General features: G+C 67.4%; 1 protein-coding gene across 3 annotated transcripts; it reads left to right on the top strand.

The window, feature by feature from the left end:
* The first annotated feature begins 29,371 nt into the window (after positions 1-29,371).
* WNT7B (Wnt family member 7B) lies at positions 29,372-59,494 on the top strand. Of its 3 annotated transcripts, none has more exons than XM_055142056.1 (4): positions 29,372-29,461; positions 46,009-46,235; positions 53,810-54,081; positions 57,003-59,494. In XM_055142056.1, exons 1-4 carry the CDS (start codon positions 29,391-29,393, stop codon positions 57,480-57,482), a joined length of 1,050 nt encoding a protein of 349 aa, XP_054998031.1. In that variant the 5' UTR covers positions 29,372-29,390; the 3' UTR covers positions 57,483-59,494. The 3 variants fall into 3 exon arrangements, with proteins under 3 accessions (XP_054998031.1, XP_004610629.1, XP_054998030.1); XM_004610572.2 differs by lacking the exon at positions 29,372-29,461 and adding an exon at positions 32,435-32,662; XM_055142055.1 differs by lacking the exon at positions 29,372-29,461 and adding an exon at positions 35,314-35,487.
* The last annotated feature ends 229 nt before the right edge of the window (positions 59,495-59,723 follow it).

Here is a 59,723-nt window from a genome sequence, read left to right as displayed (position 1 = left end):
CCAGGGGAGAGGGGCCCAGATGCCCGGCTGGCCCGTGGGCCCCCCGCCCCCCACCCCCCTCCCCCCCGAGTCCCATAAAGACACAGACGAAGCGGGCGCCTCAGCCAAAACAGCCATGTGCGGAGCCGCACACACACAAAGCCCTTATTTATTTATTTAGTTCACACACTCAGATAAGGAGCCGCCTTTTGTGCCCATAATTCCACACACCCCAGAGAGGGGGCCCAGCGCCCTGCTCCCCGCACGCAGCCCGGCCCGGACAGCCCTCCCGGCCCGGCCCGCGGCACCCCCTCGCCTGGCATTTCCATATTTAAATTGGGCAGCGTCTGATTAATTAAGAAGGAAAAAGGCAAAAAAAAAAAAAAAAAGGAAGACCAGGCCTGGGGGTGGGGAGCCGGCCGGCCGGGCTGGTCAGGGACGTGCCAAGGTGCCCATGGCCGCTTAACCCCTCCCGTGCTGGCGCGCGGCCCCGGGGGGCCCGGGACCACCCCCACCCAGAGCCCCCTAGCTCACCTTCTTCCTGGGCACTCATGGGCACGGGAGCCAGAGAGGACGCTCAGGGCACCCGGCTGCTCGCAGGGCTGGGCCCAGGGGGGAGACGGCCCAGGCAGCGCTGGCCCGGCCTCCGTCAGCCTCAGACCCCCGTCCCCGCCCACAGAGGAGACCCCCCACTCCCGCCCACAGAGGAAGAGACCCCCCACCCGGGGCCGCTCGCTCGATGCCACACGCCCCCCCCTTTCTGGGCCTGCTCGCAGCACCATGTGAGGGGCGGGCCAGGAGGCCGCAGCCCCCCGTGGAGAAGGTGAGGGGAGCACCGGGCTGGCCCCCCACCCGGGCGGGAGCCCCAGAGCCCTGGGTTCAGAGTGCAGACCTCTGCCCACTACCGGTCCTCCACAGCCGGTGGTCCGGCTCTCTGGGCCTCAGTTTGCCCCCCTGGAAAATGGGGTGGTGGCCAGACGCAGGATGGCTGCTCCGTGCCTGCAGTGAGGCCTCTGCGGGGAGGCCCGGGGGTGGGGGCAGCACCATCGCGCCTGGCTGTGGCGAGGCCCGAGGCCAGTGAGCCGCTCTGGGCGCCATCTGGGGGGCCCTGGAGAGGGCTGACGAGTGTTTCTGGGCCACCCCGACGGGGCCCAGACTTACTCCTGGCTCTGAGCTCAGGGGTGGCTCCTGGCAGGGCTCGGGGACCCTGTGGGGTGCTGGGGATCGAACCTGGGTGGGCTGCGTGCAAGGCAAGCACCCCTCCCCCACACCCCGTGCTATTGGTCTGGCCTCACCTCCCACGTTATCAGGATCGGGACAGCGGGCGCGGAGTGGGCAGAGGGCCGGGCACCCCTAAGTAGACGGTGTCAGTCCCCAGAGCCAATGGGGGCTTTGCCAGACCGCCTATGTGTACCCCTCACCCGGCCCACGGCAGACACCAGGTGGAAGGATTTCAGGTGTGGGGGGGGCGCGGGAGTGGGGGCCGCCGGGACACAGCCGGCTCAGAGACCCCGCGAGCCCTGACTGCTGTGTGACTCTGGGGAAGTCAGCGCACCTCTCTGAGCCTGTTCTTCCTGAGACACCCACCTGCCGGCGGCCACCCCTGCTCTGTCCTGGCCCCCTGCCCCACTGGACTGGCCCCGCCCCGCGTTCCTGCCTGCCTGGGGGCTCCTGGCTGTCTCCGTGGCGGGAAGGGGCCTGGGGCTTCATGCTCAATCTCCGGAACGTGGGCGGCCTCGGACCCGTGGGCACCCCTGGGCTGGGCAGAATCCGTCAGGGCCCAGACGGCGGCCTTTCGGGTCCCTGGAGCCTGAAGGCTGGAGAGAGAGGGTGCGCCCTGCCCACCCAGGCCTTCCAGAACCTTCCCAGGGGCCCCCGAGCTGAGGGGCAGGGGGTGCTGAAGGGTCTGAGATCGGGGGCCCGGCCCAGGGAAGCTGGCGTTGGTCCCACAGGCCATGGAGATGTCCTGAGTGCTCACCTGTTTCCCGGGGTCTCTCCCCGTCTCCAGCCGCGCAGACACCCCACCCGCACCTGGAGGTGGAGTTCCGGGCCCTGAAGTGGGTTCCTGGGCACCCAGGGGCCTGGGGCCAGCACTCGAGGGGAGCTGAGCTGGGGGTGCTCAGGCAGGCAGCACTGGGTGTCAGACACGCCTCAGGTCTCAGCCTGGGGCCTCTCCCCGGGGCTCGCGTGGTGGGGAGGGATGTTCCGGGAGCCTCGAGGAAGCACAAAGCTTGGACCCCCCAATCCCCTCGGCCCCCAGCTCCAAGACTAAGGCCACGCGGAGGGCAGGGCCTCGGGTCTGAGTTCAGGCCCAGCACCCCAGCACTGCCTGGGGCTGGGGGTGTGTCCTGGTGTCCCCAAGCCCCAGGGAGAACCCACAGAGGGGCCAGAGAGACAGGACAGCAGGCCGGCCGCGGAGCACTAGAGCCAGGAGTCATCCCTGAGCACCGGGCTGTGGCCCAACATCCAAACGAAGGAAAAGGAAGACAGAAGGTGAGATGGGCCCGGGCGAGGGGCCTTGGGGGGCCGCAGGGTGGGGGGCCGGCAGCCACGGGCAGACACCCAGCCCGGGCCTGAGCAGGTGGGCACGGGCTCCCCTCAGGGAAGCAGAGGGGGCGCCGGGGCCCCCCGTGCCCAAGCTGGGGTGGGCTCAGGACCCGCTTCCTGCACAGCCACATGCCCACGGCCAGGCCCTCTCCGCCTCCTGCTGCCCTTCGTGGCACCCGCATGGCATGGACGCTGGACCCTGGCTCCGCTCAGCGAAGCCCCCGATGTTAAAGGGGGCCGTGGGGGTCTCTGGGCCGGGAGGGACAGGCCCGAGCAGGGCTGGAGTCACGGGAACGCTCTGCTCTTTTGCTTCGATTTATGAGGGGGCCTCTCCCAGGGGTGCTCAGGGCTGACTCCTGGCTCTGTGCTCAGGGCTGACTCCTGGAGGGGCCCCTGTGGGTTCTGGGGGGTCAAATATTGGCCGGCTGAGTTCCGGCCCCCAGACTGGGGGTGTTCTGGGCCTCAGGAGCCTGGGAACCCCTGGGCCGGCCCCTCCTGGCAGCTGCTGTGGGTCGCCCCTTAGGGCAGGCCTGGGTCCTCTGTTTCCAAAGGAGCCCCCTACACTCCACTGCGCCCACCTGGCCGGCCTGTCTGCCCCGGGCTGACCACGCGAGGCCCCCTGGGGCGTCCAGGCTGGAGGACAGGAGCCCGCCCGGCCCCTCAGTCCTGTGTGGGTGCCCCACGCCCCCAAAGCCCGTCATCAGGAGCTTTGAGTGCGGGAGCTGAGGGTGGACGAGAGCAGCGGTGGCGTCTAGACTGGGGTCCCCCCCGGCCCCCCTCCCGGGGCCAGGCTCTGCAGGCAGCCCCTCGCACCCTGTGCCTGAGCCCACAGCACGATGGCACGGGGGCACAGCTGGGCGCTGGGGAGTGGCTGGGGCCACTCGCGCCGTTTAGACTGGCCAGAGGGGCAGAGGACAGTGTCCCCTGCGGTGGCGAGGGGACTTCCGCGGGGGTGGGGGGTGGCGCTCCCCACTTTGGGGCCCACACTCCCCTAAGGGGGCAGGCCCAGGCCTGGGCGGGAAGAGAAAATAGGCCCAAAAGAGCCAACCTCTGGGTCTTTGAAAGGACCACGGGGGTCACTGGGGGACAGGGCGGGGGCTCAGGCAAGTTTTGGTGGGGCACCCACCTCCCCCATGTGCACCCCTCAAGCCTCCCCCTCTCGGCCAGTGCTCCAGACCCCGTCCGCAAATTCCTCTCCTGACCCAGTGACTGTGGAGGGCAGGACTGGGTGGGAGGCGGGGCCTGGGTGGGGCGGGGCCTGGGTGGGAGGCGGGGGCCTGCATGCGGGCGGGGCCTGGGTGGGGCAGGGATACGGCCAATCCTGAACAGAGGACAGGGCCTTGAGGGGCGGGGACTGGGTGGGAGAGGTCTGTGGGCGGGGCCTTAGTAGAGGGCGGGGCCTGATGGGGTGGGGCCGGGGCTGGGGGCGGGGCCGAGGTTGAGGCAAGCAGGGCCCGGGGCTGCCACGGGGCATCCAGCTCCAGGTTCCAGCTATGACCGGGCACGTGAGTGCTGTCTTCCGGACAGGCAGCGAGGTGACACTGTCCACTGTAAGTGGACACGCAGGTGAGTCCCGGCATCGCCGCAGCTCCCGCACTGGGGGCAGGTCGGAGCTGACCACGTGGAGCACGGGGGCCAGCAACGGTGTGGATGGTGCTCTGGTTCCGGCCCCTGCGCGCTGCCACTGGGGCAAGGCGAGAAGGGACGTTGGCTGTTTTCGTTTGCAAAAAGCAAAGTGTTTGCTAGGGAGAATTTGGAAATGCAGAAAGCAATAGAAATGTCAACCACAGGAAACAAATATTACCCAGACAGAGATATTGTGTTGCAAGTCCCAGAACATTTTCTAGAGCATATACTCTATACTCACAGAGTATAGAGTATAGTACTCTGTGTGTGTGTGTGTGACAGAGAGAGAGAGAGAAAGCGAGATTAGGGTATTTCAGAGTCTATTGAATATGTCGTGTGCATGAAATGTCATTATAGACTTCTTGCTATAAAATTAAAAAAATAACCAATTAACTTTTAATCAGCTTTATTGAGACTCCACACTTGCATCTGCCCTGAGTAAAAACTGTCCCCTGCCCCTCGACCCCCACACACACGCTGACAGCTTTAAAACCTCTCCCTGACCCGGTGTAGTAAAGCAAGGACAAGAGCGGGAGAGATAGAAGGGTGGGTAGGGTGCTTGCCGTGCATGGGCTGACCCACATTTGACCCCTGGCACCCATATGGTTTCCTGAGCCTTGTTGAGAGTGATTCCTGGACGCAGAGCGGGGTTAAGCCCTGGGCACCGTGAGATGTGTCCCCCAAACGAGCAAACGAGCAAACTGGGCTTGTGCCGAGGAGAAGGCTCAAAGGTCGGAGAACCTGCTCTGCATATGTGTAGGATAACATTGCTCCGTCCTTTCTCCCTTGCCACAAGGAGTTTAGGTTTATCTGGTGATACCCATCACAGTGCTCCTGAGGCACCTCCATCCCTCTCTGTTTATTGGAATGTAGCTCTGAACACTTTAAGGCAACATTGGTATGTCCTGTTCCTCTTGCCACAGGAAGCTTAGGTTTATCACAGTGCTCCCGAGGCACTTCCATTCCAGTATGTTTATCTGTAAACTCCTCCTATGCTTTCTTCCCCAACCGGTCTAGCACCTTTTCCCCCTAATCAGACTCTGTTAACTTATAAGGTCAGATTCCTCAGAAATCCATGATTCTATATGTATGAGTGAAATACTGCCTTTCTCCTCTCCTTATGTCTTTTGAATAGTTTACTTTAAAGCAATGTCCTTTTTTGGGGGCTGGAGTGATAGCACAGTGGGTAGGGCGTTTGCCTTGCACGCGGCCGACCCGGGTTCAAATCCCAGCATCCCATAGGGTCCCCTGAGCACCGCAAGGAGTAATTCCTGAGTGCAGAGCCAGGAGTAACCCCTGTGCAATGCTGGGTGTGACCTAAAATGCAATAAATAAATAAATAAAGCAATGTTCTTTTTGTATGGACACAGGAAGACAGTCAATATTATGCTTTTGTAACGTGGGATATAATTGACTTTGAATATTATTCACTCCCGGGCATCTGCTTTCTTGACTTAAGCCTCAGTTGCCCTTAGTTCCTAGCACCCCAAAAGCAGGATCCCGACAAGGGACTGAAGGGACCCAGGGCAAGCTGTGAGCTACCCTGGCATCAACATGGGCCAGGCCATAGCGCCACGATTCTTAAGTTAAGAGCTTGATCATGGACAAATGCTGTCATGATCCAAAAGCAATGAGACTAGGACCCTGCTAGGGATAGGAAAGACTAATCTGGCCTGAGCACTGTAGTCTGAGATCGAGATGACCCCAGGAGAGCAACTCTATAAAATTAATGTATCTCTTACTGTGTCCATGCAAAATGACTACTATTAGGAATGTATGCTTCTTGGACTAAGGAAAGGAGAAACGCTCCCCTAGATGGTATTTCGCCCTGAGGCGGGTCATCTTGCTGTATGAGAATCTGTCCTAGAAGCAGCATCCCCTGAGGGAAAGAACTGTGACCACACCTATGTGTAAGCCCCAACCCCTCCTGCTGGGGGGTTTAACTAGGCTGGAAGAGTGGGCTGGGGGGATCCAGAGCCAGAGCCAGGAGGAGAAGGAGAATGATGAGAGATGGAGAAGGAGAATGAAGTAGCATGGGGGAGGGGGAAGCAGGAGAGGAACCAGAGGAGGATGGAGATGGGAATGGAATAAACTAAAACTGAGTCCAACCAGCCTGGCCCTCATTCCTTCCTTCGCCTGCCTCGTCATTACCATCAGCCTCCCCGGGGTGGGGAAAGCGGCCCGAGATCATGGAACACTGGCGGCGGGAGATAGAGCACCACTGCCCCTTTATGTGTTTACACACATGTGGACATCCCGGGTTGAATCCTTAGCTCTATGTGTTCCCCTGAGCATTGCTGGGAGTGACCCCCCCTCCATAAAAGCACTCCTGATTAATTTATTAAACATGGGTGTGTCCTCTGAGTTGGGACAAAGGTGCGCCCAGGTCTAAGCCTTGTGGCCCCTGTCCACGGCAGAGAGCAGGAGAGGAAAACTCTGCAAACGCATGCGTGTCCTGCTTACACACGGCCTCTGCCACCCCGGCTGTGTCCTTTAATACGAAGCCAAAAGAAAAAAACATCACATGTGTGGCTTCCTCTCGGAGGCACATGTGGAGGCAGGAAGGCCCGTTCGCCTCACTGAAGCCGGGCTGGGGTCCTGCTCACTGCCAGCATGCAGCACAGACCCAAAAGGCCAGGGTGGAAAGCCAGGTCCGAGACGGAACAGGGGTTACGGCAACCTCGGCACCTCATATGGTTCCTGAGCACAGCGCCAGGAGTAAGCCCTGAGCACTGCCAGTGTGAAAAGGAAGAAAGGAAGGAAGGAAGGGAGGGAGGGAGGAAGGAAGGAAGGAAGGAAGGAAGGAAGGAAGGAAGGAAGGAAGGAAGGAAGGAAGGAAGGAAGGAAGGAAGGAAGGAAGAACCCCAAAGGGTAGACCGCAAAGTGTCCCCTTCGAGGTTTCTGTGCAGAGAAGGTGTAGAGAATCAGGTGGGGTCTGCGTGGCTGGAGTCTGGTTTCTTTCTTTCTTTCTTCTTCTTTTTTTTTTTGCTTTTTGGGTCACACCCGACGATGCACAAGGGTTACTCTCCTGGCTCTGCACTCAGGAATCACCCCGGCGGTGCTCAGGGGACCCTATGGGATGCTAGGAATCGAACCCCGGTCTGCCACATGCAAGGCAAATGCCCTCCCCGCTGTGCTGTCGCTCCAGCCCCTGGAGTCTGGTTTCTTCCATGTCGATTCTATGTACACCTTGGGGTACAAGCACGCAGGGACACACACAGTGGCCTGGCCTTGGCAGGGTCCACACCCTCTTCCTGGCCCTGGCGCTCTGCCCAGCCCTCACTGCAGACGCAGGGCGGCTTTCCACTGCCCCCTCCCCCGACAAATAAATTCAAATAGAGGTGGGTGCCGGCCTCCTGGGGTGGGGGCAGGAAGCAGGCGAGGGCAGCAGGCCGGCAGCTGGCCGCTCTTCCCGGTGACGGGGGACAAGGCAGCCCCGAGGACCCGCGTCTCCAAGCGCCTGCGGGGCCCCTGCGCATCTCGGAGCCGAGCAAGGGCGCTGCAACCCCCGGGCCCCGCCCGGCCGCCTGCGCTGGCCGCTGGGCGGAGAGCACGGCTCCCCGGGCACCCCCTCTCGGATCTCACCAGCCCCGGGGGCCGGGCTCCTGCGGGCCGTTGTGGATCCCGCACGCCCCGGGGCCGGAGGGCGGGGACAGGAATGACAAGGCGGAGGGAGCGCGCGCGGAGCATCGGCTGCGGCCGCGCCCTTCCGTCCCGCTCCGGAAGCCTGGACCAGCGCGGCGGGCGGCGCGGGGGGGCGGGGCCGGGCGGCGCGGGGGCGGGGCCCGGAGCCTAGGGGGCGGGGCCTGGTGCGGCGGGGCTGGGCGCGACGCGGCAGCGAGGGGCGGGGTCTGGCGGCGAGGGGCGGGGCCCGACTCCGGGGCGGGGCCTGGCGCCGAGGGGCGGGGCCCGGCGCGGCGAGGCGCGGAGGGACGGGGCCTGACTAAGGGGCGGGGCCTGGCGACGAGGGCGTGGCGAGGCATGGCGGACGGGGCCTTAGCGCGCTGACGCCGGAAGCCTCGGTGGCGCGGGATCCACGCGGCGGCCCAGTTAGGGGGCGGAGTCTCGGCGGCGGGAGGCGGAGTCTCCTGCGGAGGGGCCTGGCCTGGGCGTGGCTTGCGGACGGCGTAGACTAAGCGTTTTCTTTCTACAGCCCTCGCTGGCCCCAGCCCAGCTTTGCTCCAGAACCCCAAGGTATTCTGAGCTCAGCCTCCTTAAACTCAGGGTTTCATTGTAGGTTTGCGCTTTAAATTTTTTTTATTTATTATTATTATTTTTTTTTGCTTTTTGGGTCACACCTGGTGATGCACAGGGGTTCCTCCTGGCTCTGTACTCAGGAATTACTCCTGGCGGTGCTCAGGGAACCAAATAGGATGCCGGGGATCGAACCCGGGTCGGCCACATGCAGGGCAGACGCCCTACCCGCTGTGCTATCACTCCAGCCCCAATGCGCTTTTAAATTTTTAAAAAGCTAATTTCTGGGGCCGGAGTGATAGCACAGCGGGGAGGGCGCTTGCCTTGCATGCAGCTGACCCCGGGTTCGATTCCCAGCATCCCATAGGGTCCCCCGAGCACCGCCAGGAGTGATTCCTGAGTGCAGAGCCAGGAGGAACCCCTGAGCATCGCTGGGTGTGACCCAAAAGCAAAAGAAGAAAGTTCGTTTCTGTGTGCCTGTGTGAGCGGGAGTCTGGGCCACACCAGCCGTGCTGGGACCTGCTCCTGACTGCACTCCGGGGCCCAAGGCAGCGCAGGAGGCTGAATCGGACTTGTCGCAGACATACATACATTTGTAGGATTTAAAAGACACCCCCTCTGGCCCCCCAGGACATTTCCCGGGCAGTAGGTGGGGTAGGTAGGAAGGGTTTTCAAGTTCAGAGCTGGCAGAGTGGGGGAGGGGGGCTCCAGCCCAAGGGCAGCCTCAGTGGCTGGTATTTTCCATCACCACGTCAGGGCTGGGTGGGAGGCACTGTCTTGGGGCCCCAGTGAGTCACTGCGGATATTTATCTGAGCTGGCCTTTTCCTTCTGGGCCCGGGAGTCTCTCTCGCCTGTCCTGAGGCGAGCACGGCACACACACGCTGCCCACCCCTGGGAAAATGACAAGTCCTAAAAGCACGTGGGCACACAGCCTGTGTCACAACCTGCATCTTCACCAAGACGCAGTGAACCTGGTCTTGGACCGGCTCGCAGGAAGATGCAGTGACCCTCGTCTTTGACTGACTCTCAGGAAGATGCAGTGACCCTCGTCTTTGACTGGGTGTTAGGAAGATGCAGTGACCCTCGTCTTTGACTGACTCTCAGGAAGATGCAGTGACCCTCGTCTTTGACTGACTCTCAGGAAGATGCAGTGACCCTCGTCTTTGACTGGGTGTTAGGAAGATGCAGTGACCCTGGTCTTGGACCAGGTCTCGGGGGAACACCCTATTTGGGGGTGCCACACCTGGTGGTGTGCGGGGGTCGCTCTCCTGGTACCGACCCCGTGCGTGCCCACATGCAGACCATGGACCCCGGCTGTGTGAGCCGTCTCCCCTGCCCTCCCAGCGCACTTGGGGGTGGGGGGCTGTTTGTGGGGCCCACGTTGGCAGTGCTCGGGGGCTATGCCAGCTCTGTGCTTAGCGAGGGGTGCTGGGATGGAGCCCGGCTCAGAGGGTGTGGCGCCAGTGCTGGCCAGCGGTCACTGTAGGAAGGGCAAAGCAAGCGGCCGGCCAGAGTGCAGCTTGTGAGTGGGCGGGACCGTGGGCAGCAACGCCCGAGCCCTGTGGAACCGGTGTCCCCGGTCAGGAGGTTCGGCAGTGACCACGGGGCCTGCCGCTCAGGGCTTGTGGGTGGGTGACTAGACCCTCGGGTGGGCTGCAGCTGGACCCCCCCCCCCCCGGCACGTGCCTTCTGGGAAGCAGCCTCGTCTGAGGTGGGTTTCGCACCGGGATCCCTCACCGCTCACCGGGGCCCCGTCGAGGCCGCATGAGGCCGTGCTTGGTGGCCACTGCCCTGGGCTTTCTCCTCGGGCTGCTGCTTCCAGGGGAGAACCCAGCCCATCCTGAGCGGGCTGCGGCCACCCCTCACCCCTAGGGACAGTGTCCCCTGCCCGCACTGCCCCTCTGGGGCAGGCCGAGATGCCTTTCACCCCTCGGTCTTCCCCCCTGCCCGTCCCCTGCTTTCCAGTTCCTGGGGACAGAGGACGCCGAGCCCGGGAACAGGGCATGTACCCGACAGCGGGCAGACCCTTCTCAGGCCGGGGAGGGGGCCCTCGGGGGAGCTCAGGGGCTCCCCGGAGTGCTCCCGGCCCCCCACCCCTTTCCTGGACCAGGTGTCCTGGGGACACCAGGCTACAAGGTGCCCCGCGCCCTGGAGGCTGCTGGGGACCCCGGGACATGGCACCAGGCCCCTCGTTGCAGGGCCTGTGGGTGCCCCGAGCCTCGGGCGGGGCACAGCTTGCTCGGAGCGGGGAGTGGTGGCCTCAGCTCGACCTCTGGGGGCCACCCTCCGCGCAGGGCTCAGTCTCCCGAAAGGCACCTGCCCCTGCGCCCCTGCGGCGGCCCGCCCCGGGGAGGTGGGGTGCGGCCGGCTGTCGCGGGGGAGCCGGGGGGCTCCTGGCCAGGCGCGCGGGCCCAGACGCCTGCCAGGTTGATTAGCATGGGCGAGGGGCGCCGGGGCTGGCACGTCCCGGGCGGGCCCAGCTGGCCGGGCCGAGACACAAAGCGCCTCAGACGGCGACCATTCAGGCCAGGGGCGGCCGGGCGCGGGCGCCGAGGAATCCCGCCCGGGCGGAGAATAGCGCGGGGCGCGGGCGGGCGCGGGCGCCGCTGACCTTGACCCTTTGTGACTGGAGCGCATGCAAATCGCGCGGGCCCGCGCCAAGCCCCGAGGGCGCTGCCCGCCCGGGGTGTCCCGGCGAACAATGCGCCACTGTCCCCGCGGCGCCGCGGGCTGGGAACGGCGCGGGCACGCGCGGGCAGCGACGCCCCTCGGACACCCGGGCCGGGCCGGGGGCGCGCGCGCACCCCGCGCCCCGCACCCCGCGCCCCGCGCGCTCCATGCACCCCGCATCCCGCGCGCACCCGCGCCCCGCGCGCTTTTCACCCGCGCGCCCCCCGCGCCCCGCACCCCACGCTGCCCGCACCCGCACCCTGCGTGCGCTTTCCCGCACCCGGCCTGCACCCTGCACGCCCCGCGCACTCCGCACAGCTGGCTGCCTTTGGAGCGCGTTGGCAAAACCTCCTGGCGCCCAGCTCAGCCTCTGCTCTCCCACCCTTTCTCTGGTCCGTTTGCTTTTCCAAACTCTTCCTCCCTGAGTTTGGTTACCCCGAGCGGCCCCCAGTTCTCAGTGCTGGCTGGGCCCAGGGGAGGGCCCAGCGTGGTGTCCGCGGGATCCAGCATCCTGCCCTGGGGACGCTTGTTAAAAGCAGCTCCCGATGGTGCAGCGGGGAGGGCGCCGGCCTTGCCGGGGCCGCCGGGGTTCCCGCCCCGGTTCCCGCCCCCGCACTGCGCGAGGTCCCCTGAGGAAGCCCCGAGCACCGCCGGGTGTGACCCCGAAACAGGACAAACAAAAGAGATGCGACTAGAGGGTTTCCCTGAGTGGGGGGTGGGCATTCTGTCTGTTTCCTGAGCGGGTAGACTGGGGACTGGGGGCTGCACAGAAGCAGTTTTCTGAAAAGGAGGTTGTAGGTCAAACAAGTTTGGGCAGTTTGTGACACGATTGTTTTCCCAGCCCGCAGCGGGCAGAGACCGAACACTCTGGCCCCGGCCCTGGGCATCTCCGCGCCTGCAGGAGGCAGGCAGGGCTCGGGGGAGGGGGGACAGGAGGACGGAGCGACCAGGTGCCAGCGCCGTGCCCGCCACCTCCAGCCAGCCAGGAGGGCAGAGGAGAGCTCCCTCCGCTAGGACACGCGTTCTCGGGTCCCCAGGGGCCTCGCAGAGCGCACAGGCAGGACCTGGTAGTCAGGGAAGGCTTCCTGCAGGGGGCAAGGGGAAGGATGGGCCCAGTTCAGGGAGAGAGGCCCAAGAGCTGCAAGATGGTCACAGCACTAGTCGGACCCTTGCTGGTCGCAGTGGCAGCTGGGTCTGCTCCGAGTCACCCAGGGCACGTCAGCAAGGCCCCAGAGTGCTGGGACTCACCAAGGGCAAGGGAGACCCGCAAAGGGGCCAAGGAGGGTCCCCAAGTGCTTCGTGCTCCTCTTGGGGAAATAGGGCTCCTGAGGCCAGAGCCATCACATAGGGGGAGGGCACTTGCTCACATGTAGCTGGCACTGGTGGTTCCCTGAGAACCCCTGGAACCGACCCTGAGCACAGAGCTGGGAGTCAGCCCTGAGCACAGAGCTGGGAGTGACCCTGAGCACAGAGCCGGGAGTGAGCCCTGAGCACAGAGCCGGGAGTCAGCCCTGAGCACAGAGCCGAGAGTCAGCCCCGAGCACAGAGCCGGGAGTCAGTCCCGAGCACAGAGCTGGGAGTCAGCCCTGAGCACAGAGTCGGGAGTCAGCCCTGAGCACAGAGCCGGGAGTCAGCCCCGAGCACAGAGCCAGGGTGGTCCACCCCCACCCAATAAAGAAAAGAAAAGGAAAATACAGCTCCTAACAACTTTTTTTTGAATGAAAAAATAAGAAAAATGTGATTTTTGCGGCCAAACCGCTGGCTCACGTAGATTGGTCTCGCTCCCAGCCGCCTACAGACGCCCCCAGGGGTGGCCAGTCCCAGACAGCTTCCAGCTTTGGGGGGTCAGAGCCGGAGCCCGCGGGCATCTGGGCTGGAGGCACCCGTTTCCTGGGGGCTTGTCTGGGCCCAGAGGGCGGGAGGAGGGTCCCTTCCTCTGCTCGTGCCAAGTCACGGTTCCTGAGAACCCAGCGAGGTGACAGGCCCGCGGGGAAGCGAGTCACACTTTCCGTCCCGGAGAGCACCTGGTGCAGGGCGGGTCCCTGCAGGGCTGTGGGGGGCGTCCCGTGGGGGCTGCTGACCCCGTGGGTGCGACTCCTTCAGCAGAAGGGGGTGGGGGCGGGGCGGGGAGGTTCAGGCCGAGCTGGACCCCCCCTGCTGGCTCTGGCCCACCGGGAGCCCCGGCCTGCCCTCAGCCGGGTTCCTGCCCTATCGGCAGGCTCCTTTCACTCTTCTGGCTGTCTTAGGGCTCGGACCCTGCGGTGGACTCTGATGTCACTCCAGGTGGGGCTCAGAGGACCACGTAGAGGACTAAGAATCAACCTGGGCAGGCTGCATGGAAGGCAGGTGACCTGCCCGAGGGACCATTGCTCCAGCCCATGGCTGCTGGTGTTGAGGAGGAAGGAAGGAGAGAGGGGAGGGAGGGAGGAGAGAGGGGAGGGAGGGAGGGAGGGAGAGACGAAGGGACGGAAGGAGGGAAGGAAGGAAGAGAGGGAGGGAAGGAAGGAAGGAAAGGAGGGAAGGAAGGAAGGAAGGGAGGGAGGGAGGGAGGGAGGGAGGAAGGAAGGAGGGAAGGAGGGAGGGAGGAGGGAGGAGGGAGGAGGAAGGCCTTGCCACAAGCAACAGGAAATCTGGCCCTGCAAAGGCAGCCAGAGACCAGAGCCGGGACCAGAACCAGAACCAAGACCAGAGCCGAGACCGGCTGAGACCAGAGCCAGGACCAGAACTGAGACCAGAGCGGGACCAGAACCCAGACCCAAGCCGAGACCGGAGCTGAGACCAGAGCCGGGACCCAGGCCCTGGCAGACGCCTACAGGAGGGTCCTGTCCTGCTTCCTGCGGGCGCGGGGGGCGTCGCGGGCTCCAGAGGGGTGTTGGGAGGAAAGGTTCAAAGAATTAAACCTGAGCCCCAGCCCCATGGAGAGCTGAGAGGCCCGGGGGTCCGTGGATGCTTTTCTGGAGCCCCGAGAGCAAGAGAGAACAAGCACAAGCTCTGGGCGTCTCCGCTCCGGGGAGGAGGGCGGGAGGCCGAGGCGAGTGCCAGGCCCAGGGACAGGGAAGGAGCTAGAGGGGCGCCGGCCCGGGGGCGAGGGCCCAGGCACAGAGGCACAGACATGGGCAAAGCCAGGAGCGGGTCAGAGTGAAGACCACCCCTCACGGGCACCCAGGGCCCCTCCGCCCGGGAAAGGCAGAAGCAGCGAGAGAGGTTTGAGGCTTGGAGAAAAATGGACCCTGAGACCGGAGCAACAGCACAGCGGGTAGGGCATTTGCCTTGCACGCGGCCGAGCCGGGCTCGATCCCCGGCAGCCCATAGGGTCCCCCGAGCACTGCCAGGAGTGATTCCTGAGCGCAGAGCCAGGAGCAAGCCCTGAGCATCACCGGGTGTGACCCAAAAAGAAAAAAAAAAAACAACCAGGGCCTGTCGCATCTTGGTCCTTAACCGCTGGTTTACTGTATGTTGGTAACTCCCGGCTCCGCACTCAGGGACGCTGCTGGGAGGGGCTCGGGGGGTCGTATGTGCTGCCTGGGACTGAACCCGCCTCGGCTGCAAGCAGGACAAACGCCCCAGCCGGGCGCTGGTTTCCAGTGAGATCCAGCATCTGCCCCCATGGGCCGTGCTGGTGCCCGCAGGAGCCGTGGGGTCTCCCGCCCGGACCCTGAGCAGGACTTCCCAGAACCCAGGGGAGGAGGAGGAGGAGGAGGAGGAGGAGGAGGAGGAGGAGGAGGAGGGGGAGGAGGAGGAGGAGGAGGGGGAGGAGGAGAAAGTCCCCCTAGAAATACTCAGAAAGTGTCACGCCAGGTGAAGGAAAACATGAAAACGAAAACTTCAGCATTCCAGGCCCACCGTGGTACTTGGGGAACCAGGAATAAGAGAGAAAAATTCTAAAATCATAAAATATTATGAAATCCTTGGGGATTCCTCCCTCTTCCCCCCAAAATACAGTAGCAACTAACCACCCAGAAAGCCACTCTGCTCTTTTGTTTTGTTGCTTTTTGGGTCCCACCCGGCGATACTCAGGGCTTGCTCCTGGCTCTGCACTTGGGAATCACTCCTGGCGGTGCTGGGGGACCCTATGGGATGCCGGAGGTCGAAACCAGGCCTGCCGCGTGCAAGGCCAGCGCCCTCCCCCTGGGCTCTGGCTCCGACCCAGCTCTTATTATTATTGTTTTCCCAGGAGGCGAAGGTGACCAAAGCGGCCTAGATTACAGAACCGCCCAACGGCTGCAGAAACGGCTCGGAAAGCTGGTGCTCTGGCCTCTGTCCAGCGAGCCCAGGTGGATCCCGGGGTGCAGACGGCCCCCCTCCGCGCCCGCCCCTGCCCCAGGAGACTGACCGATGCCGCCGTGGCTCATGGGCTGTTTCTGCCTTCCTGTGGCTCGAACACGCATGCACGTGTGCACACACGCCCCCAGTCCCTCGGGCCGTGCCGGCCAGCCGTGGGATTCGCTCCCGTCTCGTGCACCGTGGAGCACTGGCCGGAAGTGGACGTTTCTCACCAGCATGAGAATCTGGCGCTGACCATGGTCAGCCCTAGCGGACAGCCAGGGTCTGAGGCCCCGAGGCTCTCGCAGACGCAGCATAGGGACCGTGCAGCGCTCAGACAGATTCACGCACCACAGACGGTCTGAACAGGGGGCAGCACGAGGGGAGGGCGCTTGTCTCGCACGTGGCCAACCCAGGTTCAAGCTCTGGCATCTCATTTGGTCCCCCGAGCACCGCCAGCAGTGATCCCTGAGCACAGAGCCGGGAGTCAGCCCTGAGCACAGAGTCAGGAGTGAGCCCTGAGCATAGAGCTGGGAGTCAGCCCTGAGCACAGAGTCAGGAGTCAACCCTGAGCACAGAGCCAGGAGTGAGCTCTGAGCACAGAGCCAGGAGTGAGCCCTGAGCACAGAGCCAGGAGTCAGCCCCGAGCACTGCCCTGGTTCTGTGGCCCCCAGACTAACCAAACAAACAGAAACCCACAGAGAAGTGACGTCCCGTCATCAGAGAGAAGCGAGGCCTCCCGGATCCTGCCGGTCAGTGGGGACGGGTGGGAGCCTGCCTGTGGGCCACGGCCGGGGGGCTGGGGGGTCCCAGCACCACAGAGAAGCCGGACACTCGCCCCGAGTCGCGCGGTGTTGGGTGCGGCCCCGGAAACGCCCTGTTCCAGCGTGTCTGGGCACGGGCCAGCACCGAGGGCGGCAGCGGGCGGAGGAGGAGGAGGCGGGCAGGTGGGTGGGGGTCTCTGTCCCCAACCCGCTCCGGCCTCCCCCCAGCACTGCTGCCTTTCCGGCAATTTCTTGGGGTGTCGAAGGGGTGGCAGGCGAGGGCCCTCGGGGAGGTCCGGCCTCTGCAGCCAGTGTCCACGGCCCTGCGACTGGGCGGGAGGAGCAGATGCCACCAAGAGCCCGGTCAAGGGGCCCAGGCAGGGGCCCCACGGGCGGGGAGGGCGCAGGGCAGGGCAGGGCAGGGCGGGCAGCGGCCGGGGGCGGAGAGAGGGGACCTCAGGAGCAGGGGAGAGGCAGAGAAGGCCCGGCCACCTGCACGGTGACATCTGACGGGCCAGGAGGCACCATGGAGGGTGGGGAGGAGGGGGAGGGGGAAGAGGAAGAGGAGGAAGAGGGGAGGGGGAGAGGGGAGGGGGGAGGGGAGGGGGGAGAGGGGCGGTTTCTGGCCTGCATGTCCCGACAGGCCCCCTGGGGCGGGCGGGCGGCAGGTCCTGGCCAGCTCGGAGGGCCGGGTGCAGCAGAGGTGACCGCAGGCAGAGGAAGGGGCCCCCGCGGCCCCGCCCTTTCCCAGGAAAGTTCCAGAAGGCCGTGCGCAGTCCCGAGTTCAGGGGGTTTCCTGTGAGCACGTCAGGCCCTGCCTCCTCTCCCCTGCCGCCTCCCCCCAGGCGGGCAGGGGGTCCCCGCAGTGTGGCCCCACCCATGGGCTGATGGCTCTGGCTGTGGCCCCTGGGCCCATGGGCAGGGTCCCCAGCCCCAACCCCTGCACCCCAGGGGACACAAGGGGGCGGAGATGCGGCAGGCGGGGTCCACGGGGCCCCCAGCTCCCACCCCATGTCAGCGGCTCCCCATGTCAAAGCCTGAGGGGCTCCTCCCCGGACCCCCACTCGGGCGTCTGCAGGCACCATAGCCGGGGGGCGTCTGCGGGGCCAGGAGAGGACGCACGGGTGCGGGTGACAGAAGGGCTGAGCGGGGGCCGGCCCGGGTCTGTTCACTCACTCACTCACCCACCCAGAGACGGTGGGTCCAGCCCAGCCCGGCCCCCGGGAGCACAGACCCCGAGTCTGGACCGCCATGAGGGGCCTGGGGGGCCACAGCCGCCCGCCACCCGAACACGGACCCTGGTCTCGGCCCCCGGGACAAGTGGGGTCCTCAGAGCCAGCTCGGGGCTCCGCCACGGGCACCCACCTGCCCCCTCAGCCCGGACCCACCAGCAGGAGTCGGGAGCCCACCCAGGCCCAGACCCCAGGAGCCGGGCACCACTGGGAACAGCCGCCGGCCGGCCGGTCTGCAGCCCCGCTGTGCCGGCCAGAACTTCACGCCCCAGTGCCCAGCACGTGCTGCCCACCCCTGCTTCTGGTCTCTTCGTGATCGCCAGCGAGGGCAGTTACGCACCAGCCTGCCCTGTTCTCCGGTGGCACCCGGCGTCACCCTGGGAGGCATTTTACAGGAGAGGGCAATGCACCTGGGGTTTTACAGGATGAGTAGGAGTTTTGCGACCCATCGGGTTGGACTGAAGGCCCAGTGAGCCGAGACTGGGTACCTGCTGAGTCAGGTCCGGGAGGCCACTTGCCTCCCGGGAAGTGGGAAGGGCACTGGGCAGCTGTGTGTCCCGAGAGGCACAGTTGTGTGCCTTTGTCCCTGACAGTGAGAGAGGGGAAAGTGGGTTCCAGGAAGAGTCGGGGCCGGTCCAGGCCCCTTTCCTGGACATGGGCGGGCGGGGGCTTTCCTCCGTTGCAGCCTTTGCCCTGGCTGGGGGGCAGGGGAGGACATGGCCACAGCCGGGCGGCTGGGTGGTGTCAGCCGGCCGCAGGGAAGGGGCCCGGCCCCGCGGGGTCACAGCAGGGCAAGGGGCTGGGGGAGGGGGAAACTGAGGCCCCTGAGGGAGGGCCGGGCTTGGCCACCGCTCACAGCTCCCATCTGGCCTCCTCCTGCGGTCAGGCCCTCGGTTCCGGCCTGGACACAGACCCCCCCACTCCCCGCACGCCTGGTGGCCAGCCGGCCGCGGGCAGCCCCGGGTCACCCGCAAGGCGGATGGGAGCAGCTGCCCGCTCGGCCGCGCAGGCCTTTCCGGAATGGCTTCCCCATGAGGTCATGCTGGGCTGGGCGGGGGGACGCTGGGGCTGGCCGCGGGCAGGCCGGGGCTCCAGTGCCCGCCTGCCCCCGGGAGGCCACGTGGGGCCCAGTGCGGGGCTGGGAACCTTCTGGAACCTGCAGGGCCGCTTCTTCCGGGAAGGAAGGTCTCTTCCGGCCGGCGCCTTCCTGCCGGCCATGGCCAGGGTGGGGGTGGGGCGCTGCCCGCTGCTGGGCGCCGCGCTGGACACAGGGTCAGAGGCGGGCCCGCCCTCCCCTCGCCGCACCCTCGCCCCGCAGGCTGGGGGGTGCGGAGGGGCCAGGGCGGGCCCTGCAGTGGGGCCGGGGGCACGGGCAGGGAGGGCCAGCTGGGGTCCACCCGTGTCTGGGCCGAGGGCGGGCGCGCCTCAGTTTCCCCATCTGGGGGGGCCGTGGGCTCCGGTGGGAGGAGACGCAGCGCCCGCCTTCCGCCCGGGCAGCGGCCCAGCGGCTCCGGCCGGCGGGGGCAGGAGCAGCCCAGAGCCCCGGCTGGCCCTGGCTGGCCCGGGCTGACCCCGCAGGCCCGGCCGCGCCCCCCGCCCGCCGCGCGCTCCCTCTGCTGCCCCCTGGCGGCCGCCGCGACGCACAGCTCCGGCCCCGCGTCCAGACCCCGCGCCAGGCGCTGGCGAGGGCCAGGGCCGGGGCCGCTCGTCCAGGCCCCTGCGGCCAGCCCCACCCCCCGGGGCTGCCCTGCCGGGCGCGTTCCCAGCACAGGCCCCGCTCTGCCCGCGGCGCCTCCCCCGCGAGGGACGTGCCCCACCCGGGCCCGGCCGGCCCTGCCGTCCAGGGCGCTGTCCACTCGGCTGCCCGCGCGGGCGCGGCTCCCAGGCCGGCCTTCTCGCAGATCAGACACTTGGCCCTCCCCACCGGACACTGCCTTGATCTTTGGGACCCAAGGGACGAGCGGGGGGGGGGGGCCTGTGGGACCCTGGGTGGGGGCAGGGCGGGCCTCGGAGGAAGTGGGGGGCCTTGGCGGGGCCCCTGCTGGCGACGTCCAGTCCAGGGACAGCCGTGGAAAGCGGCCGGGCTGGGGGGGTCGCGAGGGGCGAGGGGCGTCCGTCCACAGCCGCCCGGGCCAGCGGGAGCCGGGATCGAGGGCCCAAAGCAGCCAGAAGGTGGCTCGAGTGTCCGTCGGGAGAGAGGGACGAAGGGCAGCGGCCACCAAAGGGGCCCACGTTCATCTAGAACCTTCTAGAAGCCCCAGGAGGGCCTGGGTCCGCAGGCCCGCGAGCACCCGCGGGCAGAGACGTCTCCCTGCAGCCCGGCTCTGGGTTCTGGCCGAGCCCCTGCTCTCGGGTGCCCAGTGTGGGGGCTGGTGTGGGGTCACAGCGAGTGACCAGCTGGTCTCCCGGGAGGCCAGGAAGAAGCTGCCCAGGCTCGCGGGCTGTGGGGTGGACAGGGCACGCCCAGACCTGGGCCCCGATGGGGGGGGACTGGGCAGACCCCGTGCCCGCCCTGGCTGACTCAGTTTCCCCTTAGGAAACAGTCCTCTGTCCCCGGGCTGCCGGGGATTGGGGGTGAGGCCAGGGGTCCCTGGGGCAGCGGCCCCTCCCCCTGGCCGTGCCCCTGGGTGAGCTGTGGGGCGGGCGGGGTCCCGAGGGGGGCTGTGGGGGGGCTCAGCCTGGGTGGCCGTGCCGGGAGCAGCCCCCGCCACCCCCAGGGCTGCTGTCCCCGCGGAGGGGGGCTCTGGGCAGGGCAGGGGCTGAGCAGCTGGCGGCTCAGGCGGGAGGTGGCCCCGGGCCAGGCCCCGCCCACAGGAAGCCGAGCCCGGCCGCCCGCGTGTCCCGGAGTGACCCCCGTCAGCGCACCAGGCGCCGCTCTCCGAAGGAGGCGCCGGCCGCTCCGCCCGGGGTCTGGTCAGTCCCGGTCAGTCCCGGTCAGCCTCTGCGCCCCCTCCCCCCCGGGCCCCGGGGACCCCGCCCGGCCCTGCCCGCTCCTGTGGCGCCCCCCCAGGCTGCCCAGCCGGGCCGCTCTGCCCCCCCCCCCCCGCCGCCCCCCTGCTGCAGGGGGAGGGGACCCAGTGACCCGCCAGGGCCAAAGGGCGGCTGCCCCTCAGAGTGCCCAGCGGAAGGCCCCGCCCGGGCTGTGCCCCTCACTCCCACGCCCACCCCTGCTCTGGCTGCACGCGGCTGGCCCCGGACGCTGGGCCCCACCCAGGCCTTGGCCTGGGCACCCGGACCGTGAGTGCCTCTGCCAGGTCACCACTTCCAGGAAGGCCTCCGGGAACTCCTGCCGCTGAGCCCAGCCCGCCCCCAGGGGAAGGTGCTGCGGTTTTGTGTAGTGGGGCATGTGACCCCCGAAGCAAATCCAGCCCTGGGCGGGCCCCAGGGAACCCTTGGGGTGACACAGGCTCAGCGTGCGAGTGGCAGGGGCGGCTGTGTGCGTGTGCGTGTGTGTGCATGTGCTTGTGTGTCTGTGTGTGTGCGTGTGTGTACATATGTGCATGTGTGTGCATGTGAGTCTCTGCATGTCTGTGTGTGTCTGCATGTCTGTGTATATGTGTCTGTGTGTGTCTCTGTGTGTCTGTGCATGTCTGTGTTTGTATATCTGTGTGTCTGTGTGTGTCTGTGTCTGTGTATCTGTGTCTACGTCTGTCTCTGTGTCTCTGTGTGTCTGTCTGTGCGTGTGTGTCTGTGTGTGCGTGTCTGTGTGTGTCTGTGTCTGTGTGTGCGTGTCTATGCGTGTCTGTGTGTGTCTGTGCGTGTGTCTGTGTGTGGGTGTCTGTGTGTGTCTCTGTATCTGTGTGTGTCTGTGTGTGTCTGTGTGTGTCTGTGTATCTGTTGTCTGTGCCTGTCTCTGTGTCTCTGTGTGTGTCTGTGCATGTGTGCGTGTGTGTGTGTGTGTGCGCGTGCCTGTGTGTGTTTCACCCCCGCCCAGAGCCCATTCTGGGTCTCGCTGACTGTTGCCCGGGCCTGGGGCGGGTCAGTCCCAGTGCTGCCCACAGCCCAGCCGCACCCGCCCGTGTCTGTGGGGCCCGTGTGTGCCCTGCGGAGCCCCAGGAGGGTGATGGGGCCCGGCCCGCCTCCCCCAGGCCCCTGCTCGGGCCCCACAGACACCCTATGGGCCCCCCTCCATCCACAGGCCTCGGGGCTTGGCGGGCCCAGAGCACAGCGTCCCCGGCCTCCTGCGCCCCCTGCTGGGCACTGCGGGAGTTGCTGGGGACAGGCCTGGACGGGCAGTGGGCAGCCCAGGGTCAAGGTCAGAGGTTAGGAGACAAAGACGGTGCAGGGAGTGTGTGTGTGTCTGTGTGACTGTTTGTGCCTGTCTGTGTGTCTGTGTGTCTTTGTGTCTGTGTGTGTCGGTGTTTGTGTGTGTCTGTGTGTGTCTGTGTGCATCTGTGTGCGTCTCTCTGTGTGTCTGTGTATGTTTGTGTCTGTGTGTCTGTGTGTGTCTCTGTGTCTGTGTGTGTCTGGGTGTGTCTGTGTCTCTGTGTGTGTCTGTGTGTCTGTGCGTGTGTCTGTGTGTGTCTCTGTGTCTCTGTGTGTGTGTCTGTGTGTGTCTGTGTGTGTCTGTGTGTCTGTGTGTGTTTTTGTCTCTGTGTGTCTGTGTCTGTGTATGTCTGTGTGTGTCTCTGTGTCCGTGTGTGTCTGCGTGTGTCTCTGTGTGTGTCTGTGTCTCTGTGTGTCTGCATGTGTCTCTGTGTGTGTCTGTGTCTCTGTGTGTGTCTGTGTCTCTCTGTGTGTCTGTGTGTGTCTGTGCAGGAGGCAGCTGCACCCTCAGGCCCGGCACTGCCCTGGGAGACGTGACCGAGGGCCAGTGGAGCCTCCTGGTCCCGGGTGGCCCCAGCCCCGCCCTTGGTCTTCCAGGCTGGGCGTCTGCGATCAGCCGGCCAGGTCCTTCCGTGGCCTCCGGAGCCAGCACCGCTGGGACTCGGGGCCAGAGCCTGGCTGCTGGGCCCCGGGGCCCCGGAGGGGAGGCGTCAGGGCTGTGAGGAGCCAGCGGGGAGGGGGGATGGAGTGTCCCTCCGGGGGGGCCCGGGGCAGCCCCCGAGCGCGCAGCCCTTAGGGGGGCCCCAGGGCCCTGCTCTGCTGGGCCGGCCTGTCGGGGCCTCACGGGGAAGGGACAGGGACAAAGCCAGCGGCACCCCAACGCCTGGCCTGGGAGCTTGTTGCTCTTTGCTGCCCTCTGCTGGCCAGACCTGGTCACCTCACCCGCCCTCAGTGCTGCCCTCCGGTGGCCACAGGAGAAGGCAGCGCCTGAAAGAGTGTGTGTGGTGTGAGTGTGTGTATGGTGTGTGTGTGTGTGCATGTGTGCGTGTGTGTGGTGTGTGTGTGGTGTGTGCGTGGTGTATGGTGTGTGTGTGTGGTGTGTGTGTGGTGTGTGCGTGGTGTGTGGTATGTGTGGTGTGTGTGGTATGCGTGGTGTGTGTGAGTGTGTGTGTGTGGTGTGTGTGGTGTGTGTGAGTGTGTGTGGTGTGTGTGAGTGTGTGTGGTGTGTGTGGTGTGTGCGTGTGTGTATGGTGTATGTGGTGTGTGGTGTGTGTGGTGTGTGTGTGTTTATGTGGTGTGTGGTATGTGTGGTGTGTGCATGTGTGTGGTGTGTGATTGTGTGTATGTGGTGTGTGGTGTGTGCGTGTGTGTGGGGTTGTGTGTGGTGTGTGTGGGGGTGTGGTGTGTGTGAGTATGTGTGTGGTGTGTGTGTGGTGTGTGTGAGTGTGTGTGTGGTGTATGTGATGTGTGGTGTGTGTGAGTGTGTGTATGTGGTATGTGGTGTGTGCGTGTGTGGGGGTGTGGTGTGTGTGTGTCTCTGCACCTGCTTCTCTGGACCCTCAGGGCAAGGTGAGCAGGCACCCGGGGACGCCACATGCGGGGAGGGAGTGATGCCCTCTCGGGGGTCCTGGGGCCCTGGTGGGCGTCAGCCGGCTCAGGGTCTTCCCTCGGCCGGTCTGGGGTCCTGGGGTGGGCAGGTGGGCAGCGGCGGAGGCTCGGGCTGACCCCGCCCCGTTGCTTCCAGGGCCCGGCCAGGCCCCCTCATGCCCCGCTGTGGCCCCTTCCTCGCACGCGGCCCCCCGGGCGGGCCCAGCACCCACGGGACTCGGTTCCACCTGGAGAGGCTGGGGGGGGGTAGGGGGTCCCGGGGCCGCGGTGTGGACGCCTGAGGGCACAGCGGTCAGGGGCGGGAGGGGTCCGCTGGCCCGTCCACCCAGACCCCCCTCCTGGAGTGGCAGGGGGCAGAAGGGGCTGGGGAGAGCCCCTGTCCCCCCCACCCGCCCCGCTAGGCTCGCAGGCAGGACCCAGCGCCTGCCCTCCCCCCCCACCCCTATGCGCACCCGGCACTGCCCATGGAGGGGCGCAGAGTGTGCCTGGGGCGGGGGTCTGGAGCCCAGCGGGGATCGCCCGGGCCAGGCAGCCTCGCCCACGCCCCTGAGCCTGCACAGAATGACCCTCTCTGTTCCGACCCGGCCTTCCGGCTCAGTGGACCGGCTTCGGGTGGGGAACAGCAGGGAACCGCATGGAACCGCATGGGAAAGGCACAGAGGCAGGGCGGGTCCCAGGCCATGGGCACCGACATCTCCTGGCATCGGGTGCAGACGCCCGGACCTCGGATGTCCAGGGCTCGAAGGTGGGCCTGGGGACCGTGGAGGAAGGAGCTAATGTCCAGGTACTTCCCCGGAAATAGGATTATCCGGCAGCCGGGGCGCCGGGTGTCAGGGGTTTTATTGGCGGACTTGGACACGTCTCGCGCTTCCCAGGTTCGTCCTGGCGCCCGTGGAGAGCCTGGCAGGGCCTCAGTCTCCTCATCTGTGAAATGGGGCAGAGCCCCGCCCCTCCCAGGGCTCCTCGGGGGCTCCTGGTGCCCAGGACACGAGGCTCAGAAAGAGGCCGTTAGAGGCTAAGTTGTTTGTTTGGGTTCGGGGGAAACTCCTGAAGCCTGAGCTCAGGGGTGACTCCTGGCCCAGGTCCTGGGTGTGTGCTGGGGGCCCTGCCGTGCTGGGGGTCGGGCCTGGGGATTCCGTCTGCAAACGACGAGCCCCGGTTCCTCCCCTTAAGGCACAAAGTTAACAGTTTTCCTTTTTTTTTTTGGCTTTTTTTTTTGGGTCACACCCGGCGATGCACAGGGGTTACTCCTGGCTCTGCACTCAGGAATTACTCCTGGTGGTGCTCAGGGGACCATATGGGATGCTGGGAATCGAACCCGGGTCAGCCGCATGCAAGGCAAACGCCCTACTCGCTGTGCTATTGCTCCAGCCCCAACAGTTTTCCTTTTATTACTCATTTATCCCTACAAATGCATTTATTTATTTATTTATTTGCTTTTGGGTCACACCCGGCGACGTCGGCATCACCCCTGGCTCTGCACTCAGGAATCACTCCTGGCAGTGCTCAGGGGACCATGGGGGGATGCCGGGGATCGAACCCGGGCCGGCCGCGCGCCAGGCAAGTGACTTACCTGCTGTCCGATGGCTCCGGCCCCTGTTTCTAAAGTTTTGGTTTCGAGTCCTCCCCGCCCGTGCTCAGGGCTTTCTCCTGGCTTTGTGCTCAAGATCAGCCCTCGGGGCGCCTTCTGGGGGAACTGCACAGGGCGCCGGGAACCGAGCCCCACTGGGCTGTGTGCCAAGGCGGGCCTTTCCCCGCCAGGCTGTCCCTCGGGCCCTGGAACCCGTGCCCTGGCTGCGAGGCGCTTTCCTGCCCAGCTCACTCTAGCTTCCTCCTGTGAGGGCCGCGTCTGCCCCGAGCACTGTGTGTGGGCCTCTGCTCGGGAGCACGACACGCCTCCAGCCGGTGCGGGGCTGCTGTGCGGCCAGACAGGCGACAACCACTCGGGCTGCGGTGACGGCTCAGCCACACACAGGGAGCCCCACCGGGCCGACCCCCCAAGCACTCCTGGGGCCCCCTGCAGAAGGAGAGCCTGTGCCAGCCCTGCCCGGAGAGGCGGGGGTCTGCGGGGAGGGGGCGGGAGCCAGGGCGGAGCCCGCAGCCTTGGGTGCGTCCTGGATCACGCCGCGCCTGAAGCTGGACCTGTCGCTTGTGTTAGACGGAGCAGCAAGCCCCCTTCCGCTGCTCCCAGCTCCTCATTTTCTGGGCGCGGGTTCAAATCCCTGGGCCACAGGGCCAGCAGATCGCCAGTGGTCACTCGTGAAAGGGACCCCAGGTATAGCCTCTTTCACCGAAGAGCCGCTAATTCGGAGAATGCTGGGGAGGAAGACGCCTCGCGGCCTCTCCTCGCATCTCACTGTTCTTCCTGGGTCCACTGCCGGTCACGCTCGCCGCTGACCGCACTGCCCGCTGCCCCCGGCCCCGTCTCCTGGGGCCTCTGAGTCTCCTGGTCGTGGGAGAGAGGCAGGGACGCGACTTGCATCGTGCTCTCTGCACGGTGTGTTTGTGGGGGGGTCTCAGGGGGCGCCCGGCTGCCCCACGGTGCCCAGCTGGACGCCTTCTGCGTGGCCGGGAGCTGGTGCTGGGCTGGGCGCCCACAGACCCTGCCATGCTGTCTGCAGCCCCGGCAGGAGCGGGGACCTCCAGGGTCCCTCTCTCTCCGAGACCCTGTCCCACACACCCCGTTCGTTCCCGGCCCACCCCCGCTCCTGGCCCTCCCCCCCTGCCCTGGTCCCCATGAGCACAGTCCTGGGCCAGGTGCCGACTCAGCTGTCAGGATTCACCCCCGCAGGCAGCAGCGGCCGGAGGGTCCCTGGAGGGCAGGGACAAGTCACCCACTGTGGGCAGCCTGGCCGCCCCCAAGGAACGGATGGACGGATGGGAGTCACAGGCAGGGGTACTCTGAGACACTCTGTCCTGACGTCCACTGTGAGCTCGGAAGAGCCGCGCTGCCACCCATCCACCCATCCATCCATCCACCCACCCACCCATCCACCCATCCATTCATCTATCCATCCATCCATCCATCCATCCATCCATCCATCCATCTACCCACCCACCCACCCATCCACCCATCCATCCACCCACCCACCCATCCATCCACCCACCCATCCATCCATCCATCCATCCATCCATCCATCCATCCATCCATCCATCCATCCACCCACCCACCCATCCATCCATCCACCCACCCACCCATCCATCCACCCACCCACCCATCCATCCATCCATCCATCCATCCATCCATCCATCCATCTACCCACCCACCCATCCACCCATCCACCCATCCATCCACCCATCCATCCATCCATCCACCCACCCATCCATCCATCCACCCACCCATCCACCCATCCATCCATCCATCCATCCATCCACCCACCCACCCATCCATCCATCCACCCATCCATCCACCCATCCATCCATCCATCCATCCACTCATCCATCCATCCACCCACCCATCCACCCATCCATCCATCCATCCATCCATCCATCCATCCATCCATCCATCCATCCATCCATCCATCCATCCATCCATCCACCCACCCACCCATCCATCCATCCACCCACCCACCCATCCATCCATCCATCCATCCACCCACCCACCCATCCATCCATCCATCCATCCACCCACCCACCCATCCATCCACCCACCCACCCATCCACCCATCCACCCATCCATCCACCCACCCACCCATCCATCCATCCATCCATCCATCCATCCACCCACCCATCCATCCATCCACCCACCCACCCACCCATCCATCCATCCACCCACCCACCCACCCATCCACCCATCCATCCACCCACCCATCCATCCATCCATCCATCCATCCATCCATCCATCCATCCATCCATCCACCCACCCACCCATCCATCCATCCACCCACCCATCCATCTTCCAGTCTCACCAAGTCATTCCTCAGCTCTGCTCTGCGTGGAGCAGGTTCAGACTCTGAGGAGACTCAGAGGTGACCCTGGTCTCAGGGACTCGCCAACTTGGGAGAGAAACGCTGGTCCGGGCCCCCGTGGTGCCTGGGCACATCAGCTGCTTAACCCGCTGGTCCTCGAGGTCAGCCCCAGGCTCCTGGGCGAGCATCCAGGGATCTGTGTCCACTCCCACCTACCATCCAGCCCCCCGGGCAGCCTTATCTTCTCCCAAAATGCCCAACCCAGAGTTTATCTCCGTGCAGGCCACTTCTTCCAGGAAGCCCTCCGTGTTCAGAAAGGGCAGGGGTGGGAGCGGCTGCTTTACGGGGCCACAAAGGTTGCTGAGGGCCAGAGCGCTAGCACAGCGGGTGGCGTCTTGCCCTTGCAGGCGTCCCACTGGGCTCCATCCACCCCTTCAGGAGTGCTCCCTGAGCACTGAGCCAGGAGTACGCCCCAAGCACCGTCCATTGTGCTCCCCAAACTAAAACAAAAACCCATAACAGTTCCTGAATCCTGCTGCCTGGAGCGGAGAGGCCGGCCCAGGACTCCAGCCGCCTGCTTGGGGCCACCTGCCCAGCGTGGGGACCCGGCGCCGCTCCCTCTTCGGCCGGCAGGGGGCAGCACGACGCCGCGCCGCGCGCCCTCGGGTCCCCAGAGGCGTGGCTCCCCTCCCCGAAGTCTGGGGGGAAACTGAGGCACAGAGAGGCTCGTGGCCAACGAGGGCGCCCCGAGGCCTTATCCCGCCCTCTCCTCGCACCCCGCCCCGCCCCGCCGCTCCAGAGTCCAGCTGGACCCGGGCCGGAGCGGCCTCGGGGTCCCGCGCTGCTCTGCCCCGGGCTCTGGATGCTGCCTGCTGGCCAGTCCACCCAGGCCCGCTGGCCAGTCCACCCAGGCCCCGCGCGCCTGGTCCGCGCGTCCCTCCTGCCGCCGCCGCCAGGGGGCAGCATCGGCCCGCGGCCAGGCGCCTCCCGCCTGCCCGGTGGCCAGTGGCTGGGACGGGTGACCACAGGGCTTGGGGGACACCGGGGTGGGGAGGTGCCTGCTGTCCAGTTCCTGCTCTCTGTGACTCGGCGACCCTGTGCGTTTGGTCCCCAAGGTCCCTGGGTTCCCCCAGTTGCCTGCGCTGTCGGGCCGAGCGCCAGGTCCCTGCTTGGCCTAGCTGGGGGAGCGCAGGGGGCCTGGCCGCAGCCCCTTCCCAGTCCCGCGGGCCCCCAGCAAGCCGCGGGGCCTGACCGGTTACATCCCCTCCCCCAGAGGGGTGCCCTGCAGGGACCTGGGGGTGGAGAGACCCTTCAGCCCCGACCCACGGAGACTCAGAGCCAGGGGTCCAGGGAGGCGGGAAGTCCAGCCTGGAGCCCCCAAAGCCTGGGCAGCGCTCTCCGCTCCCCAGACCCTTCCCAGCCCAGTGCCCAGGGTCGGGCCAGCCTGTGGCCTGTCTGTCACCTCCCTGGCCTGTGGTTGGGCGCCTGCAGCCGCATACTCAGGTGGGGGGAGCCGAGGTCTGGGGCAGGGGTGCTCGGGGGCGGGGGCGGGCGCGGCCAGAGGGAGCCTGGGGTGCTTGTGTGAGCGAGGGTGTGGCCAGGAGCACCCCAGCTGGACCCTCCAGGCGCTGCGCGACCACCACCCTCCCCGGCCAGAGACCGGGAGGCCAGCGACCCCCCAGATGGGACCTGCCGGCCCCCACCCGGGCGGGCGGGCGTGGGGCGCTCCGCAGGTGACCCTGGCGCGGGCCCGGGAGGGCGGTGGGAAGGGGGCGCGCCCGGGGCGGGGGTCGGGGTGGATGCGTCGGTGTGTCACGGGGGGAGGGAGGAGAAAAGGGAGGCGCGCGGGGCGAGAGGGAGAGAGAGCGCGCGGCGAGCTAGGAGGGCGGGCGGGAGGCGGATCCTCCTACCTGGGGCGCGCTCGCTGGCTCGCCGCTCCCCTGCCCGGGCCGCGAGTCACCTGGGGAGGCGGACAAGTGCGGACACATTGGCCGCCGCGGCGCTCGGAGAGGCGCGCACGGCCCTAGGCGGCGGCGCCCAGGGAGGCAGCAGCGCCCGCCCGCCCGCCCGCCCGCCGCGCTCCAGGGCCCCCGCGGCCGCGCTCCGAGGTCGCGGCCCCGGGCCCGGTCACTCCCGGGGGCGCAGGCGGCGGGGGCACCCCGGGCTCACCATGGTGGCAGCGCGCGCCGAGCGCCCGCGCGTCGCCGGCCGCCCGAGCCGCAGCGCCGGCTGAGCCCCCGTCCGCGCAGCCCCCCGGCCCGGCCCGCCCCCCGCCCGGCCCGCGCGCCCCCTCCGGTCCCGCGGTCTATGGCGCAGCCCCCCGCCCTGGATCATGCACAGAAACTTACGCAAGTGGATTTTCTACGTGTTTCTCTGCTTTGGCGTTCTGTACGTGAAGCTCGGGTGAGTGTCCGCGGGCCGGGCGGCACGGAGGAGCGCGGGCGCAGGGTCCCCCTGCGCGTGGGGCCCCCCATCCCGGGCGGTGGCCCCAGAGCGGCCGCGGAGCCCCCCCCGCCCCCGCCCCCGCCCCCTGGGGCAGCGACTCTCCCCGAGGGGCGCCGCGGCTGGAGGAGGCGAGCAGGGCGCGCGGGTAGCGGCGAGCGTGCCCGGCGCTCCCTTTCACCTGTCTGGGCTCCAGGCCCCGGGGGTGGGACGCGCCTGACCTCCCCCGGGCTGCGCTGGGCGCCGAGCCCGGCCGAGCGCTCACCGCCCGGAGGGTGCGACGGGGCGGGGGCCGGGGGGCGTCGGGCGGCCGCTGGAGTGGGGGGCGGGCGGTGGGGGGGGGATCGGCCGGCCCCGCGGGCTGGAGGCGCGCGCCCAGCCGCGAGCGCGCAGACCCGGGCGCCCGCCGCGACCCCCGGGGCGCTATCCATCACCCGCAAGTGTTGAAATTACCTTGACAACCCGCGGGGCTCGCTCGGGCCGGGCCGGGCCGCCGGGGGCTCGCCGCGCGCCCCGCGCCTCCGCCCGCGCGCCGGGGGCCCCGCGCCCGGCCCCCTCTCGCCGCGCTCCCCCTGGCGCGGCCGCGCTCGCGGCTCGCTGCGGTACCTGCTCCTGAGTCGTATTTCCACATTCCTGAAGCCAGCCGAGTCCTTACCTGTTGAGCTGCGATCTCCTTTACACAGAATCCGTCTCGGCCTCGCAGGGGTGGGGGGGGGGGGGCGGTGTGGCCGCGAAGGGTGCGGGGCGCCTGGCGGCCCGTGCGGGTCCCCGCCCGGGAGCGCCTCCCTCGAGCAGCCGCTCGGCCGGCCGGCAGGGCCCGGCGGGCGCCCAGGCCCCGCGCCCCGACCTCGCGTCCGTCCGGCCTCCATCCCGCCGCCTTCCCGCAGGTGGAGACGCGGCGCCCAGGAGCCCTGCACCTCGGGCCGGCCGGCGGGCGGGCGGGCGGCGCTGGTTGCTGTTTATTGTGGGCTGCGTGGAGGCCGTGTCCCCGGCTGTTTGTTCATGAGGGGTGAGGTGCCCGGCCGCAGCGTCCCTGTGGACGGGGCCTGTTTGCCGGACTCTCAGTCCCTTCCCAGGACACGTGTGCGTTCGGCCGCTCCCCCGGCCCCAAGCCAGTGCTCTGCCTTCCGTGTCCACGCTAGGGAGGCCTTGGGCGCAGGGGAAGGGCCCAGCTGGGGACTGGAGGCGCGGCCTCGGCCTTCCCCAGGACCCTGCTTCCCCATACCCCAACTCTGGGCAGAGCCCTGCAGCCCTCAGAGACAGCAGGGGGGGCTCCATGGAGCCCCAGGGTGGGTCCAGGTCTGGGCGGTCTGGGGGAGCTGCCCTTGGCCTTCAGACCTCAGCTGGGTGGTCGAGCCAGAGCTGTGGACGCAGCCCCCTGCCGTCTGCCTTGGTGTGACCCCCGGCTCCCTGGGGGTGGGGGTCTGGCCTGGGGAGCCCGGGAGTCCCATGGCTGTGCTGTGGGGGGAGGGCCAGGGGCTGCACCATCCCCCCGGGGCACCCGGCACCAGGGGCTGAGGCCGGTTGGCAGATCAAGGATGAGTTTTGGATTCAGGGGGCTGTCTGGGCCGGCCCCCGCTGCACATACCGCCAAGCTGCTCGGCCCCAGGTGTGTGTGTGTGTGTGTGGGTGTCACTGTGCTCCCCTGGGAGCCCCCAGACCAGGAATGCGGGCCCCCTGGAGCACCACCTCCCGAGCCCTGCCTGCTGCTGGCATCTGGACGGAGCCCGGGAAGTCCCGCCATGCCGCCCAGGGGCGAGGGGGCTGAGAACCCGGAGTGAGCCTCTGGCAACCACCGCCCAGGAGCAGAGCACCCGGGGAGCCCCCAGCCTCACCTCTGGGTTCTGTAGTGCCCACACCCCGGCCGAGGAAGGGGCTTCTCTGGGCATTGGACCAGCCCTGGCCGCTGTGAGCCTCCTGCTCTCGGGATGAGGGGCCTGAGGGGGGACTACAGAGGGGCCCCCTTCCAGGAGGCTGGAGATGGGCCCCCGGGCCCCATGGTAGAGACCGGGCTGTCCTCGTCGCTATTGTCCCCGTTTGCTGTGTCTCTGCCGCCCGCCTGGGCTGATAAGGAGAAGGGACCAGAGCTGTGTTTCTGCGACAAGAAGGGGTTGGGGAGGGAGCTCAGAGGGCTGGAGCGCCAGGCTCAGTCGCCAGCCCCGCGGGGTCCCGGGGGAAACAGTCTCAGGACGCAGGAAGGTCTCCCGGCTGTCCCCACACCCGGCCCAACCATGCAAGCCAGAATCCGGGCCCACGTGCACCTGCTGGGGTGCCCCCGCCCCAGGCCCCTGTCCAACACCGCCTTGAGCCGAACCCTGCCTGGAGCGCCGGGTGGGCTGCAGCCCGGAGTGCCAGAGACCCCCCAGGCAGCCGCCCCCAGCCCGGGCGCGCACGCAGGCCGAGGGGGCAGGGCGCAGCGGGCATCTGGGCGCGCACACCTGTGCCCTCACACGCGCCCACGCTGCCCCGGCGCACACACACGGGGGGCACGGCGCCCCGGGACCAGCACGCGGCCCCCGCGCGGTCACCCCGCGGTGCCTCCGAGACGCACCCTCCGGGGCAGGCCCGAGCGGTTCCGCTCGGCTCGCGGGAGTTGGGGCGGGGGCGGGGGGAGCGCTACGGGACCAAGGCCGTTCGGGCAAGGCCGGGGGCGGCTCCCGCCGCAGGCTCGGTCAGCCTCCCCTTTAAAAAACCCGCCCGCGAAGGAGGCGGATGTCGGGGCCGCCCGTCCAATGGCAGACGCGCGCCCCGGGAGACTTGGAGACGTGAGCCCGAGCGAGCGACAGAGCCGGTTCGACGGACGTGCTGAGGGCTGGACGGCGCTCGACGCGCACCCCGCCGCCCGCGAACCGGGCACTGCGCTCTCTCCTGAGAGCGCCCGCCGAAGCCCCAGTCCGAGCGCGATGCGGGGCCCCGGTGGCGGGGCTCGGGCGACCACCGCGCCGCGGCCCGCGCGCCCGGATCCTTAGCTCCGGGCGCCGCCGCCCGAGCCCGCGGACGGCCGCGGAGACCCCGGCCTCGGCGGGCGGGCGCCCTGTCCGCGGCGCCTGTCCAGCTCCCCCAGGAGGGCCGGCTCACCATGCTCCTGCTGTCGCGGCGCCGCCTCCTCCTGTCCGTCTATTGCCCGCAGATCTTCCTCCTTCTGTCCAGCGGCAGCTACCTGTGAGTGGCCGTGAGCTGGGCGCGCGGGGACCCTCTCCCCCAGTTCCAGTGCCGGAGCCGGGCGGGCAGGATGCGAGGGGGCTTTGGGGCTTAAGCCGCCCAGGTGACAACGTGTGTGTGTGTGTGGGGGGGGGACAACTGCGACAGCGCGACGGAGCGGCCTTGGAGACCGAGAAAGCGCGGCCGGGCTGCGGGATGAGCCTGGGCCGTGCCGGGCTGCGCGCTCGGAGCGCGGGGGGCCGGAGCGCGCGCGCGTGCGGCGCGGAGGTTCCCGGCGTGTCCGAGGGGAGCCCTGGAGCAGGGGGATCCCCTGGGCGGACTGGCCAGCGTCGCGCAGACGCCCTGCCCTCTCGGGGCGCGGCGCGCGCCCTGGCACACACGTGCGCGCTGCGCCCCGCAGGGCAGCTAGCTGCCCAGCGGCTCTGCCTGCCGCTGCCCGCCGCGCCAGGAGGCCTGACACGGGGCCTCGCCCGCTCCTCACCTGGCGGGGGGCGCGGGGGGCGCCGGCGCGCGCCTGGGCCCGGGTGCGCTCGGGTGTCGGGCCCGGACGGCGCGCGGAGCGTGGGCGCGCGTGTGCGTCTGTCCCGGCGGCTCCCGGCGGGCGCGGCGGTGGCTTCGCCCGATGCCTAATGGGACGCATATGCGCTGGCCTCCGCTTGAAAAAGAAGTTTGATTTATGGAACCGCCGTTTGGGGGAATTTAAACTGGATGCTACTGATTAAACCTCAGCGGCAGCGCGCCCTCCCCTTCCCGCCTCCCCTCCCCCGTCCCCCTCCTTGACACGCGGGCCACGTCCTGGGTCGCCTAACGCGGCCAGAGGGGGCAGCCGCTGCCTTCCCGCTCCCCGCGCCTCCCCTCCCCCGCGCGGCCGCAGCTCTAATAAATCGCCGCGCCCCCACCCCCTTTTAATAGAGACGCAGCCAATTCTCCTCCAGCTCCTAGGAAATTACTATCCTACCAGTTTTCCGTCTATAAATAGTCGCGCATCTTGAAACAAAAGTTCGCAACCGCAGCCAGATGCTGCGAGGCCCGCGGTTTCCCGGGCTGTGGGACATAATTACAAGGTCCGCGCGGGCGCAGGGCGCGCTCCAAGCCCGGCGGGCAGCCCCTGCTGCCGAGGCATCGCCTGGTGCTGGGGGGGCGGGGAGCAGGGCGCGGGGCGGGATGGGGACCCGCGATCGCAGGGAACTCCAGCGCCAGCCGCGTCCTGCTTTCCGATGGACAGTGCTGTTGGGGGAGCGCTTGGGTAGCCCTTGGGTGTGTCAGAGGCGGGGGAGGGAGGAAGGCCCCCTCCCCCCATCCGCTGCTCCGGCTTAAGCCTTGCTGGAGTCAGCATGCTCGCTGCTTGGGAAATCTCTTGGGGCCAGCTGGTTGAGGTTTGGGCTTATTGGGGAGGTGTCCAGGGGTGGGACCTGGACGTCTTCGGGTGAGCTTGGCGTAGGAAGCCCAGAGTCGCCAGGAGGAGGTGGCTGAGGGGCCGGGGAGCCGGGGAGAGTGGGGCTCCCGGGGCCGCTGGTGCAGGTGGCTTCCCGGGGCTGGGTCCGCACCATCTGTGCGGTGCCCGAGCGCACGGCTGGCAGCTTGGCTTCCCGGGCCAGCTCTGGGGTCCAGGGGCTGGCAGAGCAGCATGGCAGACTCTGCCCCTGCCCTGCCATCCTCCCCACCGCCAGGAGACCAGAGCGCCAGGGCAGGGGGCAGCTTCCCGGGGCGGGGTGGGGCGCCAAGGCAGATGTCCTGACAGAGGTTCCCGCCATTGGGGGTCCCCTCCCTGCTGAGATGGGCACAGGACTGGCCAGTCCCCAGCTGTGTGTGTGAATGTGGGAGGAAGCGTGTGACTGTGGGAGCGTGTGACTTTGTGTGAGTGTGGATGTGTGTGGTGAGTGTACGAATGTATGTGTGCACATGTGTGTGCCAGTGAGTATGTGTGTCCAAGCATCTCTGACTGTGTATGTGCACACATGTGTGTAAATTGTGTAGTGAGTATATGAATGTGTGTGCAGGTGAGAGTGTGCCTGTGCACATATGTGTGTATGTATGTGTGAGCATGTGCACACCTGAGCATGTGTGAGTGTCCATGATTGTATGTGTGTGTGCCTATGTGAATCATGTGTTTGCATGTATGAATTGTGTGAATGCATCCATCAGAGTGTTCATGTGTGTGTGCACGTGTAAATATATGTATTTGTCAGTGTATGTGTGTATGCATGTGTGCGTGCATATGTGTACATGTTTGTGCATGCATGTATGAATGTGGGCACATGTGAGTGTATGTGCATGCATTTATGAGTGCATGCATGTGAGTGCATGCATGAGTGAATGTGCATGTCTGAGTGTGAATATGTGTTTGAATGTATAGTGTGAGTGTGTGCATGTGTGAATGCATATGTGTGTGCTTAAGTACACTGAATGTATATGCATGTGCATGTGTGTGAGTATGCATGTATGAATGTATATGTGTGACGAGTATGTGTGTGTGTGCCTGTATGTGTGTTATGTGAGTGTATATGCATGTGTGAGTGAATGCATGTGAGTGTGTGCACGTGTGTGTGCTCTTAGGGGCCGTGAGGCAGGCTGGGGATACTGGTGCCATAAGGCCCCTCAGTGCCTCAGAAAAACCCGAGGAAAAAGTCCGGCGGGGCCTGAGCATGCCAGGGCAGGAGAGACCCAGCGGAGACGTCTCTGCTCCAGAGAACGTTCCCAGAAGGCACCTGGTGCTGGAATCTGCGCTTCTGTCGGATGATGGCTCCTGCCCCCAGCTGGGGCGTCGAGACCCGGTCTGTGGTCCCTGCACGCACGGGCCCCTGTGCCTGGGGTCAGGTGGGCAGGTGGGTGCTGCTCGGGGAGGCAGCTGGGGGGTCCTGCCCGGGCCCTGGGCTGGGACGAGGCTGGCCCTTCCGGCCAGATGTGGGGGCTGGCCGCAGTGATGCTCAGGTCTTCCGGCCTGAGCCTCTCTGATGACGGCTGAGTCACGGGTGACGGGCGGTTACTCACCGACCACCTGGCTGCGGCTCTGCTCTGCCCTGTGGTTCCCGCGGCTCTCTGGGCAGGCCCCGGGCAGGGCCGGGGGCTGCTGAATCAGGCGGGGGTGCGAGAGGGATTCCCCACCCTCGGGCGTGGAGGGGACACCCCCAGGAGAAGCGGTTTCCAGCCTACGGGGCTGAGTCAGACGAGCTGCCCGGGGCTCTGCCTCATCCCCCGAGACCCCCCTTCTGTGGGCGCGGGTCAGGCCCACCTGCCGACCCCGGCCCTGCAGCCTGAAGCACCCGGCTTGGGTCGGGGGGCCCCAAGAACCCGGTTTTAGATCAATCATCTGAGGAATGAGGTGGCTCAGTCACGGGGGATGTCGGTATGGCTCTCATCAGAGATCACCACTTACGGAGGGAACCTTCTAGAAATGGTCTCTGGCCCTTGGGCTGGCAGGGAAGGGGGTGCTTCCTCCTGTGCCCTATGGGCCCGAGGAGAGCCCTGGACGGGTTGTCACTGGTCCGCACCCACCCCTCTCCCGGCCCTGGTGCAGCTGTGTCCCAGGGGAGGCCGAGGGTGTCTAACCTTCCGGACAGCTGGCAGAACTCAGCAGGGCATGGTTCGTCCTGGCGCACGGTAAGTGGGGCTGTCTGCAGCTCTCAGGGAGCACCAGAGAGTGACAAAGAGTCTGGGCGACCGTGCTGTGAAAGGAAGAGACACATTCTCTGGTGAGTCTCAGAGGGCTTCTTGGAAGAGGTGACTTCCAGCCCGGATGTGGCAGGATGAATAGGAGCTGCCCGAACTTAATAGGAGCGTGAGACAGACAGGTGCATGGTGGGGGGGGGTGTGTGTCAGGGGCCTGCCACAGACGAGGGGGACACTGGGCAACACCCCAGGGCTCTGGCGTGTGGGGCAGCTTCCCCAGGTGGGCAGCTGTTGGGGGTCCCGACACAGGGTCCGCTGTAGCTCCTCTGGACGTATCCCCTCCCCGAGCTCCTGTCGCACCCGTGTTCAGGGAGATGTGACAGCGGTGCGGGGAGCCTGGCAATGCCCCTCACTGTGGACACTCACCCTCTGTCCGAGTCGGGGGTCCCTGCACGCAGCCTTGGCCGTCGCCCGGCGTTTGGGGGTCTCGCGGCCCTCAGGGCGGCAGAAGGGGCTTCCCCCAGCCCCCTGAGGCCCCTGCTCTGAGGAGCCTGGGGGGTCCGGCTCAGAGGACGCAGCGTCCCCTCCCCCAGCAAGGGGACAGGAGCCCAGACGCCTCCTCGTCAAATGAAACCCGGGCCGGGCTCCCGCGCGGCATGAAAGGGTCATTGTGTGGTGCCGGCCGCCGCCGGCCAAGGACAAAACCACCATTTGTCCTCTGTGGGGACGGGGCCTCCCCTCGGGCCGCGGACGGGGGGGAGTGGGCACAGGTGCGCCCTCCTCCATCCTCCCGACGCACCACCGAGGCTGGACCCCTCCAGGGGCCCCGGGCGCCCATCGCCGAGAGCAGGTGGCAGGGAGCCCTCCGGCCCTGGGCATCTGAGCAGGTGGAGGATGCGGGCGGGTCCCGCGTGGGGACCCCGAGAAGGCCACAGTGTCCGTAGTAGAGAGGGGTGTGGGGCCGGTGAGGGTGCCTCGGGGAGGGCCCCCGGCGGGCCTCACTCTGGGGTTGAGCACTGCACAGTGACGTTCCGCGGGCCCCAGGAACCCCCTCACTGTGGTCACACACCCCACACTCCCCTAGGCTGGAGGGTGCCCTGGCCTGGCCAGCAGCCACCTGCAAGAACAGAGGGTGTGGGAGCAGCGAGGCCTCCTAACATCGGGGTCCCTGCCCTGACCCCTCCACCGGCCGCGCAGACCAGGGGGCCTGCCTGGCCCTGAGACCAGGGCACTGCACGAAGCTGGGGCCGCTGAGGCCAAGGGCGTAACGGGCGTGGCCCTGGCCACTCAGGGGCGTGGCATTGTGGAGGGCGGGGCTATGGTGGGTGGGGCCACGGTGGGGCGGGACTGCAAGGGGAGGAGCAGCGGCTGGTAGGCGGAATTCAGGGGCGTGGCCCTACTTGGCGTGGGCGCATGGGCGGGGCCAGGGCGGGGGGGGGGGCACACGGGGCGGGATCGTGGTGGGCGGGGCCATAGTGGGCGGGGCCACGAGGGAGGAGCAGCACCCAATAGGCGGGCCTCAGGGGCGTGTTCACGGTGGGCGTGGTCTCACAGGGTGGGGCGGGGCCACACGGGGCGGGGTCTCGGGCCGGCCAGGTGCACCCCTGGAGCAGGTGCGGCGGGAGAGCTGAGGGCGCAGTGCTCTCTCTAGGGCCTTGGCGCGTCTGTATCAGCCTGCAGAGGAGAGCTTGGAGGTCCCTCTCCAGACCCTCTGTCTGAGCTGCTGTGGGCAGGGCAGGGGGGCTGGGCTGGAGGCGGCCCGGTGGCCGCTTGTGCACGTGAGACTCTGCCCTCTGTGGGCACAGGGGCTGGCCAGGGCCGGGTGACCTCTTCCGCCCCCCGGATGCTCTCTGCACGCCCTGGAAGGAACCAGAGGCCTGCCCTGCGCCCAGCTGCCCACGCGGGGCCTGTGCCAGGCTGCAGTGCCAGAGAGAGACCCCCAGGGGTGGGTCGGGGCTGACTCAGGGTTCGGGGCTCCCCATGGCGGCCTCGCCCTGACCCATGGACCGGAAGGTGAAAATCACCTCTGGCACCACCGCCCTCAGGGTCTCCTGGCCCCCCACTGCCCACAGAGCTGGAGTCACTGCCAGCCCTCCCTGTGAGGGCTCCAGAGAGACCGGGGCAGGGGGCAGCCTGCAGCGGGCGGCAGGTGGGGATAAAGGCCTGAGCTGAGAGGGGTCCTGCAGAAGGGGGACAGTGAGCCCCCGGGAGCTGGCTGTGAGGACGAGCTGGTGCTGGGATGATGGGGGGGTGGGGGGGTGCTCCTGGGCGAGCATCAGCCAGGCAGGGGAGGGGCTGCGGGCGGCTGCTCCTGGGGTCCAGCCCCGGGATGCTTGGGGGGGACAGAGCGAGCCCGTGGGCAGGGGCCGTGCCCAGGAGCCCGGGCCCAGAGGGCAGGAGCAGGGCTCAGAGGTGCTGAGTGCCTCAGCTGACCCCACCTGGTCTGGACCCCGACTCCCACCTGCGCCTGGGAGGGGGTCCATGCAGGCTGCCAGCCCCCCACGCTGCGGCTCTGCACCCCCCAACCAGGCGCTGAGCGTGAGGAGAGGGAAGGGGAAGCGGGCCTGACTGGACACCCGGCCTGGACGCGGGCCCAAGGCCGTCTCCTTCCATCCCTGAGTCCCTCTGTTCCGCCTGGCACCCCAGGCCCCCGGCCTGCGGGGCAGAGGCGGGCACCAGGCGTCTCTCCCTCTGCGGTGCGCTCGAGGCCTTGGCATTTTGGGGGTCCTGGAAGCAGGGAGAGGGATCGGACTTGTGATGTGGGGGGAGGTCGGAAGCCCCGAGGGTGCAAGGAGGGTAACCGCAGCCAAGCAGATGCACACGGCGGACCCCAGGCCCCCAGCCTTTCTCTGAGGAGCAGGGCAGGGAGGAAAGAGGATAAACCCGAGTCGGCTGCCTGGAGGAGGAAGCACAAAGCTGGGCCTGCAGGAGGAATGACTGGACCCAGCCTCGGCCCAGCGGGGCCCCCACTGTCCCTCAGAGCTTTGGAAGTTTCTGAGGTCCGAGAACGATGCCCCGGGGACGGAGGGGGGGGCTGGTCGCAGTGACCCACTGTGTGTGGTCCCGTTCCCCAGATCCCATGGCTCCGGGGACCCTCGGCTCCGTGTGGCCTTAGCCCCGCCAGACCCGCCCGGGGCCCGACTCCCCCTGGGCCTCCCGGTTGCTCCCTAGGGTGGGGTCCCCGGATGCCAGGCCAGGAATGCCGGCTATGTGGGCAGGCCCTCGCTGGGCTCCCTTCCCCTGGGGGGCAGCGGGCTGGGCCGGGCGCGGCGCCGGCAGGCAGGGACACACCCGGGCCTCTCGCTAGGAAGCTGCCACGGACCTGGCCGCGGCCCCTCCCGGGGACAGTGGCAAACTGAGGTGCGGGCGGGACGGCCAAGGGCACCAGCGGGCACTTCCTGTCCAGGGCCTCTCGCTGCCCTGCGCCCGCACAGCGCCCTCCTCTGTCTCCCGGGGCTGGGCGGGGGGCTGCCCTGCAGGACCCACTTCTGCAGCCCCCAGCCCCCTCTCAGCCTCGTGCCAAGGCACTAGAGGGGGAAGCTTTTAGCGTGAAGGCTGGGGTGGACAGCTTTAAAGGGAAGAGGAACCTTGGCTGCCCGGCTGTGCCGTGGTGCCTGGGATCGAACTCAGGGCCTCGCGTGCCAGGGCAGGTGCCTTCCCTCGGCCTGCTCTGAGGGGCGCCTGTTTCAGGACACGCCTGGGGTGCCAGGACTGGCTCTTTCCTCGGCGCCCGGCTCGGCAGGTCCCGGGGGAGGAAGGCGCCGACGTCCAGCCCGGGAGGACGGAGGCTCCCGGGACTCCCGTGCCTTGGTGCTCACTGCCCGGGCCCCGCCCTGTTCCGCTCCACTCTGCCCAGCTGCATCCCAGGGCACGGCTGCGGGCACGAGGGCAGCCCCTGGCCGGCGCCCCGGCCAGCCGAGTGACCGCAGGCTCCCGCCTGGCCCCTCCCGGGCCCCGTTGGACCCGGCCGGCTCCTGCTCGGGATCAGCACTGGGCCCATCTCAGGCGGCACCGGGCTGGCCACCTGCAGGAGAAGCGGCGTGGGCGCGGGTGGGTGTGGGCACCAGGTACTGGCCTCTGGGCATTTGCTGAGTCCTTTCTGCATAAATGGACCAGGCCCGCCTCCCTGGCGGAGCGCAGATAATTAGAACATTCTTCACATATTTCGCCGGAGGATGCCCAAGAAGGAAGAATTACAAAGTGGCTGCCGGGGGCCAGCATGGGGGCAGCTGGGCAGCTGGGCCCGGGCCAGGGTGGAGCAGAGGGAGGCCAAGGTCTGCTCACCTCCCGGGGGGCGGGGCCGGGGCTGGGGGCGTGGGGGTCCCCGCCCCGCAGAGCTCACAGCTGGGGGAGGGGCTGGGCCGGCCCTCACAGAGCCCAGGGACCCTGCAGGGGTCGGTGGGGGTGAGTGACAGGCAGGCTGTGCCAGGGCCCTGGGGTCTGCGTCTGTCCGTGGGTGTGGAGGCTCGGGAGGGGGACCCCGGAAGGCCAGGCGCATGGTGGCACAGGTGTGGGCGGGGCCACAAACGGGCGGGCGCCTTCTTGGGCCCTGTCACCTGGGCCATGGTCATGGCCCACCCAAGGCCCCGGGAAGGGCGAGGCCGGCCCGAGGGCGATGGTGTGGGCAGGGCAGGGGGCGCAGCCGAGGGCAGGAGCCCCGGCAGGGCCTGAGGGACCCCAGCTGCCCATGTGCCCCCACTAACCCTGGGACGCCCCTTACCGGACCTCAGGCCTGTGTGGGGGACAAGACGATTGTTCCTTCCTGTCCCCTGCTCTGTGCTCGGGTGCAGGCATGTCCGAGTACACGGCTGCAGGGCCTGGCTCCCGTGTGAGCTGAGGGACTGAGACATAGCACATGCTAGGCCTTGTGTCCCACACGCCGGAGCCGCGACGCGTCATGTCACATGGTCGACATCAGGCTGTTGCACACCCAGTGAACACGCCACACGCTGCACATCACAGCCCATGGTGCGTGTGGCACGCGGCACAGCACACATGACCATGTCCTGTGTGACAGTCACATGTGTTGCGCGGCACGCCGGCATCATGCTATGCACAGCCAAGTACTTATATACTGCACCACTCCACACACATGCCTCTTACACACTGCACACGCCTCCCACATTCTCTGTTCCACAGAACACACGTCACAGCATGCATGTGACCCAGGACCCCCTGCGCGTGCCTCCCCAGTTACACGCGGCACGGACGCACTGCATACATCGTTCACGTTCTCTGTCCCGCAGCACATGTGTCACGAAGCATCAGGTCTTGGGGCCGGAGTGAGAGGACAGTGTGTGGGGAGCTCGTCCTGCATGGACTGACCCGGGTTCGATCCCTGGCATCCCACATAATCCCCTGAAGAGAGATTGCTGAGTGCAGAGCCGGGAGCAGCCCCTGAGCAGCGCCGGGTGAGACCCAAAACACCAAAATAAAAACAAAACAAACGCCAGCCCCTGAGAGCACGGCTCAGACACACCTGGGAGCCACACCACGGACACACACGGATCTGCGGGGCAGCCTGCGATCCGTGCTACACACGTGTCCCCCATGCACACGTCCCACATCCCACGTCACACAGCAGTGCTGTACTTTGCATTTTACATGGGACATGCTATGTCACACACGTGTTATCCACCACACGTTACATGGTAAGCTGCAGACTGCAGTCCTGTGCATATCTGCACACCCCACACTGCATGCTACACGTTACACACCACACATCTCGTGTCCCTGAGGCGCGTCACAACTCCAGGGGCCTGTCCGGGCTAGCTGGGGTCTCGGCAGAGAGGGGCTCTCCCCACGGGCGCCCAGTCCTGGGTGGGTGAGCTCAGAGAAGGAGCCACCTGCCACCCCCACGGTTCTCACTGGTGTCCCTTCTCTGGGGTCCCGGGTCCGAAGGGGGGGTGCTGGCCGGCAGCCAGGCTGGACACCAGGGCTGGTCGTCGCCTCAGGGCCCTTGGGAGTCTGGTGTGGGGCCCCTGAGCGCCACAGTGGCCCTAAGGCTGGGCGTGTGCAGTGACCCCGGGGCAGGACAAGGTGACCGTCTTCCTGTCCAGGAGCTGTGGCCGGGCTCCCTCCTGCCCTGCCCACACAGCAGAGCTCGTGAGGCTTCTTGGGGGCGGAGCTGGGGCCGGTGCTTCCTGGGTCCGCACACCTGCCCTTCCCCTCCCGTGGGGGCCGGGTTAGACCCTCAGAGACTCGCAGACCCTCTGCTGCCCAGCCTGGGGCAGGTCACGCCCACTCTGGGGGCTCCGGGGCCCCAGCTGGGAAGAGACCTCGCAAGGGGCCCCCATGCCCGGCCCCGCCCAGCCCCGGGGCCCATCCACTCCGGGTTTGCCTGGGCCCAGTGGCGGCTCGAACCCAGGGCCAAGCAGGGACACGGCAGAGCATCCACTACTCCAGGCTGGCCTGAGCTCGGCCCCTCCCGCGCCGCCTGGGGCCGGCCCAGGCCAGGATGGGGGACTCGGGGGGGCGGGTGAGGGGAGGAGGAGCGGGGAGCAGAGTGTCTGCGGCCAGAGGCAGGGACCGAAGCCCGCGTCCCATGTCCGCCCGCCCTGCCCGCTGCGGCCAGCCCCTCTGTCGGCCGGGCCAGCCCAGCAAGCGGGCGGGCCAGGGGTCCCCACCCCGGGAGCAGCTTGTCGCATCTCCCTCCTCCGGGCAGCTGCTGGGCTGCTGTGAGCTTCCCGGCCCCTGTCCGGGCCCATGGCGGGGCTGGGGGCTCCAGGGAGAAGGGCGGCGTAGGGGAAGGACCCGGGCAGAGGCCTCGGGGGCCCCAGAGGGCCCTGCGGGCTGCCCCGAGCCCCGGGGGGCCAGGAGGGTCCTTGGAATGGGGCGTCTCACAGAACTGGTGACTCGCTCAGCCACCTCAGGAGGACGCTCCCAAACTGTCCCTGCAGTGTCGGCCGCGCGGGCATGTGCCGGGGACCTGGGCCTGCCTCCCTCCGGCCCCGGCACGGGCAGGCTGCCCTGCTGCCGACGCCGCGCTGCGTGGAACTCGCTATTGCCGGGAGGGCGCCAGTTCCTTCCGGAAGGTTCCGCCAGGAGGGGCCCCTGTCCAGGGCCCGCAGGACCCCACTCCCCGCCCCCAGCAGGGCTCTGGGGCTGGGGGCGGCGGGGCCTCCCACTTCTTTGCGTGGTTCCAGCACAGAGACCCCAGGGCAGACAGCGATGGGCCCCCCATGGGGGAGGGGCGGGGTTTGCTCGCGCATCTCCCGCCTGTTACAGCCTCCGGGAACCCCCTGGTGCTCCCCCTGCAGGGGCCACACAGCTGCCGCCGCCAGCAGGCCTCCCCGGGGTGCCCCGGCCCCTGCGTGCCTGCCCTGGGCGCGCCTGACTCACCTTCCCCTGGAGCGAGCGCGCTGAGGTGTGGGGCCTCCCGACTTCTGGAAAGGAACGCCCAGCCAGTGCTCTGCCCGTGCTCGGCTGTACCGTCTTTCTCGGCGAAGCTCCGTGGCCCTCTCTGTGGGGCCCCCAGCAGCGCTGGCGTCATTGGTGGTGCTCCCGTCAATGGTGCTCCTGTCAGTGGTGCTCCAGCCAGTGGTGCTCCAGCCAGTGGTGCTCCTGTCTGTGATGCTCCTGTGGTGCTTCTGTTTGTGATGATTCTGTCAGTAGTGCTCCCATCAGTGGTGCTCCCATTAGTGGTGTGCCCATCAATGTTGCTCCTGTAGGTGATGCTCCCTTAGTAATGACCCCACCAGTAATGTTCCCATCACTGGTGCTCCCATCACTGGTGCTCTCACCAGTAGTGCACCTACCAATGGTGCTCCCGTAGGTGGTACCCCCATTTGTAGTGGTCCTCAGTGACGGTCCCGTCGGTGGTGCTCCCATGGCGGTGCTCCCACCAGTGGTGCTCCCATCAGTGATGGTCTCATCGCCAGTGCTTCTATCACTGTGGCTCTGTTGCTGCTGCTCCAGTTGGCAGTGCTCAGGCCTCCGTGGTGCTGGCATTGTGCTCAGGGGCTCCCCTATGCTCTCGCCCCGTCAGTACTGACTGAGCTGACCCGCTCTCTGGCCCTGGGCTGCCTTTCAGAGGAGGCGACCTCGGGGGGCCTGAGTGGCCCCCACCCCCCTTTGCCCCGCAGTCGGGAAGGACCCAGGGCACAGCGTGGCGGGGCCGTGCCCACAGGCGCCCCGGGCGGGCAGGGGGGGAGGGGCGGCCCCATGGCAGCGGCCACGGGGCGGGGGTCGCGGGTGCCCTGGGTGGGGGCTGGGCGCCGGCCAGGGCGGGAGACCCCGCGGCCCCACAGGGTCTGCTCTGAGCCCCACAGGGAGCCCCTCCCCCAGCTCCTGCCCCTGGGGGCCGGGCCGGGCGGTGCAGTGGGTGGCACCCGGCGCCCGCCGTTCCCATCCGTCTCACTTCCCCGGCTCGGTTTTCTGAGCATCTACGGTTACCCGGCTCCGAATTCCCCAGATTCCAGCCTGCTCCCAGCCCAGACGCGCTCCGGCCCCACCGGGCACCGCTGCCCATTGTGCCCTCGGGGCCCCGGGGGTCCGGGCAGATTAGCTGGGAATTGGGTGTGCGCCCTGGGCACCGCGGCACGTGCTGTGGCTCAGGCCGCACCGACACGGTCCCTGGAGAAACCCCGAGCCCAGGCAGGGGCGGGGGCGGGGGCGGGCGGGCCGAGCACTTTGCCCAGTTTGCCGCTGGGAACCCAGTGCCGGGAGCCAGCGATTCCCCTCCCAGGTGGCCACTTGCACCCCGGCTAAGAAGGGACCACGGCGCCCAGCACCCATGTCCAGCCCCCACCCCGGGGACTGAGGCTGAGGGTCACACGGAGGAGCTCGGTCCTGAGAACCTGGAGGGACTGTCCAGGGTCCACTGAGGCTGTGCAGGGAGGTGGGGTGGGAAGGAGAGAGGGAGAGAGAGAGGGAGAGAGGGAGAGAGGGAGAGAGAGAGAAGGTGAGAGAGAGGGGGAGAGAGAGGGAGGAAGAGAGAGGGAGAGAGAGAGGGAGAGAGAGAAGGAGAGAGGGGGAGAGAGAGGGAGAGAGAGAGGGAGAAGGGGAGAGAAAGAAGGGGAGAGAGAAGGGTAGAGAGAGAGAGGGAGAGAAGGAGAGAGAAGGGGAGAGAGGAGAGAGGGTGAGAGAGAGGGAGGGAGAGAGGGAGAGAGAGGGAGAGAGAAGGAGAGAGAAGGGGAGAGAGGGAGAGAGGGAGAGAAGGAGAGAGAAGGGGAGAGAGGGAGAGAGGGAGAGAGGGAGAGAGAAGGGGAGAGAGGGAGAGAGGGACAGAGGAGAGAGAAGGGGAGAGGGAGAGAGGGAGAGAGAGAGGGGAGAGAGGAGGGGCAGGGGAGAGGGGAGGCTAGAGGTGACAGCCGTGTCCATGGGTGCGGAGGGGGGGGTGCCAGGCCCTGCTGGGCTTCTCTCGGCCTCGGTGCCTTCTCACCTGCGGTGGCCGGGGGGTGCCAAGCCCTTACAGAGGCTGCCTTGGGGCTGGGGTGGGCCCCGGGGTGCGGGGGCTCCCTCCGAGGCATGCCGGGGCCCCCACCCCTGCAGGCCCGCTCAGACCCGGGTCCAGGACCGTGAACTGTGAGCTGCTCAGGCTCCCCGCCGGGGGCCCAGGGGCCAGTCCGGGTCCGTCTGTGCCCACCTGCTTCTGCTCCCCTCTGGGGGTCGGGCAGCTCCGCCCCACGGGCGTCCCCTGGGGCCCGCAGCCGGGGGTCTGGGGGGGCGGGCGCTGTGCTGGGGGCGGGCAGGCGGGCAGGTGGGGGGGCGCCCGCTCACTAGCCGCCTGCCCCCAGGGCGCTGTCCTCCGTCGTGGCCCTGGGCGCCAACATCATCTGCAACAAGATCCCGGGGCTGGCCCCGCGGCAGCGTGCCATCTGCCAGAGCCGGCCGGACGCCATCATCGTGGTGGGCGAGGGCGCCCAGATGGGCATCGACGAGTGCCAGCACCAGTTCCGCTTCGGGCGCTGGAACTGCTCGGCGCTGGGCGAGAGGACGGTCTTCGGGCAGGAGCTCCGAGTAGGTAAGGGCCTGGGGCCGCCGGGCGGGCAGGCGGGCGGGCGGGCGGGCGCCCCTGCCACCCGCCTCCCTCTCCCCCTCCCTCTCTCCCTTCCCCTCCCTCCCTCTCTCCCTCTCTCCCCCCCACCCTCTCTCTCTCGGGTTTCCTCTGCTTACTCCTGAATCAGTGCTCAGGGGTCACTCCTGGCTGGCTCAGGGGACCCTCTGGGTTTCGGGGGCTCGAGCCTGGGTCAGCCGCGTGCCAGGCAGGTGCCCTGCCCTCAGCCCTCTCGCTCTGGCCCTGCCCCATCTCTGCCCGCTCGTGCCTGTGGCCTGGAGGAGGGGCAGTAGGGAGCAGTGGGCAGCCGCGGAGCCGGGGGCTGGGGTGGGTGCAGGCGGGTGGCTCCGCTCGCTGGTGCTGGGTGCCCAAGGGGTCCACACCCGCCCGGGCAGGGCAGGGCAGGGCAGGGCGGGGAGGGGGCTCCCGGCTAACGGTGCCCTCGGGGCTGTGCCGGGCCAGCCGGGAGGGAGGAGGCGGAACAGGGAGACTTGCAGCCCCCCACCCCCGCCCCAGGTGCTCCCGACCCCTCTGCTGAGCCGGGGCCGGGCGTGGGTGGCCCGGGGGCGGAGCGGTGCCGGGGCCTGCTCCTCGGGGCCCCGGTGGGGTCAGATGTGCAGAGCGATACTTCGGGGTGCCCTGGGCCCGGGACCCCAGCACGTGGGCAGGGGCCCCCCAGCGTGCGGGCACGGCCGCCTCCCCATCCCCAGGCGCACGGCTGAGCCGCAGCTGCCGGGCCCGGGGCCAGAGCGGGCCGCGCAGGGCTGGAACGCGGGCGCGGCGGGCGGGCGGGGGGGCCGGGGGCGCCCCCGGGGCCCTTTGTGGTGAGCAGCCTGTGGGTGGCACCTGGCAGAGCCAGGAGCAGGGCACCACCCCTCCCCGGGGGCCACCACCCAAGAGAGGCCCCGCCCCCCAGGTGCCAGCTGGGGGCCCCTGGCCCCCGCACCCTGCGTCTCCGGGCGGGCGGGTTCCCCGCCACCGACCTGGCCTGGGAAGCAGGAGGTCGGAACCGCCCGGCGGGGAAACTGAGGCCGGCGGAAGGCAGCCCAGGCTAGGCAGGGAGCTGGGGGGTGTCGGGGTTGGGGTCAGCCAGTGAGGGTCCAGCTGTGGACAGGCTGCAGGCGGGTCGGGGGTGCCAGGCCTCCCTTGAGGGGGGCTTCTGCTCCTGGGGCGCCCTTCCCTCTCAGCCCCTGTCCAGGCCTGCAGGACACACAGTGGCCCGCTGGACGCTGCTCCTCCCTCCAGCCCGCAGGCCTGTCCCAGAGCAGGTCAGCCTCCCCGAGGACACAGGCGCAGGCCCCAGCTGCCCCCAGCCCAGCGCCGGCTCTGGTGGTCTCCCTGCCCAGGGCGCCCCCCCAGCCCCACCTGCTGTCCCCGCCCCAGACACACTTTCCAGCACTCTGCCTCCTGGGAGCACCAGGCCAAGGCGCCCCTGCCCCCTGCTGGCCTACAGCCCCCCCCACCCGGCCCCCTGCAGGCATCCGAGGGGCAGGGGGCGGGAGGAGAGAGAGAGAGAGGGAGAGAGAGAGAGGGAGAGGGAGAGAGGGAGAGGGAGAGAGAGGGAGAGAGAGAGGGACAGAGGCAGAGAGAGAGGGACAGAGGCAGAGAGAGAGGGAGAGAGAAAGAGAGAGGGAGGGAAAGGGAGAGAGGGAGAGAGAGGGACAGAGAGAGAGGGAGAGAGGGAGAGAGAGGGAAGGCAGAGAGAGAGGGAGAGAGAGGGAGAGGGAGGGAAAGGGAGAGAGAGAGGGAGAGAGAGAGGGAGAGAGAGGGAGGGAGAGAGAGGGGGAGGGAAAGGGAGAGAGGGAGAGAGAGGGAGGGAGAGGGAGAGGCAGAGAGAGGGAGAGAGGGAGAGGTGCCGATTAGTGACTGGCCCTGAGAGGTGGGGTCCTGGGTGGGAGGCGGCGCCTCCCGGCTGTCCCTTCGCCCCTTCGGCCCTGGGTCTGAGTGTGAGTCCCTTCAGCTCATCGGCCCCACGCAGGGGCCAGCGTCCTTCCCGCCTGGCGCCTGGCGTGGTTGTCCTGGTGGGGACTTTACTCCTCTTGGCCTCTCGTCCATGGCAGCCTCGGCTGCGGTGCCCTGCAGCTGCCCGCCCAGGGGGCTGCCGCTCCCTGATAGCTGTGGAGAACCCCCACACACACGCTCACATACACACTCACACATGCACACTCACATACACACACATACACTCACACACATACACTCACACAGACACGCGCACACACACTCATGTACACACACACGCACACACATGCACATACACTCACACACACTCACACATGTACACACGCACACATACACATATACACACATGTATATACACATATACACACAAACACACATACACATGCACACACATATACACTCACGCACATGCACACACATACACACATGCATACACACATACACACAAACACGCACATATACACATGTGTACACACATGCACATACAAACACACACATACATACACTCACACACATACACACACATACAAAGACACATGCAAACACACACATACACTCACACACACACGCACATACACAGACTCACATGTACACGCATACACACGCACATACACACTCACACTCACACACGCACAGGCCGCCCCGGCTGTTTCCTGTCTCTGTGTGGCTCCTGGCCCTGCCCGCCCTGACCCGTCTCTCCCACTAACAGGAGTGAGCTTCGTTCGGGCTTGACTGTGTCCCCGCTCTCCTGGCGCGGGGGGGCAGGCGGGGACCCGTATTCTGGGCTCCATCCCCAGAGCGACCAGGCACGGCCGGCAGCCCGGGCCCAGTGCAGGGCCCACCGACAGCCAGGCCGGTGGGGGGGCGGGGGGGCAGAAGCGCCCCCGGTGTGGGCACAGGCCACGGCGCTCCCTGGGGGCTGGGGACAGAGCCCAGGTGGGAGGGGGCGGGCCTGAACCCTAAAGGTCTGGGAGGTTCTGAGCCGCTGAGCCCACAGCCGGTCCCTGCCCCCGCCCAGCCCAGAGCCCCCGGGACCCCCCTGCCGCACCCCGGCCGAGTGGCTACGGAACGCCGAGTCCCCCATCATGTGCCGCCGTGGGCATGACCAGGCATAGGGCCGGCCCTAATCACGCCGGCGCTCGGAGAGGCCCGGGGCAGACCCACCCGGGGCTAACCTTCAGGTGCCCGAGAGGCGGGTCCGCGGCCCTGACCTTGGTGGCAGCGCCAGTCCTGCCCCTGACGGCCTCCGAGGGCCTCCCCGTGCCGTGTCCTGCCCTCGTGATGGGACAGGGTTCCCGGCTGTTTCCTCCACGCCAGGCTACGGGGGCCAGCAGAGCCCCGGAAAGTCGGAGATTCGTGAAGACACGGAGGGGAGAGTGAGCGGACGGGCCCTTTCAGCCCAGTGTTTGGACGGGGTCACTGCAGCCCGCTGGGCGGCCACAGGGCGCGGGGATGGACTGGGGCTCCTGCAGGGAAAGCCCCGCGCCGTCCCGCACCCGGGCCGCGGGAACGGTCCTGCTGCTCCGCGGGCCCCAGGACATGCGACCACAGCACAAACGCCGTTTCCCCGCATGCCCGGGGAGTGAGGATGAGGGTCCCAGGTGTCTTCCTCTGAGGGACAGGGCCAGTGTCACCCTGGGCGGAGCAGAGTGGCACAGAATCCAGAGCTGACTCCTGCAATCGCTGGTCCAGCATCACGGGGTGGGCGGGGCACCCCAGCTGCCTTTCCTAGTGGGCGGGGCATAGGGTGGGCATGGCATGGGTGGGCGGGGCATATCACAAGCTTCCTTTCCTAGTGGGCAGGGCATGGGTGGGCGGGGCGTGGGGTAGGCGGGGCATCTCCAAGCTGCCTCTCGTAGTGGGCGGGGCATGGGGTGGGCGGGGCAGTCAGAGCTGCTTTTTTCTAGTGGGCGGGGCACGGAGTGGGCGGAGCTCGGGCGGGTGGGGTGGTGCCAGGATAGGGGCCCCGTTACTGGTCTGCAGGCTTGTGAGCCGTGTGCCGTCCTGGGCCAGGGGGTGGCCCTCAAGGTCAGGATCCCAAAGACCCCCAGGGCAGAGCACCCCCAGTGTGTGGTGGCCACAGAGGCGGGTCTGGCTGCGGACCCTCAGAAGGAAGGTCCCCAGTGGTCTCGGGAGGGACGCCTCACGGGGTGGCCATGAGTGGCCAGGCTCTGAGCTGGGGCTACGCGTGGAGGGCCTGCTGCCCGCTGCCCTTTCTCACGGAGAGGCCTCGGTTTCCCCCATGGGAGCACCAGGGGCCCCTGTGCCAGCTCTGCCCACCCTGGGTGCGCCCGCGGGCTCAGCGGGGCTGAGGGCTCTGCTGGGTCAGAACAAAGGCCCGGGGCGCGGGCGTGCCGGCGTGTTGAGGCCTGGCGGGACTTTTTCCAGAGTCTGTTTATGACAACGGCAGCGAAGAGCTTAATGCGGAGACACTGACTCAGCCGCAGCCGGTGGGGGGAGGGGGTGCCCGGCAGGGCAGGACGGACCGAGAGGGACCGAGTCGGAGAGGGCCGCAGAGGCCCTGGGAGGGGCACAGGGCAGTGCTGGTGGGCACACACGTGGGCATCACACAGCACACACGGGCATGGACATGCATGTCACATACTGCACACATGGCCACGGATACCACGTTACATACTGTACACACGGCCACGGACATGCATGTCACACACTGCACACACAGGCACGGACACCACGTTACATACCGCACATGCGGCCATGGACATGCATGTCACACACTGCACACATGGCCACAGATACCATGTTACATATCGCACACATGGCCACAGACACCACATTACATACTGTACACATGGTCACGGACATGCATGTCATACACTGCACACACAGGCATGGACACCACGTCATACACTGCACACACGGGTATGGACACTATGTCACATACCGCATACACGGACACAAACATGCATGTCACATACTGTACACACCAGCATGACACCACGTCATACACCTCACACACGGGCACGGACACCATGTCACACTGCACACATGGGCACGAACTTGTAGGTCACGTACCGCACACATGGGCATCACATACTACAATATAACACAGTGGTGTGAACACTGTCAGGCGTATGCTACATGCATGCACATGTAAGACTATATGCACACACAGTGCGCACATGTACATACTACATGTGCTACTGTTCACATTGCAGAAAAACATGCACATGCATGCATACATCACCACTGAACACTTGTGTCCAGATGCACATCACACTGCAACACAGCACGTTAGTACACACCGTCAAGTACATACATGTACATGCTTACACACTGCACACTCCTGCGGGCACACACGTGCCCATGTGCACACGCCCAGCCCACACACCTCTCATCCCTCGGGTCCATGGTCCCAGTGCTGGGGTGGGTGACAGGGCTCCTCCTCAGGGGGCAGGAAAAGGCACTGGGGCCCATGAGGGTTCTAGCAGGGACTCGCCTGCCACCCTCCCGGGCCCGTGGCCATGAGGTGCTGCTGCGAGGGACACGTACGCCGGTGCCGCGCCGTGAGCACAAGGGGCCAGCTGGAGAGAAGCACGGGGGGCCCTCGGGCACGGGCTGGGCATGGCTCACCAGCCCCCTTGCCTGCTGGCATCACCGCGGGCACAGTTGCCCACACCGAGTCTGGTGCCCAGCGGGGTCCGTGGAGGCTGTGCTAGAATCATCTCTAGGAAGGAGTTCCCCCCTGGCCCCATCTTCAGGGCTCCGGAATTTTCTAGAGTGCGCTGGAGGGGCAGTGGGGCGGGACTGAGTGGCCGACCCCTGGGCGGAGGCGTGAGCAGCCGGGAGGCCCAGGAGTCCCTGTGTCCCTGTCGCCTCCCCCCCCCACATTGGCTGCTGGTCCTGATGCTGTCAGAGCTGACAGGGCACTGCAGGCCGGAGCCCAGCTCAGAGAGGGTTGGTGACGGGCCCGGGGCCACACAGCAGCTGTCAGACTCCGTGCATGCTGGCTCTCTCCGCCTGGGCCCCAGCCCGCCCTCTGTCCCTCTCCAAAACCATGGCCCTGCAGAGCTGCTGGAGTCCAGCCTCGGTGTCCCGGGTTGGGGGTGCCTGTAGCGTGTCTGTATCTGGCATCCCGGGGGCTGTGGCTGAGTCGGCAGCATCCGCAGACCCACGCAGGGTCCCCAGGCTGGCGCCTGCTGTGCTCTCCTCCCTCCCCCACCCTGCAGCTGAGCTCAGGGGTGCCTCCTGTGGGCTTGGGGGGACCCGGCCTGCAGCCTGGGCAGAGCTGGGGGTGGGCTGGGGGCTGCAGCCATGGGGGCCCATTTGGGCTGCGGGGCGTGGGGGTGGGGGCCAGGGAGGCCCCAGGACCCGCCGATGTCCTCTCGGGATCTGGGGTGACTCTGAGCAGGCCCAGAGGGTTCAAAGTGCTCCACAGCTTCCTTCTATTCTTGGGGGTCCAGAGCCAGGAGTCAGCCCTGAGCACAGAGCCAGGAGTCAGCCCTGAGCACAGAGCCGGGAGTCTCCCCAAAGAGATGGAACCCCAGTGAAGGAGCCCTGAGCAGGCGGGCAGGGCTGAGTGCTGGTGTGGGTGGGGCAGGAGGGGACAGGTGGGGGCTTCTGGGGCTGTTCTCCAGGACCAGCCCTGCTTGGCGCCTGCCCGGGTTAGGGGCTCGGGGAGGCCCGTGTGGCTCTGACCCCGCAGCCTCTGCAGAGCCCCCCAGTCTCCTCGGTGTGGGGGCGGGGCCAGCCGCTGTGGGCAAGAGGTCCGAGGGGTCACCTGCAGGACAGGGCGAGGGTGGGCCCAGCTCTGCGCCGCCTTCCTGAATGTTCTAGAAGCTGCCTCGTCCGCCAAGTGAGCGCCGCCACTGTCCCAAGCACCTCGGCCCCGATGCCGCTGCTCCCCTCACCCCTGCACCCCAGCACACATGTACACACAGCACACACCACGGACACACACCACACACCATACATAGTAACGCACGCACATGCCGCACATGTATGTACAACACACCACACACGTACGCATACATACACATAACACACATGCAACACGCTACACATACCACCCACCACACATGCACCCACACTGCACACATACACACCACATGCTACACACATGCACACACCACATATACACACACCACAGTAAGAGACCACACAATACCGCTTGTTCATACCCACACACACACACACACACACCACATGCACACAAACCACATGCCACAATGCATACACCCCACCTCACAATGTGTCATGCACATACCACATACACCACATACATGTCACATGCCACAATGCATCACATGAACCACAGCTGTCCCACTATACACGTCACAAACACAGACATACACACTGTACACACCACATGAACTATACACAGTACACATGTCACAGTACACATGTCACATAACACATACACCACATGTTTATACACGGGTATACAGACACTGAGCATGGCGTGGACTGTGGCGGGGACTGATGTGGCCCCCGGGAGTGGCGTGGCCTGTGGCCGTTGCCCCTGTCGCTGCGGGGTGGGGGGGGAACGTGTCCGGGTGCAGGGGGCGGGGCACTGCCCTGGGCCCACGGGCTCCGGCCTCACCCCGTCCCGCCCGCAGGGAGCCGCGAAGCGGCCTTCACGTACGCCATCACGGCCGCGGGGGTGGCACACGCCGTCACGGCCGCCTGCAGCCAGGGCAACCTGAGCAACTGCGGCTGCGACCGCGAGAAGCAGGGCTACTACAACCAGGCCGAGGGCTGGAAGTGGGGTGGCTGCTCGGCCGACGTGCGCTACGGCATCGACTTCTCCCGCCGCTTCGTGGACGCCCGCGAGATCAAGAAGAACGCGCGGCGCCTCATGAACCTGCACAACAACGAGGCCGGCAGGAAGGTGGGCACGGCCGGGGGTGGGGTGGGGTGGGGTGGGGGCCGGGGGGGCGGCAGGAAGGTGGGCACAGCTGGGGGTGGGGTGGGGGCCGGGGGGGCCGGCAGGAAGGTGGGCACGGCCGGGGGTGGGGTGGGGTGGGTGGTGGGCGCTCGGGGGGCACCGAGTCCCCTGCTGTCCGGCCCCGGGGACTTTGCCTCTGGCGGGGCTGGTGATGCTGTGACGCGCAGTCCCCAGAGGCCAGCCTCGCCACGCCCGTCCCAGAGAGGAGAAACTGGGACGGGGGTGGACGATAGGTCTGTGTCTCCCGCTGGCGGGCGAGAGGGTGCTCCCTCCTGGAGAGGTTGAGCTGACAGATCCAGAGAGGCTTCCTTGAGGAGGAGGCCGTGGGCTCAGGTCCCAGTGAGAATGGAGGAAGAGGTGTTCCCCGAGGCAGGAGCGGCCAGAGGGGGCCCTGGGGCGGGGGCAGCTCGCGGGGTGCAGGAGCCCCGGGAAGGAGCCTAAACCCTCCTGGGCCGCCCGGCCCCTTCCTGCCGGGAGATGAGGCCCAGATACGGGCGGGCGGAGCAGCGCGGCGGCGAGATGGTCCGAGATAGTGCGGCCAGTTGAGCGGAACTCGGCGGCCGGGCCCCAGCTGGGGTGCAGCAGGGGCGCCGCGGTCCCAAGGCCTCTGCTGTCGGGGTCCTGTCCTCCGCCCCGCGAGGCTCGGGCTGGGATGGGCTCCCGCCACACAGGGGGCAGGAGAGCCCGGGAGGGACGGGCACTGGGGTGGGCGGGGGCCCGAGAGTCTGATCCGGTCTCGTGGGACACCGGGGAGGGGAGGGACCACAGCCCTGTCCTGCTCGCAGGAGACCCACTGTCCCCGCAGCCAAGGAGACCCACTGTCCCCTCCTGCCCACGGAGACCCACTGTCCCCTCCAGCCATGGAGACCCACTGTCCCCTCCAGCCCACAGAGACCCACTGTCCCCTCCAGCCACGGACCCCATTGTCCCCTCCACCCCACAGAGACCCACTGTCCCTTCCAGCCATGGAGACCCACTGTCCCCTCCAGCCACAGACCTCACTGTCCCCTCCAGCCACGGACCCCGCTGTCCCCTCCAGCCCACAGAGACCCACTGTCCCCTCCAGCCACGGACCCCACTGTCCCCTCCAGCCACGGATCCCACTGTCCCCTCCAGCCACGGACCCCGCTGTCCCCTCCAGCCCACAGAGACCCACTGTCCCCTCCAGCCACGGATCCCGCTGTCCCCTCCAGCCCGTGGCTACTAAGCCTTATTTCCACCCGAAAGGGGACCCGGGCCCCATGCCCCGTGGGCCCATGGCCCATGGCTCCCGGCAGAGGGAGACGCAGACAGATGACCCTTCCCCAGGGAACGGCCTTCCCTCGAGGGTCTGGAGGTCAGTGCTGGGGACAGGGCCTCTCGCTGCCCAGGCTGGGCCCAGGTGGTGGGTGAGGAGCGTGGCAGGTACCGGGGCCTGGCACTGCATTCCAGCGCCCCGGGCTTCCCTCTGCACCAACCCTTCCTCTGCTGAGCACCGTTCTTAGAGTTCCTGCCCCTCTGGGCAGGGGTGCGGCTCTGCTCCCGGCTCCTTGGGCTCAGATGCTCTCTGCATCTCCCGGCGGTGTCCGGGCAGCGGGGGGCTGTGGCTCCTAGGGTGGGGGTGCCGGGCACAGCAGGGTCCCGAAGACTGTGCTCACAGCAAGGGTGGTCGTCCCTTCAGTCCCCCCAGGCCTCCCTGGACACCCTGAGCAGGGCCAGCAGAGCGGCAGGGACGGGGCACTGGAGCCTGGCCACCCTCACCTCAGCCTGGGGCGCGTGAGGGGTCTCGGGGCTCAGCGGCGGTGGGCAGGGGGCTGGGCCCCAAAGGGCAGGGCTTTGCTCCAGCAGCCAGGCCCCGCCCCACCACCAGGCCCCGCCCCTCGCAAGGCCCCGCCCCCACAGCCAGGCCCACCCCAATCAGGCCCCGCCCCACAGCCAGGCCCCGCCCCCAATCAGGCCCATCCAAGCCAGGCCCCGCCCCCACAGCCAGGTCCCGCCTCGACAGCTACGCAGCGCTCAGATGTGCCGGACAGTCCTTGAAGTGGAGGTGACTGTGTCCACCACCGCTTTGTCCCTTGAGCCCCCAACCCCAGGGGCTCTGCGCACGCCTCCTCCAGGAAGCCCAGCACTGCGGGCTCCCGGGCTCCGCAGCACCTGGACTTGGTCCTTTTCTGGCTTTCCCGGGGGCTTTGGGGGCAGGGCGAGCCGGGGCCGCGGGGCGCTCGCTGGCTCGTTTCCGGTGCTCGCCGCGGCCGGGGGCGGAGGGAGAGGCGGCAGGAACCCAGACAGCTGACAAACGGCCCCTCCGCGGCGGGGCGGCGGCTAATGATTCCCCATCTCTCATCAGGCCGGCTGGCAGGGCCCTTTCGATCCGGGTAAATGAGTACCTGGGGTCAGGGCTGGCTCTGGGAACCGCCTTCCGGGCCACCGAGCAAGGCCCAGGGAAAACACAGGACGCCCCCTGACGCGGGTCCCCGAGCCGGGAGGAAGGACAACCGGCTGGCGGTGGGGGCGGGGTGCTCACGCGTCAGCCTGGTGGCCCCGCGCCCCGCACCCCACAGCCTGCCCTGGGCTCCACACACCCTGGGCTCAGTCAGTAACCAAGCTCTGCTCCAAGGACGGGCGGCAGCCGAGATGGGGAGCTGGGGCACCCACACTTCTTAAGCCCCTCCTGTTGCCCATGCTGGGACCCTGTGAGCTGTCTCCCCCCAGCCTCAGTTTCCCCTGGTGCGTGGACCCACAGCTCCCTGCACGGTACAGCTATGTTCAGGGACATAGATTGGGTAAGGGCGCGGTGCAGCCCTCCTGGAGAGCCGAGGAGGGGGCACAGCGGGAATAGGGGGGAGAAGGGGTTTCGCCCTCCTGATGCCCGCCCTCCCCCCCAGGTGCTGGAGGAGCGCATGAAGCTGGAGTGTAAGTGCCACGGCGTGTCGGGCTCTTGCACCACCAAGACGTGCTGGACCACGCTGCCCAAGTTCCGGGAGGTGGGCCACCTGCTCAAGGAGAAGTACAACGCGGCCGTGCAGGTGGAGGTGGTGCGGGCCAGCCGCCTGCGGCAGCCCACCTTCCTCCGCATCAAGCAGCTGCGCAGCTACCAGAAGCCCATGGAGACAGACCTGGTGTACATCGAGAAGTCGCCCAACTACTGCGAGGAGGACGCGGCCACGGGCAGCGTGGGCACGCAGGGCCGCCTGTGCAACCGCACCTCGCCCGGCGCCGACGGCTGCGACACCATGTGCTGTGGCCGTGGCTATAACACGCACCAGTACACCAAGGTCTGGCAGTGCAACTGCAAGTTCCACTGGTGCTGCTTCGTCAAGTGCAACACGTGCAGCGAGCGCACCGAGGTGTACACGTGCAAGTGAGCACGTGCCCCGCAGCTCCGGTCCCTCCTGCTGCGGCCCCAGCTCCGCCCGCCCCGCCCCTCAGGGTTCAGCCCCGCCCCTCAGGGTTCAGCCCCGCCCCTTGGGGCAAAGCCCCGCCCCACTGGGTAGAGCTCTGCCTCTTTGGTGCAGCTCTGCCCCACAGGGCATAGCCCCACCCCTAAGGGTATAGCCCCGCCCCCCGTGTGCAGCCCCGTTCCACCCCACAGGGCATAGCTCCACCCCAAATGGTGTAGCCCCGCCTTACCCTACAGGGCATAGCTCCACCCCAAAGGTGAAGCCCCACCCCTCAGGGTGCAGCCCCGCCCCTCTGGGTATGGCCCCGCCCCACCCTACAGGGCATAGCTCCACCCCAAAGGTGTAGCCCCGCCCTCTCTGGGTGTAGCCCCGCACCTGCGGATGTAGCCCCGCCCCACGCAGCCCTGCCCGGGCTGATTTGCACACCCTGTGGGCGCTGGCGCTGCTGCCCAGGGCAGGGGTGGCCCCAGCAGGTGGGAAGGCGCCCCCAGGCCCGCCCACCACTCCCACCCTTCCCTCTGGCCCTCCCTTTTCATCACCTCCGGGGGCAGGACGGCCCCCACCACGCGGCCAGAGACATTGGTGGCCCCCTCGGGTGCCCCTGAAGTGACCCTCACTTAGGGCGCACGGACCGGAGGCCGCGCGGGGAGCGGACTGTGCGCGTCCTGCCCGCCCCGGGGGCTCGGACACGGAAGGGCCGGGCAGCCCCAGGCCAGACTGCTGAGCTGGCCACCCCCGCCGAGCGCCCCAGGGCGTCCGGGCTGGCCGTGGTGACGTTATTTATGTTCTCTCCGTCTCCGAGAGGGTCCCAGCACTGAGGCGTCGCCGGGCCCCTCCCCAGCCCCAGCCCCAGCCCTGCAGCACCCAGCCCGCTGCCCTCCGGCCCTGCCTCAGGGGTCCCCAGGGAGCCTGGCGGGGGCCTGGGAGCTGGCACAGACTCTCCCAGCCCCCCTTGCTGGGACAGGTGCCGCCCGTCCCGGCCTCTCCCCCTACAGGCCCCCTTGTTTACAGAGCCCCTGCAGGGGGTCAGCTCAGACGGGGACACTGAGGCCAGGGCTGCTGGTGGTCCTGTGACCCCGAAGAAGGCCCCCCTGGCTGGGGCGGCCTGACCTTGAGAGACGCACCCTGGACACCCCACGCCTCAAACACTCCCAGCTGCACCCCTCCCTCCGCACCCCCCCCAGCTGCCTTCAAGGCGTCCCACAGTGGTGACCTTCGACCCCTGAGCGTGATGGGGAGAAAATGACCACACAAGGACCTCCGTGGCCCGTCTCCCGGGCTCCCGCCCCCCACGGACCCTCTCAACTTTCCTAGCCCCGAACCAGTGGGGTGGGAGTGGGACAGGGGTGCCCCCCGCCCTGCGTCCTGTGTGGGACCCGTTGGACCTGGGGCTGACCGGCTCCCTGGGGGGGGACCCTGTAGAACAGAGGCATAACGGGAGCAGCCCAGGCCTCGCCACTGCCCAGGCCCCCGCCCACACCGGGTGGACACGTCCCCTCTCCAGACGCCCGAGCGCCTGCGTGTGTCCCGGGGACTCCGTGTGACCACCTCGGGCCCAGTGTCCGCCCCAACCCGTGAGCCCGCGGCCGGCGCCCCCACAGCTGCTGTCCAGGCACTTCCGGGCTTGGGGGCTGCACCCCGCCCGGCTCCTGCCCCCCACCCCTGGCCCGGCCCTCGGCACGAAACCCGGTTAACTTATATTGTTATATAGCGTTGAAATGTCTATATTGTCTCTTAAATTATTGTGACGTACACTGGGTGCTGGAGGGGGTGGCCGCTCTGTCCCCAAGCCGGCTCCTCCTTCAGCTCGAAACTGACCCTCGGGGGCCCCCGACGCCACGGAGCCCCGTGCCCCGTCCCCCCCCGGGCTCCCCACGCCTCCCCCGTGGCCGGGCAGAGAGGGGTCCCCGTGTCTGGGGGTCCACGGGGTTCTGACAAGCTCTGTCTGCCTTTCCCGGCGGGGAGCTCGGACTCAATAAAGGTGGAATCAACTGATGTGTGTGTGTGTGTGTGTGTGTGTGTGTGTTGCGGGGACACGCCCGTCCCCTTGGTCTGAGTCTCTGCTGCTCACCTCACCTCAGGCCCCAAGGCCAGGAGGCCCAAGCCCGGGGCTGGACCGGACACAGGGGTCAGTGAGGGCTGCCCACAGGGAAGTGATATTTGCTTGGCTGCAGCCGGGGCGGCTCAGGGGCCCCTGGGCGCCCC

Source organism: Sorex araneus, chromosome 6 (genome assembly GCF_027595985.1).
Source record: "Sorex araneus isolate mSorAra2 chromosome 6, mSorAra2.pri, whole genome shotgun sequence".
Taxonomy (NCBI): Eukaryota; Metazoa; Chordata; class Mammalia; order Eulipotyphla; family Soricidae; genus Sorex; species Sorex araneus.
Note: the sequence above shows the minus strand (reverse complement) of the source record. Positions and strands in the feature narration are given on the sequence as shown.

Bases quoted from the DNA above. Each gene is read 5' to 3' on its own strand.
- WNT7B (XM_055142055.1), top strand. From the start codon at position 35,399: ATGATGGCTCCTGCCCCCAGCTGGGGCGTCGAGACCCGGTCTGTGGTC. The intron at 35,488-46,008 runs GTGGGTGCTGCT...GCCTGCCCCCAG, and splicing joins GCCTGGGGTCAGGTGGGCAG to GGCGCTGTCCTCCGTCGTGG. The intron at 54,082-57,002 runs GTGGGCACGGCC...CCTCCCCCCCAG, and splicing joins ACAACGAGGCCGGCAGGAAG to GTGCTGGAGGAGCGCATGAA.